The sequence below is a fragment of the Aristolochia californica genome, unplaced genomic scaffold, assembly GCF_029961685.1.
Source record: "Aristolochia californica isolate CCGP_79_NKW_82.1479 unplaced genomic scaffold, dmAriCali1.0.hap1 SCAF_14, whole genome shotgun sequence".
Classification (NCBI taxonomy): domain Eukaryota; kingdom Viridiplantae; phylum Streptophyta; class Magnoliopsida; order Piperales; family Aristolochiaceae; genus Aristolochia; species Aristolochia californica.
In genome coordinates, this window is record NW_027181815.1 from 23,175,471 (window position 1) to 23,247,559 (window position 72,089).

A 72,089-nucleotide genomic window follows, 5' to 3' on the forward strand; every position below is an offset into this window, starting at 1 on the left:
TTTGACAAAGCTACGGCCTCTCGAGGTGCCAGATCACTTCCATCTATATGACCCCATAGTTCTTTTCCCTTAACAAATAAATAGAATTGAAATGCCCATGTACAGTAGTTCTTACCCGTGAAATGAATAGGTGAAACATCTAACTAGTCAGTTGACATAATGAAATACAGCAAGGCCCGCAGATACATAGAAATTTGAGGGCAAACCGTGCTGAAATACAATCCTTGATTCACCAAAAAAAAAAATTGAAACCCACTTTGCGGAAAATGGTTTTCCGAGAACAGAGGTTGTAAACTTCAAATCAGAACTCAATCTAATAAGCCGACGAATCAAATAAAATTGTTCCAATCATTTGTCTCAATCAAACAATCCAAACTAGAATGGGTCACGGAATTAAAAATCCAAAACAAGAACCAATAAGCCATCTGGTCTGGGTTGGGCTGGTCGGTACAGGTTGAACAGGCGCGGACTGGTCTGGGTTAAATTTTCCTAACTTAGGAAAGCTTTAATATTTCAATAGTGTCGTCATCCCCCTCGCGCCGAACAAAGTACAAACTTGGTTTTTTTCTTTTTACAGATGTTGCTCGGCAAACTAGTGCTACTAAGGATGACGCTAAATTGACAAAACAATCGAGAAAAGATCAAGGGGCTTCGGTTTTTTGACATTTAGCAGCAAACCAATCCAGAAAAGAAATCTTGCAAGTTTCCAAAATCTGCTATAAAGCAGCAAAGCGGCACTTCTAGAAACAGCAACAAGATATTATTTCTTCGGCTTGGGAAATAACAGTAGAGTTGCAGACTCACAAATCAATCACGGTTCCAATATTTTCAAGCACGCCAAAATAATACCAGCACCACGGATCAATGACGATTCCAATATTTTCAATCTCGCCAAAATAATACCAGCACCACATATATAAAAATTATAATAGCAGCCAAATCAAGTTGCTGAAAAAAGCAGCTACAACCAACGATTTCCACCAAGAGGTGCTGCCGTGAGCAGCCAAAATAAAAAGCTTTAAGCTCTGAATCTACCGAAAGAATCCTTATTGCTAGAGGAAGCAACAATGATCAAGAAAATATAGCTGAGAGCGTCCCGGAACACCCACAACCGAGAGCTCCAAGCTCTGAGAATGACGACCACCAATATGCAAGAGAAGTTTCTAAAATCGGGAATGCCCCTTCCCCTTTTTCGTTCTCTATTTAAACATAAGATTAGGTTTAGGTTAAACAAGACAGCCCATGGACTTAATTAAAATCTAACCCGTATAACTTATTAAACTATATACAAGTAAATATCTAAACAACTAACATTAATATAAATTTCAAAATATGGTAACACTAGCAACTTAGGAACCTCTTCTGCCAACTAATAAACTCAATATATTTAATATTATTAATCCATGTCGAACTATTCACTCCCCCTCACAGGTAGGCACGTGGATAATTTTGGTGGAGGCCCTCATGTGTGGTACGTGGATAATTTGGTGGAATGCCCACATACTAAATGGTTGCTCTAATAGCATGTGAAGTTGGGTTCAAGGCCCATCTCAAAATGATTAGCCACTTAGGAAACCTCTTTTACCAACTAATAAACTCAAGATCTTTAATCACTAATCTATGTGAGACTATTCTTTAACAATACTCTCTTGATCTCTACTATTGCACTTACATCTCAAGAGAAAACTACAGAAGAGAACAAGCTCTGCAATTATGGAAGATAAGAAAGACAACAACATACGTCCAGGTAAAGTTTTGGATTCCAAAACCCAAAAATTTGTTCCAACATAACAAGTGATCAAATAATCAAATTGTTTCAAATCTCCCACATCTCCTCTCTTTTCTATTACTTCATGGTTAGCCTACAAATCTGGTACAAGAGAAGCGAAAGAGAGGCAGATCGAGAAGACTTACCGAGCAGAAAAGATAACCTCTGCTGTAAATATACCCGAAATAGAGAAACCTGAGAGAGCAAGCGTTGGAGTTGAGCCTACATCAGAATCATTGCAAGAAATCTCATTCAATTTATAGAAAGTTTCTGGAAATAGAACTGGAAGACAGCATGCAAGAGAGCCAACGACTCAGTTAATTCGGCCCGGTCTGGGTTGAGATCAAAATTGTCACTCGATTAAACCCAGTTTTCTAAGGAAACGTTAATTTTGCAACAATTATCTTCTTCTTCCCTACGGCACTGTACAAAGCTTGATAGCAGAACTAAGGCAGTCGTCGTCCCCACCTTCGAACATAGAGGGACAGTGAAGAACCACAACAGAACGTAATCTCAGCAGAAACAGAACCTTGACAGAGATACTCGGCAAGCAATCGGCAACAGCAGTGGAGAAAAAATCTCAAGATGCTGGAAATATGATGAACTAGGCAAACAAAGCAGAGAACCCATGGCTCGGTTCCAGTAGGTTACCCAGTGGCTTAATCAAAATTATTTCGGCAAGATTGAAGATGATGCCAGCAGTGATGAACCAGCTCAGCACATTGGGAAATAAACCACCGGTTGAGACGCTTGATTGTCGACAAAACAGCAAACAAAAGAGAAATTTTTAATTCGGCAACCAACAATCATCTTCTTCCCCGAACAGTAGATTGAGCACTCAGAATCAATCACCGAGAGCAGCAGTAAACACATTGATTCACCGAGTAGCAGTAAACAAACAGAGAAGAGGATCCTTCTAAAAAAAACTCCCTTAGATTTCATTAATAACAGCACCTTCATGATACATCCAAAAGGTAAATTAGGGTTTTGGACTTAAGCCAAACCCTCCCCCATAAGTCATATTTATAGAAATCAAAAGTATCAATATTACAAGTATACCCTTCACCCTAACAAGAGTGAATAAGAGACAGAAAACATAAACTAATTACATCAATGTCATCCTAATTACATTATATATTCCAAAAAGTAAGTTGACTGTCAGACAAATAGTTTCAAAGAAAAGTTGGAACAAATATGATATCTCCATGGTTTGGAATTCATCAACTATGGTAACAAATTTATCTGAGAAGCGTGGAGATAAAGAATCTAGTAGACCTTTGTTACCTACGATATACTTTGAGGCCTCTAAGTCAATAATCCAAGATGAAAAAGAAGTAGTGGCAGAGAACATACCTAAAGTGGTGGTGGCAGCAGCAGTAGTGGATGGTGTAGTAGGAGATACCATCAGAGTTTTCATTCTCTGGAATAGTTCATACTCATCATCAGTGAGGGTCTTTTGGTTTGACTGTGGTTCAAACTTGTCCTCCTTTTTACTATTGATTGAGGCCTGATAAGTCGTGGTCCAGTCTGGCTATCCATGGAGTTTCCAACAATTTTCTATAGTATGGTTGGACCTCCCACAGTGAGTGCATCCCTGGTTGTCTATTCTGGATGAACCAGTCCTTGCACCTCTTTCTTAGCCTCCCCTATAAATTCTACCACAGCCTTAGTTGGTAGAAGATGTGCCCCTATTACTAGAGTATATGGCTGACGATACTTCATTATGAGAGGTGGAAAAGGAATCTGGAATTCTAAGTAAGGTGGCACATACATCATCAAATGTTGGAACGGTGGAGGAGCTAAGGAGTTGGATTTTGGCAACCCCAAGATAAGGCTTGATGTGTACTAGACAAATAGCGGTTTCTAAGTCCTCCCTCTATTTTTCTTGAATAGAGATATCAGTGGAGTAAGGTTGTGCTAGTTTCCACTCTAGAATGAGGCCTATGAATCTTACCGAGTACACTTGTAAGTTGTCTCCTTGTTTGGTATTGAACATACTTTATAAAACATCATATAACTTTTGGAGAATATCAATGCTTGAGTATAGCTTGAGATATGTATCCCAGATTATTTTAGTTGTCTCTAGATGGATTACATTATTACCTACATGCTCCTCGATGATGTTTATAAGCCAACTAATCATCAATGTATCATTTTTCAACTACTTATTATAATTGATATCTTCTTCATCCATAGGCGGTCCTAGCTTGGTCAGGTGACCTAATAGGTCTCGGGTAATAAAGAATCTCCTAACCAATTTTGACGAGCACAAGTAATTAGATAACCCTCTTAAGGGTATGGTGGTAATCCCAAGAACATCATTCTTACTTCCAATATGTTCTTCAACCATGAGAGGCAAGCCATGAGTAATAATTCATTGAAATAAAGCCTAGGAAAGCGACTTTAATAATCGATTCAACAAATACTTTTCAAGCCTTCTTCTTTTGTATAATCTCAAAAGAGAGGCTAGAAGGTATAAAAAAGAAAGTTTCCTTCCCTAAATGGTGCCAAGAGAGGTAATAAAAAAACAACTTTCCTTGCCACTTTTTCCTTGAGATCTTTAGGCAAGTAAATCTTCTCTTATTCTCAACGTGTGAGGGAGATAAAGGAGATTAATTCTCAAAATAAAAAATCACCAAATATTTTTGTTCATACTGGCAAACCATATAGGTTCATTCTTCATGCTCGATTTGAGGGAAAAAAAAACTTGATAATGCCTCTTCAAACTTAATATCCGATCATTGGAAAAATCTTGAGTAATTTCTCATGCATGGCTATGTGAAGAACATAGCGTATCATAAGCTTAAGGTAATGCAAAGAAAAACCAAGTAATGCTTTAAAACAAAATAATTTCCATCATCACTTGTATCAAACCGATTTTAATGAATAAGATGCAATGAGAGAAGCAACATATAATTCATGTAGTTCTCTTTTAAGACTCAAGAATCCAATCTAAAAATCGCAATAACCACTAGATTGGCTGGAAAAGAATACAATTATCTAAGCATTAGAACAGTTTCATGTCATGAAGAGATAGAATAAGGATAATCAATGTATCTCAACGAGCTCGCTTCTTCAAAGAGCCTTCCATGGATGACTTGATCAACAAACCTTTAGAGCAACTTATTTTGACATTGGGATCTTAAATTCACTGCTTTGATACCATGTTGAATTTAGAATCCCTTGATTAGGATCTTGAGAAAAGAAGAGTGTGAGAGGAAAAGAGTAGAAGAAGAGAAGAGAAGAAAGGGAAAGAGAGAACTCGGCTAGATAAGAAGAGAGGGAAAGAGAAAGAAGAGGAGCATTTAGGAGTACAAAGGGAATTTGGACGAATTGAGAGAAGGGGAGAGAACTTGATACTCTACCCCAAGCCAAGGGCCTCTATTTAAAATTTTTGAGAGGATGTTGCAATGTCTATAATGCCCGTAGGGCTACGAGTTTTACATCAGAAAAGATATAAGTAGACATGTTTCTTCTTGACTTATTACATCTTTGTGCCATCTTTATGATGCCACCTCTCTTGGACTTGTGGGCCTTCTCCTTCGAAGTATGGGGTTGAGCCCATCTTCTAACAATCAATAAGTCATTGTCTGATAAAAATGACTAGTTTGAGTTTGGGAAGCTATAAATATCCCATAAAACTGTGAGTAAATGAGTGAATGAGCATTTATTGGCATATTTTCAAGCCACTATCTTTTATCTTACAAATTTCCATCAAAAGTGCTTTAGAGAGAAAGAGAGAGAGCCACACACTTTGAAAACCTAACTCTATTTCAATCACCTTTCCATTCATCATAGTAAAAGCTCCTTGATCATTTCACAATGTGCTACAAAGGAGGAGGCAGTTCGAACCTCTCAAGGAGAAGCATCTCTCTAAGTAAGGGTGTAAGTTTTTTCATTTTTTTATGTAATTGTGAAAGGTTCATCTAGAACCTATTAATGTAGATAGAAAGACCTACCTAGAGCAAGAATCTAGCAGCAATCTCTTGGGGAGATTGGCATTGTGTAAAATCATGTATTTAACTACACGTGGCCAAAGAGGGCCTTTGGGCCACTTTTTATGATATGGCCTTTTAGCTCTAATACCTTTAAGCCACTTTTTGTTTGTACTATATGCTTCAATTCATTCTCTTTTTTAGTATGACAAAAGGGGAGAGAAGAAAATATAGGGAACTTAGATCAAAATGACCTAGGCACTCATACAATGCACTGAAAAGGACTAAAACAAACTATACAAAATTAAGGGGGAGTATCTGATATAAATTGCACATTTACTTAACTTCGAAACTTAGGGAAGTGTAATTTTTTATTTTTTTCCGAGTTAGGTTTTTTCATCATCAAAAAAGGGGAGATTATTGACCATAGGTACACTCCCACATTGATTAATTTAGTTATTATTTGAAAATCTGGTATTTCATATATTTAACCTTTAAGAGCATCTCAATGATACGGTCCCGAATCTGACACAAGGATTCTTTGGGAGGATCTGGGATCTGCCACGGGTTACAGGTCTTCCATGCATTACTGTAGGGATAGTAGGAAGACATGGGGAAGATGAAGATCAATGGAGGATGAGAGAATACGTGGGTTTTTTAGGAAAACCTTAACCTCGAGATCAAGAAGGTGATCTCAAGCCTGTTTACGCTAGATTTAACCTAATTCTCAAAGCTTATCCTTCTCATTACTCTTACCCCTTAAATAGGGTTCACCCTATTAGGGTTTAATAAAATATTACAAAAATATCCCTATGAATAAAATATTCCAAAAATATCCCTATGAATACATAATTCCAAAAATACCCCTATGATCGAAACTGAAATAAAATAAAGTAAATTAAAGAAAAAACTAAAATAATGATGTTATTTCGTGCATAATATTACACCCCCCTAGAAGAACGAGCTTGTCTTCAAGCTCGGAAGTAGGGTCTGTATGCCGACGTCTCGACTTGTGCCCAAGTAGCATCCGCGACCGCTATGTTCGCCTGCTAGACGCCCAAAAACTGGAACATGCCCTCTAGGTTTTTTTTATGGTTGTACACAATTGTTGCCACACCTAAGAGAACCAAAACTGCCTCAAGCATTTCAGATTCATTTGTCAGTACGTTCTCTCTCTCTGCACCAACTATAGTCTAGGTTGTTGCAACGATTGAGCTCCAGATGTGGTACTCGGATGAATCAAACTGTCTGTATGCAAATACCCGAGTTCTCAAGCAATATTCTGCAGAATTTGATAAGTGGAGCACTGTTTGTGTCTGATATAACTTGCCATTTCCCGCAAGCCTATCAAGGAGAAAGTGGTCAGCACCTTTGCATGGGATAAAGATTTGTATCAACATCAACGTGTCCAAGTTGATCTCCTGCCGTTGTGTTGTTTCAGCCCACTCACATTGCTGTGTGAAATCATTGACTCGATCAGCCATTGTAACCTTTATAGAGTGCACTACTCGGACATAATCCTTCAAAGATTCTTCAAAATTCAATAGCAGATTATGGGCCTCCTCTAGGAGTTTCAATGATAACACGACTGATTTTGACCCAAGCTCAGAAAATGCTTTCCCAAGAGAATCTCCTTCATAAGCACCCAAGAGCATGATTGTCTTCCCAAAGTCCAGTAGAGATTGTCCCATCTCTTTGTGTCTCTTTACCAGTCAAAAGGCTTGTTGTTGGGCCTCAGCGAAATGATCCTCAAGCTCAAATATATAGTGTGTCAGTTTGTCATATTGAGGATTGGACTCTTCAACAGGGGTTGCTTGTCCAAGAACTACAGCACTAACCTTAGATTGAACATCCTCGAAAACCTGCATTAAAGCAGAGGGCTTCTGTTTAAAATTACCCAACACTACAGATCTAGCTCTCGCCAAGCCTTCACAGAGCCCATTGCGAAGAGCATTAGCATCATGTGGCTGGTTCCAACCAAAGTCATACGTGAATGCCTCATTGTCGTCAGTGGTAGTGCCACGTGCTCCATCCAAATGCCATACAAAGCAAGAGAGACATCAACCTATTCTTCAGTTGGTAGAAGCAAGAAAAATGTTATGCACGCAATAACATTATTATTTTAGTTGTTTTATTTAATTTAATTTAATTTATTTCAGTTTTAGGTCATAGGGGTATTTTTGGAATATTTTATTTATAGGGGTATTTTTGGAATATTTTATTTGTAGGGGTATTTTTAGAATATTTTATTGTAAACCCTAACCGGGTGAACCCTATTTAAGGGGTAAGAGTAATGAGAAAGAAAAGCATTGAGTATTAAAGTTAATTTAGAGTAAGCTTAGAGTAAATAGGTCGGATTCTCCCTTTGAGATCCAGGTCGAACTTCCTTCAAAGCTCAATCATCCCATTCCTATTCATCGTCATCGTGTCAGATCCGGGACCGTAACAACTGGTATCAGAGCGGGCTCCCACGTCGCGAGTTCGAGTCCCGGGGCGCGCAAAGGCTGGACTAAAATTACTGGTAGGTTTGGAAGGGGCGACCTAGCGGAGGGGGCGACCTGGAAAACTGCGAAGGGGCACTAGGAGTAGGCCGCCGCTAGAGTAGGCCACCGGGTTGGGCCAAATATTGGCTCTCCAAATACCGCAGTAGACACTTGCACAGACTCTTCTTCCGAGCTTGAGGACAAGCTGTCTTCCAGCGGGGGTGTAATGTTATGCACGCAATAACATTATTATTTTAGTTGTTTTATTTAATTTACTTTATTTTATTTCAGTTTTAGGTCATAGGGGTATTTTTGAAATATTTTATTTATAGGAGTATTTTTGGAATATTTTATTTTTAGGGGTATTTTTAGAATATTTTATTGTAAACCCTAACCGGGTGAACCCTATTTAAGGGGTAAGAGTAATGAGAAAGAAAAACATTGAGTATTAAAGTTAATTTAGAGTAAGCTTAGAGTAAATAGGTCGGATTCTCCCTTTGAGATCCAGGTCGAGCTTCCTTCAAAGCTCAATCATCCCATTCCTATTCATCGTCATCGTGTCAGATCCGGGACCGTAACAAAAAACTCATTTATAACTTGTTCAATGAAATCGTCCCCCTACAGAAAGTGGACAAATAAATAGCCCATTGACCAAACAGCTGAGCCAAAACCAATGGAATGGCCAGAATGGTGGACTACTTGTGCATCTGGACTACCAAAAATAACCACACCAAAGATGTATTGGGTATGACGAAACTCTGAATCTCCAAGCAGCAAAACTGCAGTAGCAACCGCTTTCACGACACATGAATGGAGAATGGATAAACAGTTAGAGGATTACCTGGAGGGAGCATTGGAGCAAGAACCGGTGGAGTAAGTGTGTGACATGTTTCAAAAACTAATACATCAAGAACAACATTATGGGATCTGAATGGTGGTTGGTAGTTAGAGAGATCCTTCATTTCCCTCAGAAACTGAGTAACCTGCCCAAGCAAACTAGCCCCTCTGTACCATTTCATGATCAAAACAAGTATAGACTCTTTGAATGGGATATCTTCCTTTTTCATTTGACCCAGCAGTGCAGGTATTGCTGTGAACTCTGCAAATGCCAGATGGAAGGTATAATTCTCGTTCGCAAGCCCGAGGCCATAGTACATAACAACAGACACATCTCCCTCCCATTCTGGAGCAAACCGCTTGGCAATGCCCCCCAATGGAAACCAAAGTGCTAGAACCTGACTGCATCTTCCAACAGAATTTCCTGCAGGCAACTGAGTCATGGACAGCAATGGAAAAGGAGAGGTAAAAGATGCTTCCAATTTTTTTTCTCACTTGCAGTGCATAATGACAACCTTTCGTGCAAACAAAACTAAAACCTTCGTTATACAACCAACCAAACATCTTCACTACACCCAAAAAAAATTTATCTCCATTTCGAACCACAATGGCTCCCTTCCCATATGCTGCACTCCCACAGAAATGAAACTCATACCCTAACAGTGCCCAAGCAACAAATATTGAACCCAAAATAATAAGCCCAACATTGCCAAATTGATAAGGAAGAGTCTCACTGCTGCTGTTCTCAGCAGTAGAAAAATAAAACAGCACCCAAAAAAAATTTTCTATCAATCCCCGAACTCCTTAGTGTAGAATTGCAGTACTCCCCCTTTCTGTCAGGCTTTTCATCATACAACTGTCTGTCTTCATCCTCTTTCCCTATATACCCGAAATTCTGCCAGAATTTTATCATTCGTTGGCTACTTCTACTACCGAATGAATCAACTTTGCCCAAATAATTTGCAAAATAAAATGCAACCAGAAGAAATACAATCCTTTCCTGCTCAGGCGAGTAACCCCTCTGTTTCTTAGCCCCAAAATTTTCACGGAACAATTTTGATGCCATTGAAGAGGACTTATCTAAAACATAGAGGGAGTTGATAAAAGAGAAGACAAAATTTGGAGAAATTCTTCGCAAGATTTTACCCCAATTTTTTTGGAATTTCGTCTTCCGTTGTGTTGGAGAGACCATTCGGAATTTCGTTTTCCGCTGCGCTGTTGATACCGAGAGTGAGGTTGAGAGGGAGCATGAGAGGTGGTGGCCGGAAGTCACATCCCACCGGACTTGTTTCCGACGGCGCTTCCTCTTTTTTTGGTGGACTCTTGTTTCTGCTGGTGCTTGTAGTTTTTCGGAGACAGAGGAGGGATGCCCTAACTGATTCGCTGTGATCGAGACAGATCGGAAGGCTTCCGTCTGTTGGCTGTGAAAAGGGGATTTGGGAGGTTGAACCCAAATCCACCTGTACCGAGGAGATCTTGGCAGAAACCCACTTCGATTTCCTAGATTCGGAAAAATATTTTGGCTTGCCCGTCACTGTAGTTCCCTGCTCAGCATACCCCTCTGATTTTCCCAAATCGTCGTCGTCGTTCGGCTTTGGATTTCAGTGCGCCGAAATCTTTATTTTTTGTGACGCAAAGCCTCTTTGTTCGTCTAGATTTGAGGTTGCTCCAAAATCTTCTGCAGAGACTTCAACTGGTAAACTGGACGAACTTTGTGATTTTTCCAGTCCGCCCGAGACAGCTTCGACTCCATCTTCTGTGTCGCTGTCGTGCTCGGAGAATTCAGGTCGTATGACTTTTTTTGCGGCAGTAGCGAGTTCCTCCCTTCCATACCGTTCAATGGAAGCATCTAATTCTGCTCGTATTTCTTCTAATTCCTTACCCATAGCATTCCATCTGTCTTGGGATATAGAATAACCCATTGTGTTTTCGCTCTGATACCAGTTGATACGGTCCCGGATCTGACTCAAGGATTCTTTGGGAGGATCTGGGATCTGTCACGGGTTACGGGTCTTCCATGCATTACTGTAGGGATAGTAGGAAGACATGGGGAACACGAAGATCAATGAAGGATGAGAGAATATGTGGGTTTTTGAGGAAAACCCTAACCTCAAGATTAAGAAGGTGATCTCAAGCCTGTTTACGCTAGATTTAACCTAATTCTCAAAGTTTATCCTTCTCATTACTCTTACCCCTTAAATAGGGTTCACCCTGTTAGGGTTTAATAAAATATTACAAAAATATCCCTATGAATAAAATATTCCAAAAATATCCTTATGAATACATAATTCCAAAAATACCCTTGTGACCTCAAACTGAAATAAAATAAAGTAAATTAAAGAAAATAACTAAAATAATAATGTTATTACGTGCATAACACTCAAGGTCTAAAGCTTCAAGGCCAAAATGAAGACCTCAAGAAAAATTGACGAACAACTCTTGAAGAAGCACCCACAATGAAGAAGATAGCGAGAAGACTCAATTTCAAGTATTAAGACATACATTTAAACTCAGTCAATTTATGTAAGAGAGTAGTCTAACTCCTAGTCCTTAAGTACTTGTGAGATTGAAGCTTTAGGATTTAATTTTTAGATAGACATATTTAGAATCATCATATACAACACCTAGAAACATGTTAAATTGCTTAGAGAAAAAAAAAATTGCTTTATAAAGACATATTTTTATTTGACATTGGAATGATCAATCAATCACTGACTATGAACGATCATCCAGAGTTGTGCATGCTAAAAATATAAAGTATGATCGATCAATCATAGTCGATTGATCGATTATCTAGGACATGATCATTTCATGCTTGTTAGAAGGTAGAAGCCCACACATCCAAGGAAGAAAGCCCGCACATCCAAGAGGTGGCATATTGGTAAATAAGAAGACTTCTCATAAAGATGGAATAAAGATGTAATTACTTATCTATTTATGTCTCTTCTCTTGTAATGTTGTAGCCGTAAGGGCATTGTTAAAACTATAAATGGAGGCCCTTGGCTAAGTAATAGAGCATTAAGTTCTCTCCTCTCTTCTCAAATTCGTCCAAACTCTCCTCTCCCTTCTCTTGGAAGTTGATCTCTAAACTCTCTCTCCTTTCTCTCTGCTTCTCTTCATCTCCTTCTTCTTCTTCTTCTTCTCCTCCTCTCCCTCTTTGGCTCAAGATCATTATGAAGGAGTCCTAAATTCTACAATGCTATAACCCATGAATAATCATCCCTTAAAGATTGATCAATCATAGTTGTCCAGGTAAACTAAATTAACATGGAATGATCGATCATGCCTCCAGATTGATCGATTAGTCAGAACCATGTCAGTAAGGGACTTCAAACATGATCGATCAAATGAAAATATATTGATCGATCATACTTGTATTGCACAACCGAAGTATCTCGATTGATCGATCAGCCATTGGCAGTGATCGATCAACTTAAATTTTTTTGGACCAATGGTAACATATTGATCAATTATTCCATCAATCAATAAGTCATTGTCTGACAAAAAAGTAGCAATTATGGTCGATTGATCGATCAGTCACTTACCAATGATCGATCATTCAACAGTCTGGTTTTCACCAATGGGCAAATAATTACTAGTTTGAGTTGGGGAAGTTATAAATAGCCCCACAAACCATGAGTAAAGAAGTGAAAGAGCATTAATTGGCATATTCTCAAGACGCAAAGTTTTACCTTGCAAATTTCCTCCAAAAGTGCTTTAGAGAGAAATACAAAGAGTCGAACCTTTGAAAATCCTCTCTTTCAATCATCCTCCATGCATCATAGTACAAGTTCCTTGATCATTCCACAATGTGCTACAAAGGAGGTGGCAACTTGAATCTCTCAAGAAGAAACATCTCTCCAAGTAAGGGTGTAATTTTTTCCCTTTCTTTTATGTATTTGTGAAAGGTTCATCTAAAACCTGATAATTTAGATAGAAAGGCCTAACGAGAGATAGAATCTAGTAGCAATCTCTTGGGGAGATTAGTTGGTGTAAAAATTGTGTATTGAACTACACATGGCCAAAGAGAGCCAAAATATCTTTGTATTTTTCATTTATTAGAGTGTAATAGTGGAAATGTTCCCAAGCAAGGGTTCATTGGCGGTACTACCTCTAGGGGAACATTGATAACAAGAGGTTTTACCAATTGGATGTAAAAAAATGCATTGTTTGCATAGCCATCTAATTGAAGAGGTATTCATGAGACGACCATAGTGGTTTTTACATTGTTGTTATTTGAATTATATTTAGAAGTCGAAGAAGGCTATATTGGTCTTTAACAACTTCTTGGGTTTACTAGCTTTTTTAAGGAACTTAGTTTCAAAGACAGCCCAACTGAACTCGATTTTTATTTATAAATCATCTAACGGAAAAAATTGTCTGTATGAAGATCCTTATTTAGATGATTTTAATGATAATGAATAATTACATTATTAATAACAAGCATTATTATGCCTTTACAATGCAAAAAACTCCAAAGAAATTTCTAAGACTATATATGTTCAACTAGTTTGAAGATCATTTGCATAGCCCATTGTAAAAAGGAAACAAGTGACTTATGCTAATATGCAGACCATCTGAATGCCCTACTATCACCTATTCGATCGGATAAGATAGAGAGCTTTGAAGAAGCAATTGTCCAAAGAAACATTCGAACAACCTAGATAATTGTTCAACATAATAAGCAAGCAAAGCCTTTCATCTAACTATTTTAACAACAAAGAGAAAAAAAACTCTTGGAAAAACATTCTTCAACTAGACATCCAAAGGGCCAGCCAAAAAGAAAAAGGAAAAAAATAAGCATAATGAAGGCGACTGCTCAACCAAACAAAGACCACCTAAACGAACATGAGAGAGAAAAACCACTAGAAACATCCATTCAATGATTCGTCCCAATATCCAGGCCAAAGAAATCGAATACCCAAGAGAGAGAAAATGCCCTAGGACAAACCATTCAACCAATAATGGTGGTGGGAAGAAATTAAATGTTTTCATAATCCTTCAAAATCTATAAATGACCTATCCATGAGATTAGCAACTCATAATAAAAAAAAATTCAAGTATTGTCTTTGGAATTTTTGGTGAGATTTCAAAGATATACAAAAAAACAAAACTTTACTTTTCATGCTCGACTACTAAATTTTTAACATTGAGAATTCGTGCATTATTAATTTAAGAACATATCATTTAATCTAGCAAAAGAACTTTTAAGTGAAATTTGCATACTATTAAAGATTTCGGTATAGTTTTCAAAGATCCAAGTGGTTACATATTCTTTATTTTTAAATCAATTTTGTAAATTTGATCTAGTGTAACTAAAATTGATTGTTCAATTTCATTTTAAGATCAAACTATTACTCATGGACTTAAAAGTGCGAAATCAATAATTAAATTGAGTTGATTTTATTTATGTCCCTTTTAAAAAACTAATCCAATCTTTGGAACTATAAATTTTGAAATCATGTTCCTAATGACTTGTTCAGTTCTATTAGATAGAATAGGCACATAGTATTCATTGCTTTTCATATTTGTATGATTAAATCTGCCCAATTGGAAAGGCTTTTGTAAAGAGTTGAATTGTAAACAAGTAATTGTTGCAAGCTTGGGTCAAGTGTTGTGTAGTCTAAACCATTCCTCGTCTCAACTTATTTGAAAAACCTATGTTAACGGTTGAAAAGTCCTATATGGGTTTAAACTATATTGATTTTAACTGGTTATTGTATTCCTTCTGGGTTGATGAGCCTTGTTTGTTGTTACAAGAGCTCCAAGTCTTCGTATAAGAAAGCTTATCCCGAAAATCCTTTATAATTTAAGTTAATGCACCTAGAAAGTTGGTCTAAGTCTGTGTAGCCTAATTAGCTACCGGAACATCCATTTATGGGTCTAGGTTTGAAGCCTTAGTGTACTATTGTAAGTCTATACAAACGTGTACATAGTAAATTGGTTGTTCTGGTCCACGTAAGTGAAATAATAAAAAATTAATGTAATCCAGCAATACCTTCTCCACCCTTTTCTTTTTCCTTTAATTCTCCTGTAAGCCCTTCCTTCTCTGTGCTAGTTCCTTCTTCAAAGCTATTCACTTATCCATTAGAAAGAAATTGACAAACCAAGGATGGATCAAGAATGTTCGGCAGCAAAATTCCGAAAAAAGCTTCAGTATATGGAGATACCAATACCGACCTCGAGCCACACTGATGGCAGGTCAATTATTATTAATTGATTTCACATGGCAGTGTCGGGTAGTCTCCTCGCAGTGAACCCGCTCACCCAGATCACGAAAGAATATGAAAACTGATTGAACGACTATAATATTTTCTTAAATTACATAAACTACCAACATGGACGAAGTGTTGTGTTAAAATCTATGTGATGACCGTAGGTTTCTCTCGACCAGTGAACTCTTTCAACTTTGAAATAGACAAAGCGATGCCTGAAACATCAAGTCGAACAAGGATTAGTTCAAGTCAGCAACCAAAATGAAGCAAAAACTTTTTGAATCGAAAGGTGAAGAAGAAAAAACCATTACCGATTAATGGTTTCAACGCATCTTGAGCATCCAATTCATGCTTGGACACATCCCCTTCATACTGTTCCACATAAATTCGAATGGTTGCACCTGCTGAACCAGTACCCTGAAGTAAAAGGAGCTCAAATACATCAGAAATGCTCACTCTACACGACTTGCAGAGTACATAGCCAGTGAAAGTGACCTCAAGTCAAATTCATTTCAAGAACTAGGTGGTGAATGAATTACGACGGGAGAGATCTTGTACCGATAAACGAAATATAATCCTAGATCCATCAGTGAAGACAAACCGGATGCCTTGCTTTGATGCTACACTTCCATCCACCTATTAAAGAGACAATACAACAAAGAAAATGACGAAGAACCTAAGGCTTAAAAATGATTGAAAGGTCCGCGTAATGGAGAAATGAAGTACCCACCGGATCAGTATATGTAAAGTCATCTGCAAACTTAAGTTCATAGCTTCCTGAAACAGCAAAGTCGTTTTCAGAATATGTACGTAGGAAAATGTAGGAGAAAATACATAATGAGATAAACGAGAACAGACAGAAAAAGAGAGAAGAACTGCCACAAGAGGTGACAGCCTTGTTAGGGGCCACAAGTCGACCCTGAACTCCTTTTATTCCTCACTTAGTCACAACATTACACTATGACAAAATTCCTTGTTTCCCTTACATTAAATAAAACCCAAGTATTAATATAATAAACGGAAGCCTGACACTATAACCAAACCAAACCATACAACCTGAATTACATCTTGGGGAAGAAGGGAGCAATTACTTAAAAGTGAGTTTACCAAACTAACCTCAAGATTTACTTTATTCACTAACACTCCCTCTAGCAGGAACACAGGTGTCAAACAACAAAACTGTTATAATAAGTGACACAAACTCATGCTTCATAAGGGCTTTAGTGACTACATCAACAAGTTCATCTACTAATCTTAGGTATGGTGTAACAATTTTACCATGCATTACTGCATCATGAATGAAATGAGAATCCACTTCAATGTGCTTGGTTCCCTCATGAAACAACAGATTGCTCACAATGATGTATGTTTTTTGTTATCATAGTCCATAACAATAGGATCATTTACTTCAAAACCAAATTCTATAAACATTGATTTCACCCCAATAAGTTCACATGTAGTGTAGGTGTTGCCCTTTGCACTACTTTGGCACTAGATTTGGCAACACAGTTTCCTTACAAGTAACTAATTTTCCTTTAAAAAATGACATAACCTCTACCCATCTTCTATCCATCTTTGGCCCAGTACAATTTGCCACAGAAAAGCCTCTAATCTCTATATGTCCAAAGTGTCTTCTACAATTATCCCTTGCCAGGCGCACCCTTTAAATACTTCAAAACTCACTAAACTGCTTCTAGACATTACTTCCTTGGAGACTACAAGAATTGTCTAATAACACTCACAACATATTAACTGTTTGGTCGTGTCACCATAGCATAAAGAAGCTTTCCAACTTATCCCCTATACTATAGTATATCCTTGAGATTGAACTCTGGTCATCGTGAAAAACTGAGTTTGGATTTAGTCATGCAACATGTCAGTATCACGTTATTATAAAAATACAATACTAGTTTTACTTCTAAAAACTTCAATCCCCAAAATGAACCTCAATTATTCCAAATCCTTGGTTTGAAAATGCCCCTTTAACTGGTTTTTAACTTCTTCAATGCCTTCCAAATCGCTATAAAAAATTAATATATCAATCATGTAAACTTCAATGATGCCTTACAATACTAGTTTAACTTCTAAAAACTTCAATTCCCAAAATGTACCTCAATTATTCCAAATCCTTGGTTTAAAAATGCCCCTTTAACTGGTTTTTAACTTCTTCAATGCCTTCCAAATCGCTATCAAAAATTAATATATCAATCATATAAACAATTAAAACCACTACTCTTGAATGTCGCTAATGTACAAACACCAAATAGTCACAAGAACTACATGAAAACCCAATTGAGGTAAACTCCTATAGAATCTCTCAAACCATGATCTTGAGTTTTGAGCTTTGTTTTGAATATAGATAGCCTTATGCAGCTTACACACCTTTTCCAGCCTCTCCTTGAGCAACATATCTAGAAGGCTACTCCATATAAACTTCCACTTTAAGATCACCGTACATGATCACATTTTTTGTGTCAAGTAAAAACAATAGTCAATTCATTATTCGCTACAGATATCAATATACAAAATGAACTGAGTTATGTGACAAGTGAAAAAGTACAAACACATCTACACCTTATGTTCATAGGTATTCTTTAGCTACCAACATGTCTTTATAGCTTTCAATTGTGCCATTAGGATTATACTTTATCTATACATCCATTGACACACAAATCTATGGTGGATCACATACTGTCCATGTTCCCCTTGATACCAAAGCTTGCATCTCATTATCCATTGCATTCTTCCACTCCACAAAACACAAGACTCCTGCACTAACTTAAGAATGGATTAAGAAGAGATGGACAATCCACAAGATTTAAAAATGGGAGAGGGAAAACAAAAGGTCATACCAAAACTTGGTATGTCATCTGTGAGATTGAACCCCTTAGGTAAATCCAAATCACTGACTAAAGAATCTTTAGACAGAAATAAGAATGGTGGAGATGGGGCAGAGGGTCATCAACAGGTAAAATCTATTGCTTTTGAAGAAGGTCCTACATTAGAGCTCCTCTTCTTTCTATGCTTACCTATAGAAAACACTTTCACAAGGAATAGATATTGCATTTGGTTCATCCCTCAACAGGAAAAAGCAAAGGCACACCATCTTCAATTTAAAATGACTTAGTAGGCAAGTAAAAAGACAAAAGGAATTGAGTTTGCTCAAAGAAGGTAAAATTAGCAGCAATGTACATTTTCTTTGTTATTAGTGTTAAATTGGGTCCAAGGCCCTATCCCAAAATGACTAGTCAACTTAGGAAACCTCTTTTCCAACTAATAAACTCAAGATCTTTGTACTTACTAATCCATGTGGGACTATTCCTTAACACTCCCCCTCACGTGTAGACCATCTTTTGTGGCTCTACAAGTGGATAATTTAGGAGTAGGCAGTTTAGGTGTAGGCCCTCTTTTGTGGCTCTACAAGTGGATAATTTTTAGGTGTAGGCCCTATGTTGTGGCTCTACAAATAGATAGTTTTTAGGTATAGGCCCACATATGAGTACCTGCTCTGATACCATGTTAAATTGAGTCCAAGGCCCTATCCCAAAATGACTAGTCAACTTAAGAAATCTCTTTCCCAACTAATAAACTCAAGATCTTTGTACTCACTAATCCATGTGGAACTATTCCTTAACAATTAGGTCATAACACTTGCATCTTTTTTTGTTGACATGGATAACCCAAGAACACATGTCATCAGTCTAGGAGATAATTTGTCGTTTAAAGCACCAAACAATAAAATAAAAATGAATAAAGCAAACAAAACCAAATACTGAAAGACTAGAGGTTGAACAAATGATTGTTGCATTGTAAGACAAAGGAAAATGCCCCCCCCCCCCCCCCCCCCAATGCAGACAAATGGAACAAATATTTGAAAAATAGGCAATAAAAACTATATCTCGCCAAAAACTTTCAAGAACATGCATTTTGTAAACTTAGAGAAAGGAAGAAATGAAGAGTAAGAAAGTACAAGAAAAGAAGAAGAGAATGGAGGAAAGAATCCGTTGAGAAGAGCAGTCATGTTAGGGTGTCTAGGTGACCCCTAACCTATTCATTAAATAACTTAAGTATCACAAGGAAAAAGTCCATAACAGCCCCACTACGGCTATATCACTTACGGCCATAAAACAACAACGAAAAAAGGCAAAAATTATATCATTGGAAACATCTAATCAGCACCTTTCTAACTAGAATCTCATGACTCAATACACCATAGTAAATTACCAAAATACCCCTGAACTTTAACACTCGTCAAGCTGGAGCATATATGTCCACCAATCCCAGCTTGGAATGAAAATCAATGAATAGACCTTCCAAGGGGCTTGGTAAACAAGTCTCCAACCTGGTCAATAGTCCTAACATACGGATTAATCGTTTTTCCACTTAATACTGCACAACGAATAAAGTGACAATCTACTTTTATATTTTTCATCCGCTCATGAAATACTAAATTGCTAGCAACAAATATTATTGTTTGGTTATCACATTTCAGTTCCATGGGACCACTCCTAGACCATATTCTTACAATGCAGATTTTACCCACTTAAGTTCATTGATAGAGTGTGCTCACTAGGCATTCAGCTTCATCACTTGATTGGGTAATCACATTTACTATTTACTCTTCCAGCTGATAAGATTGTCCCACAAACATATAATACTTTGTACCCTGTAGTAGATTTTCTATCTAACTCTGATCCCACATAATCGGCATATGAAAAACCTATAATGTTCAATTGTCCATATGGTTTCTAATACAATCCTTTTCCAAGAGCTCCTCTTTAAGTACCACAAAATTGTTTGTGCTCCCTTTAGATGTACTTTCTTGAGTGTGTCCATAAACTAACTTACAACTCCAACTGCAAATACTATATTGGGACTAATAACAATAACATAAATTAACTGTCCGACCAATCTTCTATACATAGTTCTACGCTAAGTGGTAGACTATTGTCATCATGCAAATTAGAGTTCATTTCCATGGGTGTGTCTACAGGTTTTGCACCCAAGAATCCATATTCACTCAACATATCCATCATATACTCTCTTAGATAAAATACTTAAAAGTGTACTAAGGTCCATAGTTTGAAACTGCCGCTTGAGATGATTCTTCACATCCTTGATACCTTCAATATCATCCCCAACATGCACATTGTCATCAACATACACAACTAATACAACAATACCAATTTGCCCACGCAAAATAAATAAGGAATGGTCACAATGGCTTCAAATAAACCCAAATGACATCACCACCTTACTAATTTTTTGGGGCTCAAATAAACCCAAATGGTTTCAAATACTAGTGGGCTCTATTTAAACCATATATGATTTTCTGGAGCTTGCACACTTTACCTCTCTCCCCTTGAGCAACAGAACCCGAAGGTTGCTCCATATAAACCTCTTACAAATCTCCACATAAAAGCATTTTTATATCAAGCCAATATAGAGACCAACCTTTGTTGACTGCTACTGACATCAAAATTCAAATTGTTCTAAGCCAAGTTGGGGAGAAAAGTGTCAAATACATCAACCCCATACATCTGAGTGTAACCCTTGACTACCAACCCAGCTTTATATCATTTCACAAAGCCATCAACTTCCCGTGAAGACGATCCTTGAAAATCTTCAATCCATGATGAAGGGCAGTCGCTTCAACAGTGTTGGAGTCAGCAATACCAACCGACCCCACAAAGGAAAGAATAGTCTCTTCTCTGTGATTTCTGAAAACACCACCCACACCCACCAGCCCAGGGCAACCCAAAGCACTCTCATCGATGTTCAACTTAATGCAATCACTAGGGGGAAGCTCCCACACAGCCATGGCCAGAATCTTTTAAGGACCCGCCATATGGGCTAGAAGACACCAATTCCAGCAAAGGGAAATACCAGCCTGGGGGGCAAATTCCTTGATCATACCCACGGCACAAGAGACCGTACTTTCCAGGTTGCTGAATTTGGAGTTGAATCTCCGGTTATTGCGCTCAAGCCAAAGACACCACGGGATGTGAGCAAAGCATGCAGAGAGAAGAAGCTTGCCAATTCTAGGCAGACGAATCCCCAACACCGTCTGGAAAGTGCCAAATAGGCCCTGATGGAGGCCCGTTTGAATGCCAACTATCTGGAAGATCACCATCCAAACTCGCCAACAGAAGCCGCAGTGCAGGAGAACATGCTGAACGAACTCCTCACAAACGCCACAGAGAGGGCAAGTACAGGGCAAGTACTATCAGGGGCGGTAAAGCCCCTCTTTTAGAAGTTGTCTGCAGTGAGGATTTGTTCCCTAATGGTTGTATGAAGAATTTTATCTTGCTAGGCACAGATAGTCTCCAGCCGAGAAGCAAGCATAAAGCTATATCTTCATCGTCATTCAAACCCTATCGGAAGAGAAAGATTGGAAGCTTGAAATTACCCCAACTCAACCCACTCTCCAATTTGTTCCTGCACAACATACATTTTGGATTCAAAACCAGATATCTGGTTTTCTTCTCCCCAAGATGTTGCTTGCATTTCAGACATCCGGATATCTATAACGGGGATTGGGTGTATTGGGTGGATTGGTTGCTAGCGGCCAACTTAGTACCATATCCAGTCCATTTACAGCCCGGTATACAAGTACTGTATACAAGTACATGTTAAACGCATTTATATTTGTCTCCCTAATACAAAAAAAGTTACAGACAAGAACAAAAAGAAGCTAAACATAGCTTCACATTGCACCTCATACTTTTTAATTTCATAACAACCTCTATTTGCACCATCTTTATCACATTTTCTCATACTATGTTGAAAACCAGCCACCACTGAGTCTCAATCTAGAGATCTTCTTTGCGACTTTTAAAAATAAACCACTACCAACAAACAAGTACCCCGCCTAACAGTTTCACAAGGATGCTTATGGGATGCCAAGTCCTTCAGGAGTGAACTTACCATACTTATCACCTGGCTTGCTCTTAGAAACCAACTCTCGAAGATATCCCATCATCTGATTAGCTCCCTCAGATTCACATTCCTGAGTAGAAAGTGTTAAAAATATTTCACAACAAATAAAGGACACAAAGTACACCCAAAACAATAGTCTTATCTTTACCTCATAGTCGTATCTTGAGAAGAAGTTCCTTCCAAAAGTTGCCCAATGCTCCTTGACAACATCTGCCACTGAAACCAGTCTCTCCCCAACCTTTTTATCCTTGTTTCGGTAAGCAATGATAGAAAGCCAAGCTAAGACAGCCCTTCACAAACAGAAACTAGCTCAATAGTATGAAAAGTAATATTGCATGGAAAGCCAAAAATAAAAAATAAAAATTTAGTTCCAAGTCTAGTTGCTCATGCTGGAGACATGATTTTTTTACAGGATGCAGCTCCTCTAAGACGAAGTCACATAGATATCTAATAGGCTTGATCTTATGCACAGTGTGAAGCCAAGCAGGTAACAACCACCCAAACAAAGAAGTATAACATATCACCATCTGATTTGTCAATTATGTTTTGGCATAAGAGTTAACAATCCAAAATGGAATCTCAAAAGAGTTTTTTTAATTCATTTGCGACAAGTTTAGAGTCCATGTAGACCATTTACCCAACACAATCAATCAATTATTTTTTGGATGGCAATGATTTTTTTCAAAAGAGTCAAACTCTCACTTTTAACTAGCTTGGTAATTAGGCCTGTTGGATAGTGGTTGTCTCAAGATCCTCATTCTATCTGGTTTTAATGATAACAAACAAGTGAATTAACTGTGTGCGTGAGATAAATGGTGAACAGATTTCAAAACAATATATGGCCTTAGAAGCACAAGTTATTCGAACAAAGATATTCATTTGAATAAAAAGTGTCAAATGAAGGCACTGAGATAGTTTCAAACAAACAGTGTTGATCGAACAAGAAATAACTAATGAGACTACGTAAAGGAAGTTTTCTGAACAAAATCAGTTATTTGAACAAGATTGGGCTTCAGTAACCTTCTGAAGAAATGTTGACCAAACAAGCCATGTTGATAGATCGAAGAATCAGCAAAATAAAGATATTGTAATAAGTTGATCAAACAAGACATGTTGACGGATCAAGTCGAATCCAGCACATGCTAAGGAGAACTTATGAGCTTCGATCCAAACTCTATAGATCTCCAAATTTTGCAAGTGACTTACCATGTGATCAACAGCTCAAGGAGAAAATTTTAAGTATTTTTTCATAATTGTTTAGCATGGTTTTCATCAGTTTTTTTTTCTAGAGGACCAAATGCCCCTTTCATGCTCAAAGGACTAGTTTTTAAAATATCGGAACTTCGTTTTAATGTGATTTTCCACCTCATTTCACTTGAGAAACTTGGCAACAAGAAGGAGAGCTGCTCCTAGGAACTCTTACACTTCCAAACCATTTGTGAAGGTCATATTATCAACTTATGGGGGATCAAATGAGCTTGCATTTTTCAAATACTTGAACATCATAGCTTGATTTCATGCTAAATTGTCAAATGAATACATACTGTCAAACGCCTAGCCAATACAACTCAACAGACCGGTCTGGTAACTGTAACATAAATCAGTTTACCTACTAATCGTCGGTATTGAGTTGTATCCTTGAGTGTAGGACCCTGGGTGTCATGTAGATTATGATTAACTTCCATGGGGGTGTCTATAGGTTTAGCACCTAATAAACCATACTCCTGTAACATAGCCAATATATATTTTCTCTAAGAAAGAACAATACCTCGCTTGCTACGAGCGACTTCAATGCCAAGAAAGTACTTGAGAGAGCCCAAATCCTTTGTCTGAAAATGTGTGGCCAAATATTGTTCAACTTCTGTAATACCATCAAGATCATCACCAAATAACACAATGTCATCCACATAGACCCACAAAAGAGGGCCTACACCTAAAACTATCCACTTGTAGAGCCACAAAAGACAGCTTACACCTAAACTGCCTACTCTTAAATTATCCACTTGTAGAGCCACAAAAGATGGTCTACACGTGAGGGAGAATGTTAAGGAATAGTCCCACATGGATTAGTGAGTACAAAGATCTTGATTTTATTAGTTGGGAAAGAGGTTTCCTAAGGTGGTTAGTCATTTTGGGATAGGCCTTGGACCCAACTTAACACATACATTGTAGCAAGTTCTTTTGAGTCTAGATTTTCAAATCAAACATCTGGTTGAGCTATATTTTAAAAACTAAGTACCTTTAAGAAATTGTTTTTTAAACCAGTGATTGTACTTAGTTTAGATTCACGCTGAACTATTCAGGAGTTGTCATTTAGTTTTGAATAACTCTATATTGTTCAGCATCCTCTTTACGCTGAAAATTTCATATCTACCCAGTTGTTTGAGCTCCACTTGAAGGTCTTGTTTTCTATGAAAAAGTAAAATAGAGAGGAAGAGAGAAGAGAGAGAAAGTTCACAAGAGAGAGAAGAGTACGACCGAACACGATAATCATCAAAGGTCAGAAGTCGACCTTCCTTGAATACCCACTTAAGTGAAATTGTTAGGTTCCCTTGCCATGGATCTTGTCACTCGGTGTTCCCCTTGAGGTTCCAGTTTGTAAGATGGAGAATGACATGAAGAAGGCCCTCAATGAAGTCCATAGAGATCTCTGCCCAAACTTGAGTAGGCAAGTGAAGGGGCTGCAGCAAACCCGGTGGTTGGAGAGTCTCAGTTTTGTTGCGCTGACAGTCTTGGCATGCTGAGACGTAGTCAGCCACCATGCTCTTCATACCCTTCCAGTAAAAGTCACGGCTCAAGCGGAAATAAGTGCGTTGCTGACCTTCATGAGTACCATCGTGATAGGTGGACAGAATGGTGGACAGTAAGGGCGAGGTGGCAGCCAAATAGATGCGTTGCTTGTACAGGAGAAGGCCGTTCTGGATGGTCCAGCTGCTGTCCGAGGGCTGCTGTTCAGTGCGCTGGAAGAGGGTGAGGAGGTCTGGGGTCTGCGGAATCTCATCTCGAATATGATCGAACAGTAAGAACCGAGGTTGATTGATGGCCAAGTGTTGGGGCTCTGGCTCCTCACGGCGGGACAATGCATCGGCTCCTTTGTTGAGGCGGCCGGGTTTGAACTCCACCTGAAAGTCGAAGCCCTTCAATTTACTAAGCCAGTGTTGTTGGGGGCACATGGTAAGACACTGCTTCAGATGGTACTTCAGGCTGCAGTGGTTGGTACGGATGAGGAAGGGGCGACCCCAGAGATATGGCTTCCAATGCTGAATGGCTTTGGCTAAACCAATAAGTTCACGCTCATAGGCCGCGAGTTTGTGATGATGAATGGCTAAGTGTCTGCTGAAATACACAATGGGATGCCCCTGCTGCTATAGAACGGCCCCGATGCCGCCCCCGGATGCGTCGCATTCAATAACAAAGAGATCCTCAAAGTTCGGAAGTTGAAGCACGGAGTGGATGCTAACACCAGGTTGAGTTGATCAAAGGAGGCTGCTGCCTCGGACCATGCGAATGCTTGACGTTTCAGTAAGCTGGTCAGTGGTGCGGCGAGCTGGCCATAATCTAGGATGAACTTGTGGTAGTACCCCGATAAGCCCAAGAAGCCTTTTAATGCTGTTCCTGAATGTGGAGTAGGCCAGTCCACAATGGCTTGGATCTTGGAACTATCCACCTCGACGGCGGCGACAGAAATGACATGGCCCAAATAAGCTACCTCTGAAGCACCAAACGAGCATTTGGAGTGCTTGAGGAATAGTTGGTGTGCACGTAAGAGTTGAAACACCGTACACAAGTGCTAAAGGTGGCTCTCCCAAGTGTGGTTGTAGATCAAAATATCGTCAAAGAAAACAAGGACATATTTCTGTAAAAGGGCCGAAATACCTCGTTCATGAGGGCCTGGAAGGTGGAGGGGGCGTTGGAGAGCCCAAATGGCATGACCAGAAACTCGAAGTGGCCATGGTGAGTACGGAAGGCCGTCTTCTCCACGTCGGGCGGGTAGACTCGGATCTGATGGTACCCGGAACGTAAATCCAGCTTTGTAAAGTTGGCACCATGGAGTTCATCCAAGAGCTCATCTACCACGGGTATCGGAAATTTGTCCTTGACAGTGTGCGCGTTCAGCTCTCTATAGTCGACACAGAAGCGCCAAGTCTGATCTTTCTTGAGCACTAGCAGCACCGGAGAAGCAAAAGGAGACCTGCTGGATTGAATCAGGCCTTGTTCAAGCATCTGCTGGCATTGCTTCTCAATTTCATCCTTCTGGACGTGTGGGTAATGGTAGGGCCGGACAATGATTGGCTTTGTGCCCAATTTCAGCCGGATGCGGTGGTCACAGGTCCGGATGGGAGGAAGTGACTGAGGCTCTCTAAACAAGTCCCCAAATTTAGAGATAAGGGACTGCAAGTTGCTGCTGTCCGAGGTGGGAACCTATAAATTCTGGAGTGTGCAGCAAGAGGGGGCATGAGTGCCATGAAGAGTAAGGTCTTGCTGGCCGGAGGTGAAGGTCATGGTGAGGGATGTGAAATCCCAAAGGATAGGACCCAGCTGTTGAAGCCACTTGATACCCAAAACTAAGTCAAACCCAGCGAGAGGAATGACGAAGAAATCGGCCTCGAATGGATGGCCCTCAATATCAAACCGGACTGCTGAACATACTCCAAGACTGGAAAGTTTCGCCCCATTGGCCACTGAAACTGAGAGGCCAGAGTTGTGTTGCACGGGTAAGCCCAGCTACTGTGCGGCAGTCTGGCTGAGAAAGTTATGGGTGCTGCCCGAATCAACCAAGGCAACGAGCATGAGATTGTGGATGACGGCATGGACCTGCATGGTGTTGCTGCTGTGCAGACCGGTCATGGCGTGGAGGGAAATGGCAGGTTCCTCCACTGCTGGCTCGTCTTCGGGGTCGGAAAGGTCACCCTCTGCCGGATCGCCCCCGTCAAGATAAAATAGCCTTTGGCATTGATGGCCGGGACAATATTTTTCATCACAATTGAAACAGAGGCCTTGAGCGCGCCGCTGTTCCTGGTTGGTTTTAGAGAGGCGTTTGATGAATTGGGGATGTGGGGTGGTGGTTGGGGGCTGTAAGGGAGGAGTGGGATTGGGGTTTAGGAGCAGGAAATTGGGGGGAGCAGGGGGAGGTGCTGGAGTGGGACGTCCTGGCCAGGGGGGTCTTCTGCCAAGGGAGTCTCTCAGGATGCGCTGTTTGGCATCCAATGATCGGGCCAAATTCATGGCATGGTCGAGTGTGGTTGGGGCCAGTAATGCAACCTCAATGCGGAGTACCTCAACCAGGCCTGCTGTGAACAAGGGGACATACTGGTTGGGATGCACCAAGTGAGTGGCACGTGCCAGCTTTTCTTAGAAGGATTTCTGTTAGTGTGCTAGCAAGCCAGATTGTTTGAGGTTGACTAAGTCGCCACGAGGGCAGTGGCGGGCAGGGGGTCCGAACCATAACATGCAAGAGGCTCTGAAAATCTCCCAATCATACAGAGGATTCTCATATCGGAACTGATGATACCACGGGAGCGCTTCATCAAACATGTGGTAGGCAGCAAGTGGAACTCTGTCCTCGGGCGGAGTTTGTTGGTGCCAAAAGAATTGGTCGCACTTATGCAACCAAATGAGAGGGTCTGAAGATCCATCAAACTTTGGAAAGTCCAATTTGGCGTACCTTGGCACTGAGGAAGGGGCTGGTCCTTGGGCGCCCATGGCTGTAGGGTGTGGGGGACGAAATTGGGGTGGAGGTGGAGGGAAATGGAAGTGTGGTTGGGCAGGGGGAGAGGAAGAGATTCCTTGCTGGGTGGGAGGACGTGGGTAAACTTCATCTATTCGGGCCATCAATTGGTGGATAGAGAGAGTGTACTGCTGTTGTTGCTGCTGGGTAGAGTCTTGAAGAGCTAGAAGTTGCTGTTGGAATGAGTCAAGCTGGACCTGTGTGCTTACACATTGTGCCTCCAGCAAATTTCGGATGTCATCAGAGGAAGAGGAATCGCCAACAGTGGTCCGCTTTGATACCACGATGTTAGGTTCCCTTGCCATGGATCTTGTCACTCGGCGTTCCCCTTGAGGTTCCAGTTTGTAAGATGGAGAATGACGTGAAGAAGCTTCCTTGGCATCACTGATTTGTTGAAGAGCTCAGAAGTAGATGGAGTGATGAGTGCGTGAGGGAAGAGGAGCTCAGTGAGAGCGTTAATCTATCTTGGCTACTGTAACTAACTTAGGAAAATGCTTGCTTTCATTTCAATATTGTCCTCCTTATAAACCAAGGAAGGGACGCTGGCCACACTTAGACCAGATTACAAAATTACCCTTCACTAAGGGATGCTGGCCAATAACACTTCACTTCACCAAGGCATGCTGGCCAATAACACTTCACACCCAGATTACAAGGGTTCCCCATGATTAATTACAACAGTACCTCTCATGACTTAACCTGAATCTAACAACAATTACGTCCTATGCCTGGCAGATTCTTGATGCTATGGAGTCCATAACAGAAATAGAGTCAAAAGTACATAAATCCCGCCCTAAACTTAAAGCACTATTAACTCCCTAAATACATCTCAAAATTAAGTGAAAATTGAACCGCATAACTGTTATATACAGACAAGCTTACTGCTAATCTAGAGGGTCTATCTCTCCATCTGATTTACTTCTGAGAAGTCAACTAAATTCAGAATTTTCAAATTTGCTTCGCTGTGAAACTGTCTGCTGGAAATAGCAGACTAGATTTCGCTAGATGGCTGAGGGGGATGGAAATACGAAGTTTTTCCATGCTATTGCCTCAGCCAGGAGGAGGGTTAACCGTATCACTTCTCTCTGTCATGGAGACCAAGCGATCACAGATAGCCCCTCCATCTGTAATATTCTTGAGAAGTTTTTCTCAGAGATGTATTCCGAAGAGCGTTTTAATCGGTCAAAGCTTCCACAAGTCGACTACCTACGAGTCTCTTCCTTAGAGGCGTCTGATATGGAAAGGCCTTTCAGCACAGAAGAAATCGACTTGCAGCCTGTGGGCTCCCGAAGGATAAAGCTCTTGGGCCTGATGGTTTTAATTGTGAGTTTTACCACAAATTTTGGGATACCATCAAATCAGATGTATATGAGTTTGTCCAAAATTTCCACCAAGTCGGTACCATCCATAAAGCCGTAGGGGCTTCTTTGATTGCTCTAATTCCAAAAAAATCCTCCTCTTCCCTTCCCCAAGACTTTAGACCAATAAGTCTCACCACGAGTTACTATAAAACCATAGCCCATCTGCTAGCAAACCGTCTTAGGATCCACCTCTCCAAAATCATAAGTTCTTGCCAAAGTGTTTTTATCCATGATAGGAATATTTTGGACTCCTCCATGGCTGCTCATGAACTCCTAGACTCCTTCAAGAAACCAAATCGGCCCAGATTCGTCCTTAAAATTGACTTTGAAAAGGCTTTTGACCAAGCAAATTGGAAATTAATTGATTACCTCTTCGATCGAATGGGTTTTGGGACTCGGTGGAAATTTTGGATGAGATGTTGCATCTCTACTGTACCATATTCTGTCCTAGTAAATGGAAAGCCCTACGGATACTTCAAAGCTACAAGAGGCATCAGACAAGGTGACCCTCTGTCCCCTTTCCTCTTCACTCTCATTTGGGAACAGTTTGCATCTATGGTCCGGTTTGCTAAAAGTACAGGTTGGCTTAATCCTGTCTCTGACGACCGAAACCAAGATATTCCGCTCTTGCAGTATGTTGATGATACTATTATCTTCGGAGAAGGTACATTGAGTCAGATTTCCCACATGAAAGCTCTGCTCAACCTTATTGAGTTGTCTTCCGGACAAAAGCTAAGCTAGGCTAAATCATCTATTTTTGGCTTCAATATTGATCCTTCGGTTCTAAATGCTATGGCTGAATACTTGGGTTGTAAAGTTGTTTCCCCTCCGAGCACATATTTGGGTCTTCCTCTATCCCCTGTTTTACCTTCAAAATTTGTTTGGCACCCAGTCATTGAGCGTCTTGAAGGCAGACTTACTTCCTGGAGAGGAAAATTTTTGTCCAAAGCTGGTAAGCTTCTTATAAAGTCTTGTCTCCATGGTATCCCGTCTTATTTTCTGTCTTTGTACCGATGCCCTGCTTCTGTCAAAAATAAAATTGAGTTCCTAAAAAGGAGATTTTTATGGGGTGGCAAAATGGGGTAAGAAAATATAGCCTAGTGAAATGGGTTGATGTTTGTAAACTTTTGTTTTGGGTGATCTTGGGATTCGGGACACTACAAAAACAAATTTTGCCTTGCTTATGAAATGGATCTGGAAATTTAATATGTACCCGTCCTTGATTTGGCGAGACATTGTGGCGGCCAAAGCAGAAAAATTTTCTGGCTGGTGGACAGAAGGTGGAAAGTATTATAAATTATCTTCTGTATAAAAAAGATAGCACATTTGTTGCCTGTTTTCAAAAATGTCGTCAAGTGTTACAATGGTTCAGGCAATCAGACAAAATTTTGGACAAACTGGTGGGTGGGCCCAAGTAGCTTCAATACCAGCCACGGTCAAATTTGCTCTCTTGCTAGAAACAAAGAGGCGACCATATCTGCGGTCGGGCTGAATTCTGGTGAGTGGAACTTAAACCTTCGTAGAACGTTGACGGATGACGAAGCCCTTGAAGTTGCTGATCTCATCACGAGTTTATTGACGGTACGTGTCAGAAATGTTCCAGACACTTATCTGGACTACATGTCCGCAAGGTGCGTTTTCTACTTCAACTGCCTACAACTCCCTACTCCCTCCCCCCTCTATTCAATCCAGCCATCCATCTACCATCGCGTGGTCCTTACTCGTGCCTCTGAGAGCAAAGTTCTTCATTTGGACAGCATTTCAAAACAAAATCCTGACTTCTGATTCGTTAATTCGTCAGGGAACGCATGTTCTGGACCCTCTATGCCCGTTTTGCCGAACCACTCCTGAAATTGCAGACCATAGTTTGTTGCATTACTATTATGCTCATTTTGTTTAAACCGGACTCATCAACAAAATTGGTCTGCAATATTGTCCCTCTCAAAATCTCACATCTACTATACTCACGGTCACAAACGCTCACCTCCCAAAACTTGAAAAATTATTAATCTCATGCTGCATTGGTCACATCGTTTGGGCTCTATGGAAAGAAAGAAATAATAGGAAATTCAATAGAAAATCTCTTTCAAACAATATTTTAAGCAATAGAATTCTTGGGTTGGTTACCTCCTAGATTCTCATGCGGAAAGAATTTAAAAATCTCAAAGGAGCAAACTTACGTGGAAACTGACAACTTATAGTGGAAATGTCTCACCTTCCTCGCCTTCCGGCCATGAAAACTTGGTCTCCTCCTCCGTTGGGCCATTTCAAATTAAATTTCGATAGAAGCGCTTTGGGTTGTCCTGGGCCTACTAGATGTGGTGGGGTCATCCATGACGATAAAGGAAACCTTCTCCTTTCATTTTCCAGACCAATTGGTGAATCGGACTCAAAAACTGCCGAGTTATCTAGTTTATATAATGGATTAAATATTTTTCATCAACAGATGGTAGGTCCTGTTTGAGTCGAAGGTGATTCAAAAGTTGTCATCAATTGGTGCAAGAAGTCTTCTAAACCTCCTTGGCGGCACTAGGATCTTTTTGAGGATATCTGTAATTTAATTTCTCAACTGCAATGTAGATGGAATTATATTCCTAGATCTGTTAATCACTTAACGGATAATCAGGCTAAATTAGAAGTTTTCCTTCAACATCTTGTTGTGGAGGAAGGCCTTGTACAGTAAGGTATGTATTTGTACTTTTTCTAGTAATACATTCACACCTTTCTCTCAAAAAAAAAAAAAGTAAGATGAATACAATTTACTTAAATACACTTAATCCCTTATATCTCCTAATACACATACTAAAATTATATGAAAATTAATCTAGAGACATCTAATCATGCTGAATGACATAATGTAAACTTTAGACATTACAAAATATGTAAAAAAACGAAACTTACCCTTAACTATATCTTCTAACAAACACCTTATGAGTAACAAGATGAAAACACTTGCACCTTTTTGTGGACTCAAGGATAGACCAAGAAAAAACATTTGATAGAAAACTTATTCTATTGAGAATTCACAAAAAACAAAACATGTACATCCAAATACATCGATTGAATTAGAATATCAGAGCCTCATTGGGTATGCTCCCGTGGAAACAAAACAATGGCATCGTATTTATAAAGTAGCATTCGGTAAGAACAATATCACTCCATAAATGTTTGGAACCTTCACGAGCAATATCTAAAAGGTGAAAAATTTTCCACTCAGCTACTCCATTTTGATGAGGAGTATAAATACATGATGTCTGATGGATTATACTCCTGAAGGAAAGAATTGAGCAAATTGAGTGCTACAATATCACATGTATTATAAAACTATAGGGTCTTAACTGACACTTGAAACTGAATTCAAATTCATTACAGACATGCATAGTGAACACTTCAAATCTATGAATGTCACAAAATACTTAAATCCAGACTGACTGGTAATCCTACAGAGTCCCTAGACATCAAAATGCACTAACTGAAAAGGACTACAACTACCCAAATTCTATTTATGAGACAAACTACTAATTAGATGTTTATTGAACTGACAAGTTTCACAAATAGAAACATTCTTTGACAACAAATAAGAAAAAGCAGGCTGGAAGATTGAAATCGGAGCTGATAGGAAAAGGCAACTAGCTTGCCTTCAAAAAAAGGAAAATATTACTAGCAACAAAGCTGTGGAAACACTTGGAAAAAGGAAGAGAAACCAATAATTCCTATAGAACAAGAACAAGAAAGAAGCATCTCACCCCATCTCGCATCTAGGCACGGCACAATGGGCAATCTGGCCAAAGTCAGACCCTGAATCATCTTGGGATGGTGAAAGAAGAAAATACCTTTGGAACCCATGATTTTATTTTATTTGTTAGAAAAGAGTTATTTATTGCAACCAAAACAACCAAACAAGATCAAAGGAGCACTCTCTTAACAACAAGAGATCGCAGGGAGATTCCTTGCTTAGCAAGCAAATCAGCCAAAGAATTTGTTGATCTAGGAACATGAGCGCTGGCTACTGCTGCCATGTAAGGCCCAAGAAGGAAAAAAGATTTCAGTAATTGCCATTGTTCAAGGCATGATGAAAGGAACAGTTATCCTGTTAATCTGGCACTGCTCGATGGTAGCAAGGAGGAAAAAAACAGATAGGAACTTGATGGAATCATCGTTTTTTTTTTTTTTTTTTTTTTTTTTTTTTTTTTTTTTGGAGAAAGTTGATGAAATTATTCTAAGATAACAAACTACAGTAATGGTAGACAGGAGAACCTTCTGCATCTTCTTTTCCTTCTCCATGTCAAGAATGTACTCACTCTAATGCCATGTGAAATTTCATGAACAAAAGAGAAACAAAGGAGAGAACATGGAAGAAGAGATAGCAAAGGTGGAGAAAATGATTCATGTTAAAAAAGAAAAAGATTTAACTTAGGGATTCATCTTCTTTCCTCTTTATAACATAAAACAATGATAAAAGACACTAATGTCCCTGCTCCCCTAACACCCCACTCTACAAAATAAGATTCTACGAAAAAATACTTTCCTAGAAACCTAAGTAAATAGAAACTGCATCTTATAACAATAACGTATTGGTAATATTGTGCATGTATTACATTTAAATAAATATTTAAAAAATAATAATTTGAAAAAAGCTCAATTGTAATAATCACCCTCCAGGCAATCAATGATTTACCATATGCCATCTTTCTCACGTATGTGATCTGAACCTGTCCCAAAACTTTCCTCCCCACAGATTGACAACTTCCCAGCATCCATCAGATTCCCAAAGAACTTCCACCCAGTGGGGACCTGCACATAGAAGAATTTCAGCAAACAAAGTTTTACAATTCCGCTCGTGACAAGAGTCATAAACATAGTCAACATGACTATGCAGATGAGATTCACCTCAAAAAAGAAAAGATTGAGTTTCTCTGCAACCCGATCAAGGGCCCCACTTGTTGGCATGGATCTGGCTAGACCCTAGAAAAATGCAGTAAGTGTTAGCAAGTGCTTCATTTTCAATCGATAAACTGATTGAGAGAATGAGGCATAATGAAAACTTCTTACCTTGGGGCCATCCTTAAAATAAGGAATGGCTGCCTCCGCATTGGCGGCAATAATAGCAACTGAGTCAGAAGGAGTAACAAAAAAGTGATCGCCAAGAATCATGTTTCGGTCACCATCTCCTGAAAAGTAAGTTCTTTGGACAGTGAGAGTCAATGGACCAATGAGCCTCCATGAAACCGTGTTGAAACTAAGCCGGAATAGCATAAACACAAGAACTGCAGATTAAGAGCGAAATGCAGTTTCATTGATCTCATCTTTTCTCCTTACTGATGAAGATGAGGTGGTGTGAGGAATAATGATGGCCATCCAACATTTTGAAAAAACTAGTAAAGTTCCATAAATCTAGATATTAACATCTATCCATGGTGTTATCAACCAGGTCCTACCCAGAGAAAACCTCATCTTTTCAAATTTGATCTGAAAGTAGACCTCTTCAATACCAAGTCTTTGACATCTCTGAATAGGCAAAAATTCCATTTCAGACACAAATATAAGTTGTTAAGACAAATTTGAGACTGTTGATCTCATGCTAGTGGCTCATTCACTTTCAATATTGTCAATTAACTACTAATTACACAAAATATCAGCTAGAGATCTATTCACAACCAAGTATGATTTGTTCAAAGATAACTGATCGTCTGAAACTCTTTCTTGATTTGCTCAAAACATACCATCACTAGCTGCTCCAAAATTTGGTGCATTTTCACCATACATGATGTCAACCAACTCCTTAGCATACCTGGCTTAAAAATACATATACAAATCAGGAATTGCATATAAATAGAAAATGTTACATAATGAATTTTCTCACTAACAAATTCGAATTTTCTCTCGAATCACTTACGTGAGATTAGGGTCCGGATGACCATCTCCAAAATTTTCTAGTGGCACCCCATTTATGATAGAGCCCTACAAAAATACCAATCATGTCGCATGAAATTTCCCCAATAAACAGAAAGATCTCAAATTTTCATCGAATATTTTGGACATACTCGATCTGCTCCAAGACCATCAACAAAGATAGGTTTAGCATAAGCACCAGCCACTGCATGCATTGCATCAAATATAAACCTGGACAGTTGGAAAAGTTTAGACCATTGGAACCCCGAGTTTCAAGAAGATGAAGTTCAGAACCTGGTCACAGCTAGGATACAACAAAGAAAGAATATGACAATAAACTTAAAACACTTCTTTAGCGATCAACCAGAATAGTTAAGTAAATCTCAAAGAGATTCATTCTATTCTAGTTCTCTTTTCATTTTTTCTCAATATTGGACACACAAACCCATATCTAGAAACAACCTCAATGGACCACTGAGCTAAAGGCCCTTAATTTTAGTTTTTCTTAACCATTTATTGAAACTTGAAACACATCAACAATGCAATACAATCATCAAAAACTAGTTGATAATGACACATTTATAAGACATTTCATCACAGTACTATCACTTTCCTTGTTGTTGTTGACTGTATTTGCAATCTAATACTGTCCAATAAAATTATAAACTGGTTTGCTAGATTTGCAGCTTGACGGTGGAAAGGATTGCATAAATATGCAAATTACTTTAAATAAAGAAACACTCCAACTTCAGACCCTCCCATCAACAAATCTCACCCCTCAAAATACGTACCTCCTATCTCGAAAACTACACAAATCACCCTCAACACTCCAGACCTCTTCCATCTATCGCCGCCACCCTGCCAGGTAGCCGCTTCGAAAAACCCACCCATCACCTTTGACCTAAACCTTCCAGACTCTTCAAATCTGCTGTCGTCAGCTGTAGGACAGGAGACTGCCTCAACTGCCCCACCCCCGACTGCTCTGATGAGATATTCTGCAAATCTTCTGGATTTAACCCCTTGCCGAATCCTTCCCACTCTTTCTGCCACACCGAGCCACCTAAATCCTGATTCCCCAGAAAATCCTTACAGTATCGACACATGGTAGTCCCCCAGCCTTCTGCCTTTCCCTCATATGGTAGATTTTCCATTGCCATCAGTAGAACTCGAGCTGATAACATGTCAGAACCTGGCAATTTGCTCTCGGATTCCCGAGGATCAATTCTAAAGATTGGGGATCGATGGGACCCTCTGATCTGGAGAGAACTCGAGAACCCAGACCACCCCCCCCCCCCCCTGGTCCAAAATTCATTGAGTGGCATAATTAGTCCACCCCGTCAAATAACCGACTGCCCTCTTGTTTAAATAAACACTTCTCCCCCATTCTTTACCCAAATCCAATACCCCGATGGAGACCTCCGATGCGGAGTCCTCAAGCAAACCTTCCACCACCCCCTTTGAATTCACTTACTCTCAGTGCTTAAAGAAGAACCAGGTAAAGACATTGCCCTAGCTGAATCTTGCACATCCAAGAACCACCCTTAAACTCCCTCCCCTCCCAAGCCCGATTATCGAGACGGGCTCCCTCTGCTCTCCCACAGCGAGCGTGCCGATAATCTCATCAGGCACCTCAAAACTCAAGCGCACAAATACTCCATGCATGAGTTTGAGGAGATGAAGAAGTTAGCCTGGGACTTCTGCAAGTACTACCATGGCGTCCTCTGCTACTAGGAGGAGGATCTCACCCCCCCACCCCCCACCCTCCGCTATGATAGTTATTTCTAGGAATGTCAGAGGAATCGGCTCGCGCTCCAAGCGTGCAATGATCAAGGCAACTCTCTTTGAATGTAAACCGAATATTGTAATTTTTCTAGAAACAAAACTGCAATTTTTTTATGTGTCAATCGCTCGTGATCTTTGGTACGACTGAGACCCAGAATCGGCCACAGTAGACGCAATTGGGCATTCCAGAGACATTCTCGTGATATGGAACCCAAACTCCGTCGAAGCCACCCATACTAACCCGGCCTTATTTTCTATTGGTATTCTTTTCCATGATCGGTCCTTGGGAACCTTCTGGGCCCTTGCTGGTATTTATGGTCCAAGTCGTCACTGTGATCATGTTCCCTTCTAGGATGAAATCCTCCTCCTCGTCCAACTCTGAGATCTGCCTTGGCTCCATACCGAAGACTTCAATGCCAACCTTCTTTGCTCCAAAAAATCCCCTCCCGCCAGAAAAAATATCTTCCACAATGCGTGCCTTCTTGGATCTCATTGGCAGCCTTCAACTCTCAAAAATCCCTCTCTCCGGTAAAAAATACACCGAGTCCAATGGCCAACACCCCCCAATTCTTTCCAAACTCAACAGATTCCTTGCAAATAATAATTGGCTTCAACTTTTTGGCAACACATTGGATCAAGTTCTTAATAAAGTCGGATCAAACCATTGGCCGATCCAAATCAACACTCAACCCCTAGCTTGGGGTCGATCTCCGTTTAATTTTGAAAACACTTGGGTCCTTGATGAAACTTTTGCATCTATATTAACCGTCCGGTGGCAAGAACTTACTCACCACCCCAACCCGGGTTGGTCCTTCCCCCTCAAGCTCAAAGCACTGAAGTCCATAATTCGCACTTGGTCCACCAACCATCACACTGCTGCTGCCCTTCGGAAAAATTCAGTTCGACGTCTTATTTCTGAGCTTAATCTCCTCAAGGAATAAAGGTCTATTTCTACACCTGAATTAATTCTCCGAAATCATTTAAATCATGACCTTATAAATCTTCTTTAAAATGAAACTATTCGCTGGAAACAGCGAGCAAGATTCCGCTGGCTGACCGACGGGGATGGAAATACAAAGTTTTTCCATGTCGTTGCCTCGGCAAGATGAAGAGCTAAGCGTATCACCTCTCTCTGTTATGGAGACCAAGTAATCATGGATAGCCTCTCTATATCTCACATTCTTGTGAAGTTCTTTACAAATCTATACTCCGAGGAGTCATTCAACCAGCCAATCCTTCATCAACTCGAGTTCAGGTGCATCACAAATTTGGATGCCGAAAATCTGGGGCCCCCGTTCTCCTTTGAAGAAATCAACTTGGATGCCCATGGCTTGCCTAAGGATCGGGCTCCTGGGCTGGACGGATTCAACGGAGAGTTCTACCACAAATTTTGGGGAATTTCAGAAATGATGTGCATGCCTTTGCAAAAAAAAAAAAATCATCAAGTTGGTATCACCCATAAATCCATCAAAGCTTCCTTCATTGCTTTAATCCCAAAAAAAATCGAACTCAACCCTCCCTCAAGACTTCAGACCTATCAACCTCACCACTAGCTCATACAAAATCATAGCCCCTATTCTTGCTAACCACCTCAGATCCACCCTCCCTCAAATAATAAACCCATGCCAAAGTGCCTTCATCAGAGGCCAAAATATTCTTGATTCGGCAATGGCTGCTCATGAACTGCTTGACTCTTTCAAAAAATCCAACTTGCCTAGAATTTTGTCTTGAAACTTGACTTTGAAAAATCCTTTGACCGTGTCAATTGGAAGCTTATTGACCAAATGGGTTTTGGCACCAACTGGAGATTCTGGATGAGAAGTTATATCTCAAATACGTCCTATTCCCTCTTGGTTAATGGCAAATCTTGCGGGTTTTTTAACGGATCGAGGGGTATCCGCCAAGGGGACCCTCTATTGCCATTTCTATTCACCCTCATTGCTGAACACTTGTCATATATGATCCGCCTTGCCAAATGCACCAGTTGGCTCAGTGTCATCTCTGCTGACCCTGCTCAAGACATTGCGCTTCTCTAGTACGATGATGATACTATTTTCTTCGGTGAAGGCACGATGGCCCAAGTCTCACACATTAAACCCTTGCTCAACTTATTCTAAATTTCCTTTGGTCAAAAAGTCAGTTGAACGAAATCCTCCATCACTGGCTTCAATGTTGACGTAAACTTACTAAACTCAATGGCTAGCTATCTGGGGTGCAAAATTGCAACTCCTCCTAGCACCTATTTGAGCCTCCCTTTGACCTCTAGCATGCCTTCGAAAAGCTCCTGGCATCTAGTAATTGAATGTTTGGAGGGTCTCTGGCTTCCTTTAGAAATTCAACTTGTTCCCAGAGCTGATATAGAGAGCTTTTGTCGCCGCTAAAGCCAACAAATCGACTGGTTGGTGGACTGAGGGTGGACGACGCTAGTGTTTGTCCCCTGTCCGAAAAAAAATCGTCATGCTACTCCCCGACTTCAACAAGGCAATCAAATGCTACATTTGTAATGGTTGTCTCACAAATTTCTGGTATGATTGGTGGCTGGGAATCTGTAGTCTTGATAGCTGCCATGGCTCAATATCAAACTTGACCAAGAGCACTGATGTTTCTATCTTTGACCTCTGGTCCAAAACTAGTGGCTGGAATTTGAACCTTCGGAGAGCTCTTATGGACTCTTGAGGCCATTTTGGCATCAAACCTCCTAACCAGTTGTTAAGTACCTAACCAATACTACCCAAAAGACCGGCATGGTAGGTAGCGGAAAGCCAAGTGCTTAACCCAGGACCATAACATCAGATCCCACCTTCACGAGTCGACGTCCACGGCGGCCCACTCTAGCGACACTGGCCCGACCCACCTTTTTGTGACCCTACCAGTAATTTTAATCCAGCCTCTAGGTCGCCCCCTCCGCTATAGCGACGGCCCACTCTAGCGACACTGGCCCGACCCACCTTTTTTTTGTGACCCTACTAGTAATTTTAATCCAGCCTCTAGGTCGCCCCCTCCGCTAAGTTTTCTCACGACGGGATTCGAATTCGTGACATGGGCGCCCGCTCTGATACCAAATGTTAAGTACCTAATCGATACTACCCAAAAGACCGGCCTGGTAGGTAGCGGAAAGCCAAGTACTTAACCCAGGACCATAACACCATCCTCTCCAAGGTAAAGCTCCGAACATCCTTGCCGGATACACTTAACTAGATTCCTTGCCCCAAAGGATCTTTTACCACCGCCTCGGCCTATGAATTCCTTCGCGGTCCCAACTCCCCTCAACCTAGCCACCATACGGCCATTGCCTGGACCTTACTTGCCCCACCTCGTGCCAATTTTTTTATTTGGAGTGCTTGTAGAAATAAAATTCTCACCTTTGATTCCCTTATTCGGCGCAACACTTCTGTCTAGGACCCCTCTTGCCCTTTTTGCCAAAATACTCCCGAAACAACCACCCATGTCCTTCTCCACTACCACTTTGCCCATGCAGTTTGGATTAGCCTCCTTAATAAAAATCGGACTCCAGTACTGTACCTCCCAAAATTTGCCATCCACTATCTTCTCAGTCACTAGTGCTAGACTCCCAAAACTCGAAAAACTGCTCATATCTAGCTGTGTGAGCCATATCTTTTGGGCCTTATGGAAGAAAAGGAATAGCCGGAAATTCAAATTTATATCTTCCACAATAGAAGTTCTGGTAGATAAAATTGTTGGTCAAGTATCAACCTGGCTCATGACTCGGAAGGAATTCAATTACCTCAATGACTCTACTCTCAGAGGGAACTGGCATGTAGTAACTGAGATGGCGCATCCTTCTCGTCCTCCGGCAATGGCAATTTAGGCTCCTCCACCGGCGGGCCACTATAAGTTGAATTTTGATGGTAACGCCTTTGGCTGCCCTGGTCTTGCTGGTTTCGAAGTAATCCATGACGAAAATTGTCGTCTCCTGTACTCCTTCGCCAGCCCGTTGGGAGTCACTAACTCCACCACTACAGAACTCTCCGGATTACTCAACGGACTTCAGGCCTTCCAGGTCCATCTTGTGGGCCCCCTCCTTATTGAAGGCGACTCCAAGATTGTCATTGAGTAGTGCGCAAACGCAAACAATCCTCCCTGACGACATTGGGACATTTACTTTGAAATATGTAATATAACTTCTCTTTTGAACTGTACTTGGAACCACATCCCTAGGCCTTCCAATCACTTGCAAGATACTCAGGCTAAGCTGGGTGTTTCCCTCCAACACCTTGTTGTGGAGGAAGGCCCAAATTTCTCTCCCTCTTATATAAAATTTTTACATCCTTCATAAAAAAATAAATAAATAAAGAAACAAATAGAAACCTAATAACTTGTTATAAAGCTACATGAATTTTGGGTATGAGGTTCACTTCAAAGGAAATCAATCACGCAATTTAGTTTTTTTAAGGGGTAGCCAAACTCCTTGCCAAGGACAATTTTGGGGAATATCAATGACTTCCTCAGCCTAGGGTTCCATCCCTCTTTGATTTCATGAAAAGGTAAAAGGTTATGTTTTAGTACCCACTTCTCCAATATTAACAAAAATACCCCTCTATATGAAAATAATCCTAATATATATATACAAAGAATAGTAATATTATTAATCTCCGAATACCCCTAACAACCTCTACGGACACCTAAATAACTTTACTATATCAATTTCAAACAAAGATGTGCTGTCCTGGACTCGAAATGGGCATTTTTCACCTCCTAACTCTTACGTATAAGCTACAAGTACCAAGAACAAGAACTCACTTTCCTAATTTTCAAAGAAAAAACATCGAGCTTCTCTGTAGTAGATAGGTCAATCCACTCACCTCCTTTCTCCACATAAAAGATTTACCAACTTTTTTTCTTTTTTATTTTTTAAATTGTTCAAATATATGAGAAATTACAGATACTAAAGTCTGATCTAGAGTATGAATCTTGAATGTCCTGCTGTAAAATGATTATAAATATAACACTCGGCTGAGAGGGAGAAACTCTCTCTTTCTGGAAACTTTCTTGCCTTACTTCTCTTCTCACAGTCTTTCTGCCCCATGGTCTGATATAGGTCAGGGTTGTTATTACATCTCAATGAAACCGTAACTAAGAAAGGAAGAGGATTATTTTTTTATAACAATAAGAAAAGAATTCAATGAGAGGGCTTTCCAAGGAGTGAAAAAAACAAGGAGATGACACACAACAAAATGCCTAAGAAATATAAAGAAGAAAATCAGAGAGGAAGAGAGGTGCAAACAATAAGTTGCCTGATGCACCTATCTTGATCAAAGAGTCTGCTACCTCACACCAAAGTGAAACTAACAGTATTATATATATTTATATTCTCATCATAATGCATCAAAAAGTACCCCAGGGGGTATCTCCTCCCTGAAGCCAAATTGATAACCATCAAAGAGAACCCCCCTCCCCCAAAACAAACACTGGCTAAGCCAAAGGTTCCCACAGGAGGTATGATCAAAATTACGAATGAATGAACTAGTAGCAGGAGAAATCCATAGTGCGTCTATCAATTCCCTTTCTAAAAGCTATGGTACAAGCATTTTGTCAGCTGCAACAGATTGGATACATGTTCTATGAGTCTGTACTGTCATAATCAAGCAGCAAATAAGTTTTGCTACTAATCCTGCATTCTATGAGAGGATCAAACACATAACAGCCTATTATCGCTTTCACTTTATCTGCAGAAAAGATGAGAATAAAAACATCATAATTCAACATACATCTAAAACAAACTCTTGTGCCAAGCTTTAGCTATTCTCCGTTGCTCAAGCTGGGTCTTCATTACACCTACTTCCTTTGCGCGAATCTTCGGAAAATCAAAATAAATTTATCTTCTCTGTCTTATGTAATTTTTATCTGATAATTTTACCTAGGTCAGTGTGAGTAGTTGATATTTATGGGTTAAGATATAATAAGAGGTAACAAGGAACAGAACATATTTGTGTCCAAGAATTATTAGTGTCCACTGGAACAGCAGATGAACCACTCAACTGGTTTCCCCTTCTTCAACAATTTTCACTCAACTCTTCCTCTCTTTCTCACATTCTTCTCTCCTCCATCTAACTCTGTTCCTCCGGGAGTTTTATTTTTTGTATCTAGTATTTTAAAAAGTATATACAGTATCAGTAAAATTGGTTATTGGAAGTGAGTAGAATCTTTCAGATTACACACTACAAATTTAGTAAAGGCTTGAAAACTGTACGATAAATAAAGCCAGTAAAACTGAATATGCAAAATAACATAACAGTCAATAAGATGTGATTTGTATATTACTCAATATTGGTCGTAAATACCTGAAATCTGGTTGAGTCAAAAGCCCTTTGATAAGATTAAAATCAAAGACAGACTGCAAAAGCATAAGATACAGCAAACCATTCAATGACAAAAAAGAGAGAATTTGAATACCATAAAGTTCTTCTGTCATCTTTTTTTACCTCCATCAATTCCAAGTAGTCAGAAACTGGGTCAATTACTTCCACACAGAAATTTCCATACATTGTTTCACCTAAGCTGGACAGATCAACATCAGGAATATCTGCCATCTTTATTTCAGAAATCTACATACATAATAGAAAGCATAATAGTTTAGACTCAGTTCAGAGAACTTAACACATCATCCCTACTATTGTTAAATGTCAATGTGGGTTAATTACAATCCCCCCTAAACTTGTGAATTTAAAGGCCCCTATAGTCTTTCACAAAAAAAAAAAAAAAAAAATTTAAGACCTCTTTTTTCTTAGAAAATAAACTTTTAAAAAACTAGATCAGTGTCTTTTGTTTATGTTTTGCCAGAAAAGGTGGAGAGGGACTAGTGCAATGAAATTTCAAAACTTAAACTAGCCAGCCTCCCCCCGGGGGCCCTGCTGGCTGAAGAAACTATAAAACAAGAAAAAAAATAGCATTGAAAATGAAGAAGAACAATAATAGTTAAACCAAGGCTGGCCCCTAACATAATTAGTAAGCCTCTTCCAAATTTGATAAGCATAAGACCTTTCAAGTCCAAACAAATGTGAGACTATTCTCCCACACACAACTACTTTCACTCTAAGTCAACTAGCCTGAAACATAAAATACACATATAGCTCTAAGTTGGTACTATAGACTGGTGGACTTTTTTTACCCAACAATAATAATATAATAGCAATAACACTACTAAGTAACGATATGTCTGCTGATCTGATCTCCTTCAGCAAGTCGCACATTGGCTATCCCCTTCCTGGTCTCGGTAAAGATGATCTCCACCTGTACCAATTTCGTTCTGTGGGGGCTTTGGAATGAACGTAACCGAAGGCGTTTCGAAACTAGAAGTGAATCAGCAGTAAGGGTAGCAGACAAGTTGTCGGGGCAAATTTCCACCTAGCTTCTAACTAAGAAGTCATTTTCCTCCTTCAAGGGTACCTCTATCCGTGATAGCTGGAGCAATTTGGCAAAGATGCACTTTGGGACCAAGGTTCAAGTCATGCAGGAGTGGAGTCCCCCGAAAGCTAGTTACCTAAAGTTGAATTTTGATGGCTCTTCTCATGGCAATCCTGGGATCGCTAGTTTTGGGAGAGTTATTTCGGATCCATCCAGCAATCAGCGTTTCTCTTATGCCGACCTGTTAGGCATTTCTGATTCATCGTTGGCTGAACTCTATGGCCTCCTCAATGGGCTTCGCGTTTTCAGAGAAAATTGCAGTGGTCCACTTCACATTGAAGGGGACTCGAAGGTGGTCATTGGATGGTGCGAGTGTGCTTCCCCTCCGTCGTGCGCCATTGGGACATCTTTCGGGAGATTTTAGATATATTACCTCACTACTCTCTTGAATTTGGTCTCACATTCCGAGATCTACAAATTTGGCAACAGATGTGCTAGCCAAGAAGGGAGCGACCTTGCAATCACTTGTTGTTAGGGATTTGCTCCCTCTTCTTTTGTTAATTTTTTCTTGTTAATATAAATACATTTTTATCAAAAAAAAATAAAAAATAAAAAATAACACTACTTAGTAACTTCTGAGATGTTGTCCTTATAAAAATCAGCATCATTTAAAAAAAAATAACTTCTGAGATACTCTACTTGCAAATATATATTAGACAGCCAACAGTGACAAATTTTATGCCAATCGCGATAGATATACATTCTATTTGATGAGGCAAACAAATGGAATTTCTGCCAATAAAATTCTCAAGGCATACACATGATGTGTTTCAGTAGGTACAAAAAATAACATAATTGTTAGATTGAACTAAGGTCCATCACAAAATGACTAACCACTTAAGGGGCTTATTACTCAATCTTACAATCCAACAACAATTCTTAACACTTATCAATGTGGGAGTAGTCCCATTAACACTAATTAATGTGAGACTAGTCCCACTAACACTCCCCGTCACATCCAAGCTTACACACAATGTACCCGATATGACAACACAAGGAAGCACAAACTCAACAGAACATAAATTGGGCTTAGGTTCAACTCTTACACTACTATTGGATTGAACCCAGTTCCATCCCCAAATGACTGGTCACTTAGGAGACCAATTATTTAATCTTATAAACCAACAATGCCTTCTTAACACTTATCAATATGGAACTATTCCAACTAACATATACAATAACAATATTAAGTAATTTCCGTGTTACACTATGTGAAAATACAGATCACACAGCAAATAAGAACAATAATGCCAGTCACCTCATACATGAAATAGTTTGATGAACCAACAAAAAAAAAATGCCAAAATCGGCAGGCATTTCTGCCAGTAAAAATCTGAAAGCATTTAGAAGCATACCGAAAGTGTGTTTCCATAAATTTTGTCTGTAATGGATTCAGGTGCAGGTTGCCCACTGTTGTAATTGAACTAAAGCAAACAAGAGAATGTATCAAAGGCACATAGAAGAGAAAGCCTAACAAGGAGTATGTAGATATCCTATAACCTAAGAAAAAGTATATATAAGTACAACTAGAAATGTATAGACGCATAAAAATGTAGGTAGAAGGGCAAGAAGACAAATTTAACCAATGATAACCTTGATGCCCCAGTCATACTCAGGTCCTCCTGGATTATGGCTAGCACTCATTATGAAACCACCATTAGCCTGATGAAATGTACAGCATTACTAAGAGATAAAGCATTTAAAGACTATGAGAAAAATAAAGTCCTAAGGAAATAAGCTCAAAGGAAGGACAAGCTTGCCTTTCTCTTGCGGATCACAGCTGATGCAGCAGGTGTTGACATAAGACCGTCCCTGCCATAAGAAAACTTTTAACCATTATATTTTTGTTTAAAGTTTTGCAAATGAAAAGTAAATTAGGATTCTTTGTTTAGGAAAAGAATGCAAGTTTGAGAAAATGTGTCTTCTCACTTTCTGATTAGCTGCATCATTGTTAAATGTGTTATGCAACACTATAGAAATATCCTGCTTGTAAATTAAACAAAGTATACTGTACCTTCACACTTATTTCTAGTTGAAAACTAGAAAAAGTTCAGAGGTTTTTAAAAAAAAAAAAGAAAGTTGTGCCAATACAATTCCTTCGGACTAACGCCTCAAATTTTGAGCTTAATCATAAAGAAGTAGTATGGAAAGTTAGGTTTTCTATTATGTGCCTTTTTCTTAGTGTTGATTATGCACACACACACACACACACATACACACACTACACTCCTCACTTGTGAGACTTAAACCCAAGACCACTAGAACCTCCCCAGGTGGCCATTGAGCTAAAGGCCCAATTCACCCATTGACTGAGTGAGAGTGATGATCTAGAGCCAAATGCATCATAGAATGACCCCCAAGGACAGGAAACATATAGAAAGAGCTACCAGGTGTCAAAATGAGAGCCATCACGAAAGATAAAGAGGCGACTTAAAATACCAACTATTGGACCATGACATCAGCACTGAAGCGTTTTACACAATTATATGACTACGGAGTCCAACATGGGTATATGTGTTGAGTTCTTTCACTGTTCCACAAGCTCTGGAGGCCTCAATACATTGGCTAGGTACCTAACATTTTATTTTATTTTTTTGAAATGGTGCTGAGAATTTTATTAGAAAGGAACACTTACATCAAGGGGGGGCCCATCCCAAACAATGAGGGATTGGAGGGAAGTCCCAGCTTTAGCTAGTTTATAGGCAAAAGAGTTTGCCGATCTGTTTACATTGTTCCACGAGCAAGAGATAACAGATACAATGTCAGAGATGGAATGCAAAGGTAGGCCAATGACGCCAAGGGGGGATGCTGAACCCAAACACCAGCAAATAACAATGCTGGTGTAGCCTTCAATGAGAAGGTGCCCAGAGAGCCGTTCTTTGAAGACATTCAGGCCATGAAGAGGGCATAGACTTCAGCAGTGGTAGAGTCAGCAAACCTTGAAGGTCCCGTATAAGACATAATCACCTTGCCCGAGGAGCTTCGAAAGACACCTCCAAAGCCAGCAGGTCCCAGGCAGCCCAAAGCACTACCATCAAAGTTCAGCTTAATGCTGCCAAAGAGAGGGGGAGGCCATCCAACCATAGTTGGAGGCTTGGATGGACCTGACATGTGCGCAAAGATACGCCAATTAATAAGGAAAAAATGTGTCCCAACGCAGCGACTGCGTTTGCGACTGGGACGACACTGGCTCCTACTTCTGTGACAGCCGCAGCAACCGTCACAAACGTAGCTTACGCCAACCCTCTGTCTCCCCGCGATGATGCTTCCATCAAACTCTGGCACGGTGACCACTCGCCTTTCAAGGAATCACGGCACCTGATGACTTTGGACAACGGAAAGGATGGTGATGAGCATGAAGATTGGACTACAGTATCGTAGCGTCGAAAACCACCCCACAAGACGGCGCGTTTTCAATTTGTCTATGGAAAAATGACTTTCGTTCGGGAGATGATCCGTCAAACCTTTGACGATGTTATTCGCATCATCTTGTCCAACGGCACGAAGAAATCCTTCATCGACATTCTAATGGTGACGATAAGTTCTTTCTGTCAACTGTTTACACGAGTTACTTGCGAAACGAAAATTCCTAACAAATTGTGGGAACTCTGGACTGGCTGTTATACTTTCTATGTCTCTGTGGCAACCTTTCATGACCTGAGAGAATGCAAGAACGTCCAGCACTAGGGCGATCTAATCATGGCTCGCATCTACGCCAATTAATTCGAAGTAGTACCCCCGTGAACCAAAAGAATTCATGATGAGAGTGAAAACAGCTGGAAATAAGGCCCCCACGGTCGAGTCAATAGTGTTGTCAACATTGCTGAATTTATAATTAAAATGCTTATTGTTACGGTCCAGCCAAATGCACAGGGATACATGAGCAAGACAGGTAGATAAGAGAATTTTGTCGAGCTTGGGGAGAGGGGTGCTCATAACCAAACAAATGGTTCCAATTAAATCTTGTGGAAGGCCAAGCTGGAGATCAAGTTTCTTAAAAATGGCCATCTAGAGACTTTCCATGAATAGCTGTAGATGAGAAAGATATGCTGGACTGATTCATTGCAGGCGTTGCAGAGAGGGCAAAGAGTATTAGGGCTAGAAAAACCACGCATGTGAAGGTTGTCGGTTGTTAGTATCTTCTCTCTGATGGTTATCTATATGGTTATTCGGGCTAGAAAAACCACGCATGTGAAGGTTGTTGGTGGTTAGTATCTTCTCTCTGATGGTTATCTATATGAAAACTTACTTTTGTTTGGGGCAGATAATTTCCAAGCTTCAGCGGCATCATGCTCGGAGGGGTTGGTCGTCCAATCTCTGATATGATTATACGCAGAGGCCACCGAGAAGAGGCCATTCTTGTTCGGTTTCCAAACATCTTGTCTAGATAGAAGAGCACAGAGATCATTGGTCTCAGCTTCACGAAAACTCCGTCTAAAGTGAAAATCTCAGGATCGGTTGCACAATACATCCGCAATAAGGGCATCTTGCCGCAAATAGATGATGAATAGAGTACCAAATGTGTCCGTAAGGGGGAGATTATCACACCAAGCATCCAGACAGAAAATGAGTCTCTAACCATTACCAACAAAGAAAGATGTGGCGCTTTTCAATAGCGGAAGCAGGGGAGGAAGGTTTTCCATATGGGGAATAGGCGTGGGCGTCTCCCCCCTTCAGTCCACCAAAGACTTGGATATTGCAGCTTAAAGGCCACCATAGGTCTCCATTAACAAGCACGTTGGGCATTGAAGTTCAATGTTCACTGAGACTAAAGCTTGATTCATTTCTTTAGTGAGGCGAACGGCAAGTCCACCCAATAATCGGAGGAGGCAAACATCCTTCCAATTGACAAGATGATATCGGAAGGAGTCCTCAAATCCTCGCCAGAGGAAGCGCTTCCTGATGGTATCAATTCTTTTGCATACAAAGGCAAGGCATCGCATAAAGGAAAGATAGTAGTTCGGGAGGCAAGCAAGACAAGATTTCAAGAGAGTGAGTCTGCCTACAGTGGAGAGGAGCTTGCCACGCCAGGTAGCCAGTCGATGATCAAACTTCTCAACCAAAGGTGACCAGAGATTAGCACTTGGTTTGTTGTCAGAGAGGGAGACCAAGGTAGGTTGATGGAGTGGTGCCCAATGAACATCCCAGAAAATCAGCCATAAGCATCAAAGTCTCTGAGTCAATGTGATAACCAAAGAGGGTTGTTTTCTGCCAGTTAATTAGTTGTCCCAGAAAGATCTCGAAAAATCCGAGAAGGGCTTGGAGTTTTTTGACCTGGTCCATAGTACCAACACCAAAACAGACCGTGTCATCCACGAACTGAAGAATTGGAACATCAAAATCAGGATCATCAGCAGTTGGCAACAGTCATCCCATCTCTTTGGCTGAGTAAGCCAAAGAAGAGAGGTATTCTGTAATGACGTTGAAAAGCAACGAAGATAGGGGGTTGCCTTGCCGAATGCTACAAGACCCCTTGAAGAGACCACATACAGTACCGTTGATGAAAAGGGAATATGAGGCAGAAGGCATGCAGTTTTTTTATCCAAAAGTGCCATTTTTTGCCAAAACCCATTTTGGTGAGGAGGCTATTAAGAAGCCTCCAGTTAACCCTATTGAAAGCCTTTTTAAAGTCCAATTTAAGCACAAAATGGGGGAGTTTCATCGTCTTGAAGTAGTGTAGAATCTCATCGCTCGACATTGCAGCAGCAAGGATATTTCAGCCTTTAATGAAAGGGCATTGCCCATGATGGATGACTAGGAGCAGGACAGCTTTGAACCGGCTGGCAAGGAGTCTGCCGATGATCTTGTAAGTGCTCGTAGTGAGACTGATTGGGCGGAAATCCGAGGGTTGCTCAACATTGATTTTCTTTGGGGACGAGGGCAATGAAAGAAGCCTCTATGATTCGATATGTTATGCCTCGGTGGTAGAAGTCTTGAACCAAGACCGTAACGTCCTCTTGAATGATAGATCAGCAGCATCGATAAAACTCTCCATTATAGCCGTCGGGTCCGGTGGCTAGGTCATAAGGGAGGGCAAGGGAAGCCTTTTCAATCTCTCGTGCAGAGAAGGGTAGCTCAATAAGGCTGGCAGCAGCAGCCGGAATTCGAGCAAATTGAACATTCTAAAGGAAAGGTCTTGAGGGCCAAGTTTCTGTATAAAGATCTGCAAAAAAGTTCACCAATGAGTTAGCAATGGAGGGCTGATCGCCTTTTCTCCTTCCCCGAGCCACTAGGAGTCTCCAACTCTACCACTATAAAACTCTCCAGATTACTCAATGAGCTTCAAGTCTTCCAGGGCCATCTCGTGGGCCCCCTCCTTATTGAAGGTGACTCTAAGATTGTCATTGATTGTTGTGCAAAGTCACATACACACAGTCTTTATCAAAAAAAAAAAAAAAAAAAATTGATTGTTGTGCAAAGTCAACCTCTCCTCACAGGAGGCATTGGGATATTTATTTTGAAATATGTAATTTAACTTCTCTTTGAATTGTATTTGGAACCACATTTGGCAGACACTCGGGCTAAGCTAGGTGTTTCACTCCAATACCTTGTTGTGGAGGAAGGTCCACTTAGTAAGGTTTGTATACTTTCTCCCTAATTTTTAATAGTTTATACATCCTTCAAAAAAAAAACAACGGAGGGCCAATCGGAGGTTACCTCACCGTTAACACGCAACGAGGTAATTCGATTTGCACGACGCTAAACAAAGGCCACAGCATGGAAAAATTTTGTGTTGGCATAGCCCTCAGAGAGCCACTTAAAGTGAGTTTGTTGTTTCCAATAAATGAGCTCAATATGTGTAAAAATTTGGAGTTGATTTTGAATGGAAAAACGTTGAACTAATTCATTGGAGGAGAGACACAAGGTTTCTTCAATAGCGTCCAGGATAACAAGCTGATTGAGGAGTTATTTTCATCCAACTATTGTGACTGGCGCCCCAAGGACCATGATTTGAGGTGTTGTTTGAGTAACTTAAGTGTTTGAGGGAGTTACCAACCTCTTGGTCCATGAACATCGAGACCAATCCAATCATTCGACAAAACAGAGATAAAGCAATTGTCGTTGAGCCAAGAATTGTCAAACCGAAATGGTGAGGGACCCCAACAATCGAAATGAGTGTCAAGCAAAATGGGCCAATGATCAGAGACGGTGCGCTCGAGAACTCTACCAGTCACATTATCATAGGGCCGTAGCCAGTCCTCATTGGGTAAGAAGCGGTCCAATTTATATAGAATTGGTGGTTGACGACCATTAGACCAAGTGAAAGATTTCCCAGAGAGGGCTATCTCATCCAAATCGTAGGCTCCGATGAAGTCCACAAACTGCCACATTGAGGTTGTAATTCAACCAGTTGGGGGGGACCTTTTCATGGCAATATCGAGTGGCATTAAAGTCTCCCGCAAGAAGGAGGGGGAGCTGCCAGTGTTTGCACATAGTAAGGAGGTCGTCCCGGAATAGTTGTCGATCATGGTCTCTTGTTGAACCATATACACCAACGAGGCACCAAGAGCTCCCAGTATTTCTATCACGAATCTTGATACCGATAGAGTAGATCCCTAGGATGTTGTCAAAAACCTCAATGATCCGAAGTCCCAAATAAGGAGGATGTCGCCAGAAGTGCCAATAGCGTCAAGCTTTAGCCAATCAAAGTCTCGAAGCGACCAGATGTCTCGAAGGTAGCTGGGGAGAGTGAAGAGGCCTTAAGTCTCCTAAAGGATAACAAGATTAGCTTTAGAAGAAGATAGAAGATTTTTTTATGATTGCCTGACGTCGGGCAAAGCCAATTCCACGCACGTTCAAGGAGACGATTATAATTTTTCATGCTTCTTTTGAACTTTCGGAGGTAGCTGATCGCCACGTCAGGCAGAGCCAATTCCACACACGTTCCAAGAGACGATTATCATTTTCCATGCTTCTTTTGAACTTCCAGAGGTAGTTGATCGCCAGGTATAGTGCCAGAATAGACGATGCACATAATTTTGGCCAACTCCATTTGGGCCCATGTTTCCTAGTCAAACTTGTGTTTGTCGGACTAGAGAGCCATGATAAAGGTCTGGGCACGCTCGCCGGGCTCAGGGAAGATATAATGTCCAGTGACCGGGTCTCTGGGGTAAAGAGTCCGAGTACGGGGTTCACCCTATAAGAGTTGTCTGGTTTACCATGGTTTTGCCGCTAGTAGGTGGCAATGAGGGGAGGAGATAGATTTTGCTGGTGTTGTGGAGGTTGTGGAGGTCAATAGTGATTTTTGGAGCTTGATTCAGAATCAGAGGGTTATTGGTGTTGAAAGCATTGTCGGGATGGGGAGGGAGGGAGGGTATCCATAATAAGAGGAAAGGTTGTCGGGGTGTGTTCAGAGGGTTGATAATTATAGTAGGGGGGTGGGGGGACAGATGGCGAGAGGGGTTGCAAAGAGAGGGGGGTCTGAAAATGGAAATAAATCCAAGCTCAAATGGGTGGGAAGATGTGATAGGTTGGCAGGTTGGGATTGATTGGGTAGTTGATTGGGGGATGGTTGACTATGCATTTGGTCGTCTTTCTCTGTGGATGGGAAGGTATTTAAGTGATCACAGGAGGGAAGAGGTCGACAAAACGTGGTTTGCTTTGTTAGGGTGTTAGGGGAGGTGGCAGTTTTGGTTGTATTGCAAGGGGAAGCAAGTGGTTGTTGCAGAGGGGGATTTGAAATTGGGTGGCAGGATTTACGAGACATAGGTTGGGGACAGAGTTCACTCATCGGGGGGTGGTCCGAGTTGGAGTTGTGACTCAACGAGATTGAGTTAGAGTTTGGGCTCAGCTGATGATGAGTTGAATCGCCGGATTTGCGTAGGTCATCATGCTGCCGGAAGTCCACCTTGTCCGCAAAGGTAACACTAATCCAAAACCGGGCATTGTCTATGGCAGTGCAGAGGAAATGCTGGTCGGAGCAAATACTATGGGGGTTAATGAGAACTCGAGCTTCGTCCAACCGGTGCCAGTGCTCCGTGTCCTAGTCGAGTGCAATGAGAGTGTCGAAGACTGCAGCAATGCTGGTGAAGACCCCACACTGCTAGAGCTCAGTAGGGAGGTCGCGGATGGAAAACCTCTGGCTGAAGGTGCTGGAGGGGGCTGAAGGAAGTCATTCTCTGATTTCTCTGATGTCAGAGTTGGGGTCTAGGTTGAGTAGGAGGGCAAAGGACTTGTCAAAGTTTGAGCTGAGGTGAATGAGCCAGTGATGCGACTCTAGGTGTGATATGCATGGTGAGTAGTTTAGGTGGAGTTGAGAGGTAACCAATTGGTTACAGCATGCTTACTGGTTTCGGGATTAGTGGTAACAATGATTGATTGCAAAAATGTGAATCAGCCATTTAGGAGAAAGTTTGAAGGAAGGGAGATCGTGAAGTTTAACTAGAACGCAATGAAGTCTGGGGTCAATGGAGGATTAGATGGGGGTGGATGTAGTTGGTTCATTTGGTTGTTTGAGGGGGCAAAGGGGGAGATAGAGCAGGATTTGGAGTTCGCAAGAGTGGTGGGAAGGTTAGAGTTTGTTTCACAGGTGAGGGATTGGCCGGCGTCCAAGAAGGAATACCAGAGAGGCTGGTTAGGCAGTTGTGGAAGGTCTTCCATCCAAAATCGGCAATAGTCATCACCGGAACATATATGCACACCATGATTAGATTGCCCCGATGTTGGAAGATCTTGCATTCTTTTTGGCCATGGAAGGTTGTCACAGAGACATAAAAAGTATAGCAGCTAGTCCAAAGTACTCGCAATTTGTTAGTAATTTCCGCTTCGGAGGTAACCCGTGTAAATAGTTGAGTGAAAGAACTTATCGCCACCACCGGAATGCTGATGAAAGATTTCTTCATGCTGCTAGACGAGATGATGCGAATAACATCGCTAGAGGCTCAACGGATCATCTCTAGAACGAAATTCGTTTTTCCACAGACAAATTGACAATGCGCTGTTTTGTGGGGTGGTTTTCAACGCTTCAATACTGTAGTCCAATCTTCATGCTCCTCCTCGTCTTTTGTTCTTGGGGTGCCGGTCAAAGTAGTTGCTCTCTTTATCTTCAGAGAGTCATCCTTTCCGTTATCCGAAGTCAACAGGTGTTGTGATTCTTCAACAGGCGCGTGGTCACCATGCCGAAGTCCTACAAAAGAATCGTCGTCAGGAGACAAAGGGCGAGCATCGGCGACAGCCACGACAATTGTTGCAGGCATCACAGACACAGGAGCCAGTGTTGTCCCAATTGCAGACATAGTTATCACGTCGGGACCCATTACTTCAGGTACCTAACATTTTAAATAGTGATATGAGGAAGATTGAAGAAGATGAAAAAGAAGAGAAAACAAAGAAGCAAAGAGGAGAGGCAAAGAGAGAGAATGTGTTCATTTGCTGAGTTAATCTTCAAGAACCAATTGCATGGAAAGTTGCTCATTGAAGGAAACTCTAGAGTTGTTATCAGTTGATGCTCGAGCTCTGCTACTCCCCCTTGGTATCATTGGCCCACCCTCCCTTCTATGTCAGACATTGTATCTACCATCGCTTGTACATGGCATCATGTCCCTAGATCGGCCAACTCCTCGGCCGACAGATTAGCCAAGCTTGGAACCTCCCTACAATCTCTCATTGTTTGGGACGGCCTCCCCTACTATGTAATTCAACTCTTTGTAGCTCTTTAATATAATTCAGCATTATTTAAATAAAAAAATCATGAGCAGAAATGAATCCAATGTTCATCAAATTTATATTCATCAATCACCATATCTATTGGCTCTTAAAATTTGATTCACTGTTATCATCCATTTCACATTAAGCAGGTACCTTGACTAGGCCACTCAAACTGTCTATCCCTGAAATGCTGAACAAGGTCCAGTTTGAATCATAGAGCTAAAGAACTTATCTCTATATTAATCATGGTTGATGCTTCTTACGTCACTTGACAAAACTGAAACAATCAAGTATCCTGTTCATAAATGTTCTTCTAGCTCTCATACATCTAACTTAGATATATATCCTTTACTGTCAACTTCTATGCATTACTCTAACTCTTCGAGGTCCTTCAGTGCTAAAGACTTGCAATAACAGACTACACCGGTGTTTTTAAGTACAGGTCAACAGAACAGGGATAAGTAAACAGACCTCATTTTATTTTTAGTAAAAAAATTATGATAAATTCAAGATGGTTGACAAAAATCTAAATAACCAAAACATATAATAACAACAACCTGCCGACAAGAATCTTGGCCACACCATTTCCTGCTGCAATTTTGATAATTATCTGCAATTTAAATCAGAAGAAGAAAAATAAAAGGGGGAGGAGGAGAGAGAAGAGAAAGAGAGAGATCTTCCGCAGCCAACTGGATAGCGAGAAAAAAGGAAAGCAACAACACCACCAAAACATGTTGAGTTTCAATTCAGACCTGGGCAGCTTCTCGGTTGAAGTAGCGCCCATCACCTCCTAAAACCAGCAAGCCACTCCTGAAATCCTCAGGTGGTAGAGAATTAAACAAGGCCTAAAACCACAAAAACAAATTTCATCCTCGATCATGTTCAGGTAAAGGAAAAGTAAAGCTTCTGAACTTCATAACCGCCAAGTTTACCTGAATCCAGTTTGCCAGGTAATTCTCCTGAATGAAGACTTTAACCTACAGACAACACCACACAAATCAATACCCAAAACCGCATGAAAAAAGATACTATATTATACTACAAGAAGAGTAGAAATAAAATAAAAAATGCCTTTTTCCGCAGTCCACTAGTTCCAGTCTTTTGTCCGTCGACAGGTTTGGTTGGCACTGAAGTGATCTGCGAAAAACATCGGAACAGTGTCATATTCCAACCAAAGAAGAAACTAAAATTAAGCAGATAACACACATTACTTTAATTCCTTCTGGTTCTGCAACGGCAGTCGAAGAAGAAGAGAAGACTTTACTTGTCCCATGAAGTCTTTGCGAGCATTTAGAAGAAGGGAAAGATAATCTAGAGTAAGACGATAGACGAACGTCTCTAGCAGGAACAAGTTTGAGGGTAGAGGAAAAGAGGCTTTCCAGTCTCAGAGACACAGCCATGGCGGCTCTCTGTGCGCAGGGACGACGAGCGGGAAAGGAGATGACACTCGTAGATCAATGTGAGAGGATGAATCAATCACGGAGTGGTGATGCGAGCAGGATTGAGACGAATGAACACCTCTGAACACGCCACGTGGCTTTCTCGAATCTACTCTGCCATCGAAACTCTGGATTTCGTTTTTTATTCTCCAAGGGGCAATCTTTCCAGAATCGCGTGGCGTGGACAACCACTACCACCAAGGCCTATATGCAAAATAAACGAAGTAGGATAAATTATTTTATTATTTTAGTTTATTTATATTTAGTACATCAAGATATGGTATTATTGGTGTATCATATGTTATGGACTCTGAACAATATAACGATAAAGCATGTGCCCAAGATTTGTTAGCCCCAAATTTGTTCACCACCAAAAGGGGGGTTAGTGCCCCATAGTGGATTCTTGAAGATCAAGTCATGTCCAACATGAAGATCATGTCATGTCATGTACATGAAGATCAGGTAAGAATTAGTGTTAGTGTTGACGCCTTCATGTACAGGAAAACAGTTTCCAGTTAATAGTGCTCACTAATTAGAAAAACATAAAAAACAAGAGAATCCTTAAACATGTACAGTACACTTATAATTACAACATAATCCTTGAACCCCAAATTGGGTAAAACCATCATTATTACTACACGAGTAACTTATTTAATATATAATTAAAATATATTAATATATTTATTAATTGAATTAGATATGTTCTTGTGCATTAATACAGTAATTACGTGAAGTAATGAAATATGCACATGATTAATTATAATATAGCCTAAAAATGAATGTTTTAAGAGGAAAAATTGATTTAATCATAACTTTAATACACTATATATTTGTACGTAATATTACCACTATTAAATCACTAATATAATACAATAAATAAAAAATAAATATGATGAGTAAATAAAGAATTATTTTATTAAAAACAAAATATGTGTAGTATTAATTGATAATATATTTCCAAAAAAATAAAATTAATCAATTGATCAAATACATATTGTAACTATATTTTATTATCAGACTTAAATATCTAGTTTAATATAATAATAAAATTTAATAAATATAATATATAAATAAATATACAACTTTATTACTAATGTAATAGAGTTTTATTGTAATAAGCAGTTCGTGATTAGCATTAAAATCATCAAATTACTAGTTTAGTACATAAGAACAACACATGTTCAAATACAATAAAAGATACACTCATCAGTTATCATTCCACATGCAAGTCGCTATGTCATCTCAAAATAGTGCGGCTCTTGTGGATTCTAATGCATGCTGGCTCTGAAAGTTTGTTACTTGGGTATCCTCTTCCACAAGACCATCGCTATCATCACTGTCTATATCATCCGTTGCACGTAATTAAACCCCATCACCTCCTCCACCAAACTTTTCGAAATTTAACAGGAGATTTGTCAAAGGCCTTTTGCAAATACAACGGACCATTCATCCCATAAGAACGTGGTACACCTCTGTTGCTAGGGCATAGATAGTATTTTACTATGACGACAATAATACATGAGAATCTAATCATAATTACATCCATATCTTCTTCTGTCATAATATCCATGAGAATCTGCAAATTTAAACTTCTAAATAGTCATAAACAAAAATAATAGCTAATCTTTACTCATAACCTATTCATCCAAACTCAATAATCATATTCACATCAATACTCATCCACCATATTATCCACATAATATATTAAGACAACAAACATATAAAATAGAAACTTTAACCATACTGATAAGTCTAGCAACGTTATAATTCAAACATCGTCTTTAATACATAACAATCTTCTCAAAAAAGATATTGTACTTAAAACGCATTACAATTACTTGTTTGCACAATAATTAAGCCACTTAACCCGCTCCGCCACTGTCATTTTTAAAAACATGGTCTTCTTACTTGGCGTATTTATCCATTCAGGAGCGTCATACTTCAGTGCCTCTGACAGGTCCGGAATTTCCATGAGGGCATTGACCCAAGGTTCTTCGACATCGCGTTCCTTATACTCCATAACACATTTCATAGCTTCAGTGATCTGGCCAACTACATCAATTAATTGTCTATTGTCTTCAGTGGGCAATTTGCTTCTCTTTCTACGACGACATGAAGATGGCCCTTTAGTTCCACAAGATTGATCCGCTGTCGAATCATTTCCACTATTGAATTGCGGTGGAGTTCCCATAACTATGTCAACATTGTCGAACTCATCCATCGGGATAGGAGCCGACTCATCATGGATAGTTTCATCACACAGATCTATAGGAGTTGTACTACCATTCCCTACAGCTATTGTGTTTCCGACAACAATAGCCAATTTGTTCTAAAGGGGGCAACCTTGTTGTCTATACTTCTCAGCCTCTTTATGCTCCTACAAGAATAAAACATCATTCTTAGTAATGCAAAACAATACAAACTGTTTTACAATATATCATGATTTACTGACCTTAATGTAGTCTTGCCATACAGAATGACATGCAGTAACTCGTTGTGTGGTTGCATCCCAACCGAACCCACTAGTGTTGAGACAGCTCGTTACAATTTGGTATGTTTTCTTCCATGATCTTGTTCGATTCTTAAGTTGCTCAATAGTTTTTTTATTGACAGCGTCTTCATTGAACTTACTGACACATTCCGTATATACCTCGTGCTTCCAAACACCATTGGGCAACTTGTTCCCCATATATACTTGCTCGTCTAAAAGATCGAGCATTTTGTTGTCCTCTTCAAAGCTCCAAAAGTCATATGGTCGACCACTTGGTTGTTTTCTTGCAGTCATTTTCAATCTAAATCCGAGATTGTCCTCATGGAAAAAACTTTATCAGACTACCATTACCCGTCACGAAACAAAAACCACAAATAAGAAAATACCATGTGGTGGATATTCATAACACCCGAATCTCCTCACCACATGGCAAAAACATTCCATAGCACTTCAAAATTTTTAAACAACATTCTAAAACATTCCAAAACTAATCAACTATTTCCATTGGAGATGCAAAACAATGCAAACACACACACACACACACACATCAAGTCCAAATTCACCGAACACCCTTGGTAGAGCCCCATATGACTACACAGTCACTACGAACTGTACCTCGTCAGTGATGGGGGTCGGATTTCGTTGGCTAATGGACGCCCGTGTAGGCGACTCAACCTTGTTTGAATTGGACTAAACACCGTAAACCGTAATTGAGAACCTTAAAAACCCTAGACCCTAAACCCTAACCCCAGACCCCATAGCTCCAAAACCTCCTAAACCCTAACCCTAGACCCCATAGCTCCAAAACCTCCTAAACCCTAACCCTAGACCCCCTAGCTCCAAAACCTCCTAAACCCTAACCCCATAGCTCCAAAACCTCATAAACCCTAACCCTAGACCCCAAACCTCCTAAAGCCTAACCCTAGACCCATAACTCCAAAACCTCCTAAACCCTATACCCCAAACCCTAATTCCAGAAGTTAAACAAAAAACCCTAGATCTTAACAACCCTAAAAGCCCCAAACCCTAAACCCTAAACCCTATCACCCATTAAACCTTAGCTGAAAAAAATTGAAAAAAAGAACCTAAACCCTAATTCCAGAACCTAAACCCTAACAATACCATAAATCCTTAACCTAAAAACTTAGCCCCTAAATACAAAGCACCAAACCCTAAAAACACTAAACCCTAACCCTAATAAAAATTTTAGACCCTAATCCGTAACACTAAATCCACAATTATGCACAAATAACCCCAAATTAGACACTGGAACTAAAATTAAATCAAATACAACACTCATTTAATCAGACAAAAAATTAGGGTTTAGTCATACCTTCTGAAATTTGGGGAAAACCGAAGCCGACGACTGAAATCAAAGCCGAACTGGGAAAATCGATGCTGAATCGAAGTGGAAATTTAGAAATCGAAGCCCAATGTCAAAATCGAAGAAAACCAAAACTGAATTAGGGGAAATCGCAGGAAATCGGAGGGAATTTTGGGGGAAAAGATATGAGCGAGAGGGAGAAGGGAGTGAGATGACGCAAGAGGGAAAAGAGGGAGAAGAGACAGAGAGAAGAGAGGGAGGCCGAGAGGGATAAGAGAGAGGGAGAAACGAGCGAGAGGTTCAGAGGGAGAACGAGTTCGAGATGGAGAAGGATGTCGGAAGGACGCTCGCAGTGAGAGACGGAGGTAGCAGAGAGGGAGACCAGAGAGAGACGGCGGAGGCGAGAGAGCGAGCAGAGAGCTCGGGCTTCACAGAGACGACAGAGGGCTGCGGGAACGAGAGTGTCTGTGTGCGGGAATGAAACGATCGAAATGAAAAAAAACAGAGACTGTCGAGCCAGAGAGAGCCCGCGCGAGAGAGTCAAGTGGATGATTCTCAAAATCGGGCGGAAAGCACTTTCCGCCCGTTACTCTTGAGACATGAACTCTTGGTTCATGTATATTCATGTACATGACATGAATTTTGGCGCCCCCTAACGACATCAGGACATGAACTGCGTAATGCGCTTGAAGATCATGTCCTGAGTCATATGCACTAACCCCCCCAAAGCAAGACAATGAAGCAAAGTCTAAGGTCTTATTTGTGCATTTTCTGGGGGAGACATAGAAAAGCATTTCTAGGTGGAAATGTATTTCCTGGATATGTTAGTGCCCCATTTTTTTCAAGAAATTTGTATTTACCTAGAAATCCTTACATGAACAATCGAATGATTTTCTCGATTTCCAATTCTATTAGCTTCCAACTAGTGGCAAGTGGAAAAACAGTAGTAAAATTTATCCAACTTTCACCATTTTAAACGTTGGACAGGTCGGAATAAATATCAAACTATAAATCTTGTTGTCACCAAGTAAAAGAGAATTATGAATCAAGACCCTTCAATTTCATAACTTAATGAAACTTTTTTATCATAACTCAATAGATGGCTACCTTCCTAGCTTGTTATGTGTAGCAAATGCTGCCCTTTGCTTTGCAACTACCAAGAAACAAATGAGCACCATTCCAAGCCCCACATGCTTCACTTTCACTAGCAACTAAAAATTGAAAAGATTAAGCAAAGGAAGACACAATCATAACGTGGTTCAACATTGTGTTAGTGTATTAAAGTCCTTTTCAACACTGAAATCCAAAATGACTTATCTCATCATTTACAAAGTTTATTGTCAACTTAACCAACTTTGAGCTATTGTAATTATTTGTTAGTATTTTTTCTATGTGGCCCTATTTAAAACGCTTTTTCATCGATTTTTACATACATTATTTGATTTCATCCTTCGACAGTTGATCATTGGGAGGCGGATGTCTGATCGACAATATGTCCTAGAGCATCATGTACAAAGTTTCGTCTAAGTCAATAATAGTGACAGTTGGAACAACTCACTTGGTCCCTTGTATGCTTAGATGGTCTCATGTGAGGGTGTTCAGTGAAGGATCATGCGTTGACTTAGTGTCACATTACTATACTATTGTGTTTGTATAATACATAGGATGGGTGACCACTTAATTAGGTAATTGGGCCTCTAGCCCATGGTCCAATCACCTCCTTGTTATAACTTACAAGATATGAGAGGGGAAAATAAAACTAACAATGGGCATTAGTAATTTTAAAAATCTGAGAGGAAAAGGGACAGGAAGTTTCAAGATGGTTGGTAAAATTGAGGCAGAGAAAGCAAGAGAGAGAAAGGAAGAGGAAGAGACGAGGAGGAAGAAAAGAGAAGGAAGAAAGGGAAAGCAACAAGGAAAGAGAGGAGAATAAATTGTAGGGAAGGAGAATGGGAAGAAAGGAGGAAGAGGTAAGTTTGAATCCTAAATCACCCTTTCCTGTTTTCTAATTTTCTCTTATTGGTTTATATGATCTTCTGTTTTATTTCTTTTTTTGGTTCATTTTCTTGATTAGTGGAAACTTAGTGCAAAAAGATATGTTTTGAGTTTGGATTTAAGCCACTTGGATTCTAAAGTCTTATGTTTCTTTTTGGTTTAGGAATGAAAGGTTGTGTGATGAGCTCCGATTTCTAAAATTGATGTTTTGTTTTAGATTAGGGACGTTAAGCTTTGAACTTTTATATTTTATTTTTGCTTATGCATGATTAGTTTCATATTTGTTGGAAAATATGATGTAATTAAAGTGTCATTTATGCAATTAGTTTATGTTTTCTATCCCTGCTTCACTCTTGTAGGGTGAAGGGTTAATTATAGTATTATTATTTTTAGCATCTATAAATATAGCTTAAGGGGGAGGCTTTAGACAAAGTCAATAACCCTATTTTCTCCCCATTTCTTCCTTAAGTGTTCTCTCCTTTCTTCACTTTTCTCTCTTCTTCTTCCTTTTCTTCTTTACCCAAGATGTAGTCCATGGAGTCTTGAAAATCAATATGGTATCAAAGTAATGATTGATTTTCAGGACTTCTGAGAGTATGTTGCAACCAATCTCTGTATTTTTTGCTCCATTTTCTATTTTTGTGAGTAAGGTCAATTAAGAAGGGTACGTATTGAGATTATGAGACATAATCAGAAGAGTCTCTCTTTCCCTCCTCTGTCATTGAACCTGCTGGAGGTGGCCAACCTGAAATAGTCGAGCATGCTGCAATAGAGATCAAGACAAAGAAACTTAGATTCAAGGTTGTTGGTATCGCTGCCCTTGGTATCTCTTTCTAATACTCATCATCCTATTTTTGTTGGAAGTTTGCTCTGCTTGCCCTAATGGTATTTTCCAGTGATCATGCACTCTATTACTACTGCTTGGCTTGAGAAGCTTACTTTGTTCAAATTATCCTACTATTATGCTCAAGATTAAAAATTCATTAGTATCCCTATCATCTTCTTCAATCGCGGGCACCGAATGTACTAAAGACTCATCTTTTTGTATTAGAAGATTATGTTGCTCGGGGAACTCATAACCTTTCTTTGCAACTTGCTCATCTATTGCTGCTTATTCAGTTATGATTGTATAATCATTGCCAGTCATAAGTCATTACTTACGCTCTGTGCTCGTATTGTTGCTTTCGTAACTTACTCTGTTTGGTCCTCGGAAGTCATTACTTAATCTCTCTACTCATTGTCATTATCGACATCGCTCTCTTGATGTCATTTGATGGCTGGCGGTAATCATATCTTGCTGGTATTGCTGTCGAAAGTCATATCTTTCAAACATCTTCATTCCTTATTCTGGAGCTATTGATATTGCCCGAATCACGGATCCAGTGGACTTTATTACTATGCTTGCAAGTTGAGACTGCTTTTGGAAAATTGTTGGCATCTCTCCCTTCTGGAAGTCGTATTGCTCGATTGTTGTTTATCCAACTATTGATAGCTGCAAATTCGTGTCCGATTTCCATCCTGAGCCAACTCCCAGGTATTGCTCTCTACTTCGTTGGCGCTATTCAAATATTAAAGTCTTTGTTTTCATCTTGTTGTGATCTCATATCTTTCATCTATGGTATAATTTCCTCATCCAACAAGTCAAATGCTGGAAGATTGCTAGATGAATGTCATTTCGTTTTTTCATCCACCTTGCCTTTATATATTGTCATCCGACTGGTGATGCTCGCATCTGAGCCAGCAAATGATTGCAATTAGAAATCTAGAATGATTTCCAAGTTAGAGATCTATTATAATTAACTATCTAGTGATGATCACAAAGTGACAAATTCATTGTTGGTCGTCGGGTGGCATCATCAGCGATTGTTTGATGTCGTAATCTCTGTTGTTGCGTTGTTGTCCATTCCAAGTTACCCTCGAGTTATCTACTAATTATTACTAATGTCCACCCCAAGTTGGTAAAGATCGCATATTGAGCTAGTTCTCGCTAGCCTTTCCATTATCCACCCGAACTCTGCTCTTCGTTGAGCTAGTTCTTGACTCTGCTCAGCTTAAGTCGGATTGAATGAGTATTGATTTGCTTGACTCGGTACCTAACTCATACGGGGTCAACTAGGACTCACGAGTCAGCCTGACTCAACCATCGTAACTCGGTCTTTTAACTTGGGTTGACTCACCCTTGACTGGGTCTCTTGACTCAGCATGACTCATTTTTTTGTGACTCAGATTAAATCAGGATCACTACATCAACTTAACTCAAAGTTGTTATCTGTTATTTGGTTGACTCATTCACTCACTGTCAAAGGTGTTATCTGTTATCTGTTATCTGCTATCGACTTGACTTCGACTTGATTATTACCTTAGATTATCATCAGCTTATTACTTGGTGCACAACTTCCTAATTCAAGGATGGACTCGCTGCAAATTATTTTAAGTGTCCTTATTACTCTTAAGAACTTTCATTATTGTTGAGTTTAGGACCCATGATTGAAACCTCGAACAAGATGAGAGAGGGAGAAGAAAAGGAGCAAAGAGAGAGTGAGAGCTCGAGCAGAGAAGAGAGAAGAGAAAAGAGAGAAAAAAAGTTTAGGCTAGAGAGAGATTCTTCACGAGTTGAGAAGTGGAGAGCTTGATTGAACCTTTCAACCAAGACCCTATTTATACTCTTTTCATTACATATTTAGAGATAGGATAGGATCCCTAATATCCCTAATTACATCAATCATGATTATGCAAATCTATATAAATCAAGGGAAGATAAATCGATTACATTAATCAAGGAAGATTACCAAATCTTCCAACTCATGTGATAAGGATGCCAACTCATGTGATGACTCATCATGCCACCTCATGTGATCATGGTGGGTCCCACCAACTCGTGTGATATTGGTGGGTCCCACCTTGTAATAATTATGTACCTGTTATCTGCTGGTAAATAACTTCATATTTAGTACATGTTATTTGGGCATTGGTTCATTACCATAGTTGCTATTGTGTCTCTTTGCCTGAGACATTATTATTGAAGATGTACTCCTAAGTTGCTTGCCTTGGGTTCATTATTTGCTGACTATTGTCGGCATTGGTTCATACGATGAAGAATTGGAATAACTTAGAAAATTAAAACACATGATGACCCTTAATTCTTCAACTTTTCTTTTTCATTACCCATTACCCTTTTATTATCTGGCAACATTTCTCCTACCGCCTCATATTTGACTCTCACTTACCCCTTTGGCCAACCCATGTTGGTGCATTGCTTTGGTTAGTCCTTCTTGTATATGGTGTTTTTAAGTCTATTGAGACTTTTTATTGTTACCCTAGGGGGTTTTATCGCCATCCACATGCATTACCTACTTTAGTGATTATTATCATCATATTTGTTCAAAATCATTTGAGGTTGGTTCGACTCATATTTTATCACCCATTTCTACCCTTTGAGAGTATGTGCCCAATTTCATACTTATCTTTGGAAAACTATGATGAAAGAGATTATTACTATATCTTTATTATCTGTTTCAAGTTGGAATCACTACCATTACCTCCCAGCTTGAGGGGGAGTATTAGAAGATATGATGTAATTAGGGTGTCATTAATATAATTAGTTTATATTTTTTGTTTCTTCTTCACTCTTATTAGGGTCAAAGGTATAATTATAATATCGTTACTTTTAGTGTCTATAAATATATCTTTAGGGGGAGGGTTTGGATTATGTCCATAACCCTATTCTTCTCCCCTTTTCTTCCTCAAATGCTCTCTCCTTTTTTCACTCTTCCCTCTTCTTCTTTCTTATCTTCTTTACCCAAGATGTAATTTGTGGAGTCCTTAAAATCAACGGTATTGAGCCTGGATTTTTGGAGTCATGGGTTTGAATGAAATTAGAATTTTTTCAAGTTTTGAAATTTCATGTTTCCTTTCGTTTTATGTATGATTAGTTGAGTGTGAGTTTGGATTACTGAAATTGAAAGTTTTGATTTAGGTTGGAGTGGTTTATGTTTCTGAAGTTTCATATTCTCTTTCCATTTTGGATGATTAATTGGGTATGAGCAAGATCATTGAAATTGAGGGCCGAAAATAAATTAAGTATGGATAAGCATTCTGAAATTTCAGGTTCTATTTAGTTTGTGCTTGATTAATTGGGTATCGGTTCAAACTATTGAAATTGAAGTGTGACTTAGACCGGACATTAATAAGTTTCTAAAACTTCATGTTCTACTTGATTTAGGCGTGGGTTTTGGGTATTGGGTTTTGGATTGTTGAAATTAAGGATTTTGATTTAAATTAGAGTAGTTTAAATTCTGAAATTTTATGTCAAAGAAGATTTAAGAGAGACAGAATAGAAAGAGGTTCAGCCACTAGCTGGTCTTTATCACATGAAATTGATGCTGCCAATAAGTGATAACAACCCTAAACCATCATCGGTTGATGGATTGATAAACAACAACCATTCTCTTTCTTGAATGATATTGGAAGTAATTATATCTCAAGGCATCTTCATTTGCAGTCAAAATTGCATATGGCAACAATTTGCATTCCTAGCAATGGATGCACACAAAATTCTCAATAGTACATTCCACTATGCCATATTGAACACGAGGCAATTTTGGACAGAAAGGCAATTTTGGAAACACAATGGTTGGAAAAGTGTAGAGATATCAAGCAAACTTTCGCAAATGGAACCATGTGTCTCATCATGGATGGTAAATGAGTCAGCTCTAGAGGAAGCGATTCAAGAAAGATCTGACACACTAGATGCTTGAAGTGTTAGGAAACTCACGTTTCCTATTTTAATTTGGGCAATATATTTATTATTCAATTATATTTTCCATTTAATGGAATAGGCCAAAATTAAGTGGACTAATTTTGTTAAGCCCGTTAAGGAAAACGGGCCATGAATATGGGTCAATTGAGTAGATAACATAGGGAATTATGGGAACCCAATATAAGGAGACACATTATGGTTATGCTCCCCAATATACTAAATCACACATAGTTTCCCTTCTCCCCGTTAGGAAGAGAGACGAAGGTCCCATAAAGGAACTAAGGAGATTTAGTTGAGGAAGATCACAAAACCTAGAATTCTTTCGTATCAATTATCGCAAAATTCTGCAACAATAGGTGATTGTTTGGAATGGATCCAAGTATTTATCACGAATCCTAATATTCTGGCATGATGTAAATTATGAATTAGAATTTAGATTACGGTTTTCTAACAAGTGGTATTAGAGCAGTACATTACTGTTAGATTATTAGGATTTTTGGACTAATTCTGTGGAGAGCGACACACACAGCATCGACGCTTTGTAGAACCGGCGTTCTACAGAGAAGTCGACTTTCTCCAAGAAACTTGTCTCGTGGTTGTGCGTCGAAAGACGGAGGCCGATGTCCGATGATGGAAGCCATTGAGTTCTCTCCCCCCTCTTTGCGAGTGCCTGCAGCGTCCGTTGGGAAACACTACAACAACGTCCGACAGAGGGCCACCATTGGAAGCTGACAACACCTCCTCTGCGCATGGTTGGAGGTTGAAGATGACCTCTAGCGCGCAAGAAGGAAGAAAACAAAAATTTCACCTCACCTACAATGTCGATGAATAAAAATAAAATTTAAAAATAAGTTTCATTTGATTTAAATAATGAGTCAACTCGGATCAGTTGGAATGATTCGTCGGGGGTTGAGACAAGTCAAACGGGTTGACGCAACTCGAACATTAATCAAGCGGTTCGGGTCAACTCAAACTGGTTGAGCTGGCTAGCCAGATAGAGGACCGAGCCGACTCCATTCTAAAAATTGAATTATTGCGCTCGCGGGGATTCGAACCCGCGCGCAAGCTTTTGCATTTATCGCATACGACTAGTATGGCAACTTGCAATTGTGTGTTATGTATGGATAAAAAAATTTATATATTAAATTACAAAAATTATACTTGGGTTAGCATCCATTCACTGCAGTGCCAAGGAAAAAAAGGCCAAAGCCACCGCTGAGCAACCGAATAAAAAAAATCATTTTGTTCGGTTGGTCTAGTATTTTCAATCAAATTGTTTGAAGCTACATGTTGCCAAAGTAACCTCTATAGTGTAGAATAATTTGACTAGAAATACATAGATGTATGTGCGGAGTTATTTATGTAAATTGTGTTCGACCCAAAGGAAGACACAGTTTGGTCAAATCAACAATGTGCCTGTGATGATAAATATGTGAGAATTATAAAGACTTTTCATGTGAACAATAGTCGGTCCAAAGAAAGGCTATTGTTGACAGAACTGATTGTCAGTATTTGATCATTGCACTGAGAGTACCACTTATAGTTAATTTTTTTGTCCAAAGACTAGGAATTAATGTTGTACTAGGTATCTTGAAATGGGTCCCCGATTTGGATTGTTTGTACATGTCTTATTTTTCTTTATATGATATGCTAGTTAATGTGAGTATGCTTGTTTATTTTGTTCTATATACAGTTTCTATTGCTATTGCTACGAATGTTACTGCTCAAATAAGCAACGTTCCAATGCTGAGCGGGACAAACTTTAAGGCATGGAAAGATATTGTGGAAATTGTCCTCGGTTGTATGGATTTGGATCTTGCACTTCGGGCGGAACAACCCACTTTTACTTCGAAAAACCTCAATGAGGTTAAAATTGAGAATTGGAAGTGCTCCAACTGAATGTGCTTGAGGATCATGAAACACTCCATTCAGGAGGCGTTTCGGGGCTCTATGACTGAGAGCAAGAATGCCAAGAATTTTCTAGAGGAAATTGAGCAATATTTTGCCAAGAAAGAAAAGTCAGAGGCAAGTAGCCTTTTGGCTAAACTCGTTTCAATAACATATAAAATGCAAAAGGAACATAAGGGAGTACATCATGGAAATGTCTCATCTCGCTTCAAAACTCAAGTTACTTAAGTTGGAGTTGTCTGAGGACTTGCTTGTGCACTTGGTTTTGATATTTCTTCCTGTACACTTTGGACAATTCAAAGTGAGTTATAACACTCAGAAAGACAAATGGTCCCTAAATGAGTTTACATCTCACTGTGTACAAGGGGAAGAGACACAACAACAGGATAAGACAGAAAGTGCTCACTTGGCCTCGACTACTCAAAACAAGAATAAGAAGAGAGGTAAGGATGCTGTGGAAGGATCTTCTCAGAATAAGAATAAAAGTTATCAAATCCGACCGTGGTGGTGAATACTACGAAAGGTACGATGGATCAGGAAAACAACATCCAGGACCCTTCGCAATTTTCCTCACAGAGTGTGGAATTGTTCCGCAATACACCAAGTCGGGCAAACCCAACATGAATGGTGTTGCAAAGTGACAAAACTGAACTTTTAAGGATATGGTAAGGAGTATGATCAGTCATTCCTCTTTGCCAGTGTCACTATGGGGAGAAGCTTTAAGGACCGCAGTATACATCTTTAACAGGGTACCAAGCAAAGCAATTGCCAAAACCCCCTAGAGCTTTGAACAGGCAAGAAGCCTAGCATTAGGCACTTGCACATTTGGGTTGTCCAGCTGAGGCACGACCTTATAGGCCACATAAAAAAGAACTGGACTCAAGGACGGTTAGCTATTATTTCTTTGGTTACACTGAACGCTCTCGGGGCTATAAGTTTTACAATCCCACATCAAGATCCTTATTTGAAACGGGAAATGTGAGATTCCTATAGGATATTGAGTTTGGAGGGGAGGCAAACATAAAGAATGTTGTCTTTGAAGAAGAATCTGTTATTGATAATGATCATGTCTTCATACCTATTGTTATTCAAGACATAGTTCAGGCACTAAAGGACAATGTTCAGGCTCCTAGTCCTGACATTGTTCCAGATCAAGACAACAATGAGAATTTTCCTTTTGCACCACCTTTAGAACAAACTCAACAACCTCAAGAAGTGCCATTAAGGAGATCCAGTAGGGAGAAGAGAAATGCGATTCCAAATGATTATATTATATTTCTCCAAGATAATGAGGATGACGTCGGATTGACAGAAGATGACCCAATTATGCGTAGTTCTAACTCTCAAAAGTGGATTGATGTCATGAAGGATGAGAGGAAGTCTATGAATGACAATGACTTTTGAGATCTCATCGAGTTGCCTAAAGGTGTGAATCCCATTGGTTGTAAATGGATATTTAAAACAAAGAGGGATTCAAAGGGCAATGTCAAGAGATATAAGGTCCATCTAGTCGCTAAAGGCTTTACTCAAAGGGAAGGCATAGACTATAAAAGAGACTTTCTCTCTGGTACCTTCAAAAGACTTAGAACAATAATGACAATAATAGCTCATTTAGATCTACATCAAATGGATGTCAAAACTGTGTTTCTTGATGGAGACATTGACGAGACGATTTATATGGTACAACCATAAAACTTTGTATATGGTAATCCAAAGTCTATGGTCTATAAATTGAAGAAATCCATCTATGGTATCAAACAAGCTTCCTGTCAATGGTATCACAAGTGCCATCAAGTCATCACCTCGTACGGTTTTGAGGCGAATGTTGTTGATGACTATGTATAACATAAGTTCAGTGGGAGTAAATACATTTTCTTGATATTATATATCGATGACATTCTGCTCGCTGGTAGCGATATAGGCTTACTGCACGAAACCAAGAAATTTTTTATGAAAAAATTCAAGTTGAAAGATCTTGGCGATGCCTCTTTTGTATTAGGCATACAAATACTTAGAGATTGTTCTCAAGGTACCCTTAGGTTGTCACAAAAGAGCTATATCCATAAGGTTTTGAGCAGATTCGGTATGAAAGATAGTAAACCAGGAGACACACCCATCTCTAAAGGAGACAAGTTTAGTCTCAAACAGTGCCCAAATAATGATCTTGAAAGAAAAGAGATGCAAAAAATTCCCTATGCATTAGTAGTAGGAAATCTAATGTACGCTCAAGTTTGTACTCATCCCAACATAACATTTATAGTAGGAATTTTGGGCAGGTATTTTAGTAATCCAGGTATGCAATATTGGAAGGCAGCCAAATGTGTGATACGTTATTTGAGGATAACAAAAGACTACATACTCACTTATAGGAGATCAAACAGTTTAAATATCATTGGGTTCTCTTACTCCGACTTTGCTGGATGCCAAAATAGCAGACGCTCCACATCAGGCTACAACTTTATGTTGAGTGAAGGAGCTATATCGTGGAAGTCTGATAAGCAGACTCTCATAGCTCCTTCAACCATGACTACGAAGTTCATTACTTGTTTTGATGGTTCCAACCATGGGATATGGTTGCGAAACTTTGTCATTATGCTGCGAGTGGTAGATGACATTGACAAGCCATTAAAGATTTACTGTGACAATAACTCGGTGTTACTTTATTCCAACAACAACATGATCTCGACGAAGTCGAAGTTTATCGACATCAAGTTTCTAGCTATTAAGGAGAGAGTTCAGAATAAGCAGATTTCTATACAACATATAGGGATAGACTCTATGCTAGCAGACCCATTAACCAATGATTTAACACCTAAGGTCTTTCATGAGCACACTGCTCATATGGGCGTTATTTTTTAGGATACCTTGGTTTAGTGGGAGTCATTTTTGTACTATATGTTTGGTTTAGACATTGAGTTATTCGATTTTTTTAAGTAATAAAATTGATTGCTTATTATTCTATTTCTGAACTTGCTTGTGTTTTTTCATGTGCAATGTTCGCATTGCATTAAGGATTGTGAAAATATCTCACTAAAGACTGAAGAAGGACCAGTTGGAAATAGACATGTATGAGATCACATTGCATGTAATTTTTACGTTACTCATCTATATTTGATCTATGTCATTGAGTGTATTAGTATGGTGATCATCATGGTTTAGTC

At 39.8% G+C, this 72,089-nt stretch overlaps 1 protein-coding gene across 2 annotated transcripts; it reads right to left on the bottom strand.

The window, feature by feature from the left end:
- Positions 1-14,976: 14,976 nt before the first annotated feature.
- On the bottom strand, positions 14,977-56,552 carry LOC137949681 (phosphoglucomutase, chloroplastic). Of its 2 annotated transcripts, none has more exons than XM_068795813.1 (22): positions 56,224-56,552; positions 56,084-56,149; positions 55,945-55,989; positions 55,765-55,857; positions 55,570-55,622; positions 46,126-46,177; positions 45,959-46,027; positions 45,721-45,789; positions 43,384-43,506; positions 43,243-43,295; positions 35,311-35,389; positions 35,163-35,227; positions 34,990-35,057; positions 34,319-34,437; positions 34,157-34,231; positions 33,945-34,060; positions 22,326-22,467; positions 22,166-22,247; positions 15,969-16,015; positions 15,797-15,874; positions 15,550-15,655; positions 14,977-15,453 (listed from the first exon to the last, which is right to left on the bottom strand). In XM_068795813.1, exons 1-22 carry the CDS (start codon positions 56,410-56,412, stop codon positions 15,386-15,388), a joined length of 1,857 nt encoding a protein of 618 aa, XP_068651914.1. In that variant the 5' UTR covers positions 56,413-56,552; the 3' UTR covers positions 14,977-15,385. The 2 variants fall into 2 exon arrangements, with proteins under 2 accessions (XP_068651914.1, XP_068651915.1); XM_068795814.1 differs by having other exon boundaries at positions 14,978-15,453; positions 55,765-55,822; positions 56,224-56,372.
- Between the last annotated feature and the right edge of the window lie 15,537 nt (positions 56,553-72,089).

Bases quoted from the DNA above. Each gene is read 5' to 3' on its own strand.
- LOC137949681 (XM_068795813.1), bottom strand. From the start codon at position 56,412: ATGGCTGTGTCTCTGAGACTGGAAAGCCTCTTTTCCTCTACCCTCAAA. The intron at 55,858-55,944 runs GTAAACTTGGCG...TTGTGGTTTTAG, and splicing joins ACCTGGCAAACTGGATTCAG to GCCTTGTTTAATTCTCTACC. The intron at 46,028-46,125 runs GCAAGCTTGTCC...ACATTTCATCAG, and splicing joins CTGTGATCCGCAAGAGAAAG to GCTAATGGTGGTTTCATAAT.